The 60,948-nt window shown below is 43.1% G+C and overlaps 1 protein-coding gene across 6 annotated transcripts; it reads left to right on the top strand.

Moving 5' to 3' along the window:
• Positions 1 to 546: 546 nt before the first annotated feature.
• On the top strand, positions 547 to 42,578 carry LOC139530633 (phosphatidate phosphatase LPIN1-like). 6 transcript variants are annotated; one of them, XM_071327211.1, is made up of 23 exons: positions 548 to 753; positions 836 to 903; positions 4,906 to 5,106; positions 5,570 to 5,665; positions 22,466 to 22,788; positions 26,270 to 26,386; positions 26,592 to 26,690; positions 27,178 to 27,292; positions 27,686 to 28,019; positions 28,214 to 28,307; positions 28,427 to 28,608; positions 30,751 to 30,844; positions 31,137 to 31,206; positions 31,639 to 31,716; positions 32,087 to 32,179; positions 32,359 to 32,426; positions 32,729 to 32,861; positions 33,622 to 33,770; positions 33,870 to 33,956; positions 34,204 to 34,356; positions 38,713 to 38,827; positions 39,118 to 39,221; positions 39,376 to 42,578. In XM_071327211.1, exons 3-23 carry the CDS (start codon positions 4,915 to 4,917, stop codon positions 39,806 to 39,808), a joined length of 3,129 nt encoding a protein of 1,042 aa, XP_071183312.1. In that variant the 5' UTR covers positions 548 to 753; positions 836 to 903; positions 4,906 to 4,914; the 3' UTR covers positions 39,809 to 42,578. The 6 variants fall into 6 exon arrangements, with proteins under 6 accessions (XP_071183315.1, XP_071183312.1, XP_071183313.1 ...); XM_071327212.1 differs by lacking the exon at positions 836 to 903 and having other exon boundaries at positions 27,181 to 27,292; XM_071327210.1 differs by lacking the exon at positions 836 to 903.
• Positions 42,579 to 60,948: the final 18,370 nt, after the last annotated feature.

Below are 60,948 nucleotides of genomic sequence, written 5' to 3'. Positions count from 1 at the left end.
GATGTTATTGATTTACAATTTTGGACAGGTAACTAGTAACTGTAACAGATTACATTTAGAAAGTATCCTACCCAACCCTGCCAGGCATGCAGCCATATATACAGGCTGGCTTCTGTAGCAGGTTATATCATGTCATTGCTGACAAGACATAGTACGTAAGCAACGAAGCTTTGCTATTGGATGAAGGAGTCACCTCACCAACAGCTGTCTTCTCCATAACCCTGGTGATATTTACACTTATATGAATATCTTCTTACATCTGTGGAGGACATTACACAATGACTTTTAGTCTGCCAACTGGACTACACCCCCCTCGCCCCCACCTCGCTTTTAACATTCGGGAAAATATGTGAATTCACCTCTTCAACTGAAGAAATGATAGCCTATATGGGTTAGCCTACTGTTCTGAGCTTTAAAAACGACACTGTCCAATACACGTGCTACTTTGTAGCTAGTGGGCCAGTACTGTTATGTGTGGGCTGCGGGGTTCTACCATTGGTTCCCATGGAGGGTTTTACGCCGTGTTACGTCACCAGCCGACTATAGGGAGGGTTGTTTTTCTCTCCAGTGACAAGAGGAGTATCTGCACAGCACTTTAGGACACCGCCAAGCGGAAGATCAAATGACGGAAAGGTTCCGTTCGCTATTACAATGTAATAGTTGAATTGGAATAAGAAACGCAGATTTACCGATACAGCGGGAAGACATTTGAATGGCTAAAATACTCTGAACCGACAATTCGTCGTCAATAATGTACGTATGAATATGATTGTGAATCCTAGGCTATGAATATCTATGATATTCTTCTAATTTCTGTGTAATTTCTTATCGACAGATAGCTGCACCCAGATCATCTCTGCATGTGTTATTATTGTTTCCTTTTTTATATGAATCAATTGCCAGGCAAGCACATATAACCTACACTTCATAATTGCGTTGGTGCAATGGAGATTGAAATAGGCTATGGTCATAAACAACGGCTCATTTTCACAAAGTATCTATTTACGCATTCTAAACTGGTCGGAATGTGAAAGATATATCACATGTCCGCGGTGTTTTATATAAACAGCTGTTTGTGTTAGGTCATGCTTGTCGTCTGCTACAGTAGCTGTATTATGCGTAACAGTATAGCTTCCGTCCCTCTCCTCGCCTTGAACCAGGGACCCTCTGCACACATAGACAACTGACACCCACGAAGCATCGTTACCCATCGCGCCACAAAAGCCACTGCCCTTGCACAGCAAGGGGAACAACTACTTCAGGTCTCAGAGCGAGTGACGTCACCGATTGAAACACTATTAGCGCGCACCACCGCTAACTAGCTAGCCATTTCACATCGGTTACATATGCATCAGCATATCTCGCAATTAACCTAGAATATATTTAATATATTTGTAAACATATTTTAAATACTTTCAGTTGATGAGGACCAGTGTTGGACAAAAATTGGCCACCTGAATATGTTCTCTACCCAGTTCATGGCCATTTTATTTGGAAACCTTGACTGCCAGACATCTTTGGATGGGAATTAAAAATGTGTCTACTGACAGAAGTCACATGACTTCTACTCCGTGGGAAAGGGGATACCTAGTCAGTTGTACAACTGAATGCATCTTCCGCATTTAACCCAACCCCTCTGAATCAGAGAGGTGCGGGGTGCTGCGTTAATCGCCATCCACGTCTTCGGCGCCTGGGGAACAGTGGGTTAACTTCCTGGTTCATGGGCAGAACGACAGATGTTTACCTTGTCAGATCGGGGATTTGATCCAGCAGCCTTTCGGTTACTGGCCCAACGCTCTAACTACTAGGAGTAAAGTACTTAACATTCAAGAAGGAAAAAAGTATTTTGCATTATCATGATGATGTGGCAAGTGGCAATTTGCTTCTTTAAAATCCAATATCTAGAAAACTTGACAGGAAAACATTTTGGGACTGTATCAACAGTGGACTAATGAACAATAATAGTTTTCCTTAAATTAAAAATAGGCCTACTTTAAAGTACTACTTACGTATTTTTTGTTGTTGATATCTGTACTTTACTATTTATATTTTTGACAGCTTTTTCTTTTGCTTCACTACATTCCTAAAGAAAATACTGTACTTTTTACTCCATACATTTTCCCTGACACCCCAAAGTACTCATTACATTTTGAATGCTTAGCAGGACAGGAAAATGGTCAAATTCTGTAAATTAAAAAAACAAGAACAAACATTGTCTGGTTTGCTTTAATATAAGGAATTTGAAATAATTTATACTTTTACTTTTGATACTTAAGTATATTTAAAACCAAATACTTTTAGACTTTTACTCAAGTAGTATTTTTACTGGGTGACTTTTACTTGAGTCATTTTCTATTAAGGTATTTTAACTTTTACTCAAGTCAATGTCAATTGAGTACTTTTCCCACCACTGGATATAAATAAGATCCTCTGCCAATGGGACTGTTGTTGATCTGAGGTGTTTGTGTGTTTGATTCCGTCCTGTGTGTGCCCGTCCTGTGTTTGTGTGTGCATGCTTTTGTGCGTGTGTGCTGTCTGTAAAGTGAGATAAGATGATAAACTAGGTGCAGTTAATGGAGTTAGTTAAAAAGGGGAGACAGGTAGCCTAGTGGTTAGAGCGTTGGGGCCATAACTGAATGGTTGCTGGATCGAATCCCTGAGCTGACATGGTAAAAATCGGTCTTTCTGCAACTCTGAGTTTCTCTTGGTTATACTAATATGAAATGTGTGTTACATTGTGGAGTAGGACTAAGTTACTCCTGATCTCAGGTTTGTGGTCCCACCTTCATGATTTGCAGAAGGTATGAGTTGATCCTATATGCCTGTACTTCTACCCAGAGCTGACATTGTATTGTGAGTGTAGTTTATTTTACTGTGGGTAATACCCTGGGCCAATACTGTGTGTCTTTTGATTGGTTGGAAACCAGGAAGCAGGTTCATGTCCTTGAGGGGGAAGTGGAGGAAACTCTTGAGCTGAATGAGTTCCCCTGTTCCCCTGTGTTTGTATTAGTGGGGATGGCAGAACGTGTGGGGAGTGGGGGTTGGGTAATCATGTCATTTTCCTGAAATGCCACTGATACTGGGTTTAGGGTGGCAGGTAGCCTAGCGTTTAGAGTTTTGGGCCAGTAATCGAAAGGTTGCTTGTTTGAATACCCGAGCCGACAAGGTGGGGGGGGGGGGGGGGGGGGGGCGTGAGGAGGTAGAGACTTTATGCTTCCATTGTTTGAGTACTGTTTAAGGTATCTTACTCTAAGATTTACTGTTTGATCGAGTGCAAAGATTAGACCTGTTAGTTTCACAAGCTAATTCAAAAACGTTTTCAGAAAATGACAACAATGTGAAAAACAGGATTCATAGACTCAAACAGCTATACTATACCTCAAGATAACTCTTCTCCAACGTCTATTTATCTTTGCCTGTTCTATTCGTCCTTGAACATAGAGTATCAGGTGCCCAGGCATGAAGAAAACACATAGTAGGTCTGTCTCTCTGTGGTTGATGATGTCTGTACAGTCTATTAGATAGATATCCCTCTCTGAGAGCCTGGTAATTGAGAGGTGTTACGAAATAATGATCATTGGTCAGGAGATCTGCCAGGATATTAAGTCATCTGTCCAGAAGGCACGTGTGTGTGCGCGTGCTAGACTTGACTCAGCAGAAACTGAGTCGGGGATAATAAGAGGAGAGTTTACAGCCAACAAAGTTAACTCACTGTTTAGTGAGAAGAGATGTCGTTCTCCCTCTTGCACTTTTAGGGACAAAATCGATCTTGAAACCCACTTACTTATAGATGTGCTATCAAACCCCAGTAGTTTTGAAAGTGGTCTCTGATCAGCCAAAAGTTGTCCCCGTTTTTTTGTGTACCATGTCATCAAATTGTGTACTACGTCATCCATTTGGTGTGATATGTTACTTCCTGCAAAACATATTACATTTTTTTTTTTGCAATTGGTACGATATGTTAGGAATCCAGTTCGTACTATATGTTACACATTTGTTGTGCTTAAGATCCTGGCGTGCATCTTTAACTCTGACTTCCACGTAAACCATGCACACATGTCAAAGGGAGATTTGCACCAAAATAATTGTAGGTGTGCGGTTAAGACTTCTACAGAACATGTTGTCTCTGTCTTTTTTCACTGTTAGCGAATCGTCTTTTGTCTATCCTACATGAATAATTCGGTCTGAATCCTAACTTCGTTCACATTGGGCCTCCAGTGAAATGGTTTCCTCTCCCTCCCCAGGGCCCTGTTGGTAATTAGAGGACATTAGTGTTGCTGCCCGCCTGTGACTGAGACACTGGCATGCTGATTAATCCCCTGCCAGATGCCAGTGCAGCAGAGGGCACTGTGCCCCAAGTGCATGTGTGTGTCAGTGCGTGTCAGTGCGTGTCTGTGTGTGATATGCAAAGTGCAGGCACGTGTTTCAATGAGAACGTCAGTGTGTTTATTTGGAGGGTAGGAGATAGGATCTCAACCACCTTCAGCCTTTCAGCCATATAGCCTCGGTTTAGTCAGAGTTGTCTGCTGAATATAGCTTTCCATTACAATGCAACTCCAGCTCTATTCTGCTGCTTCTTCTGCGCAGGGCCGGGGGACTCGGCAGAGGGCTTTTGAGGCACGGTTGGTTGCTTTTCAGCATTATTGTGACAAATGCATCAGTTAAAAGCCATGACCTGATGTGAGGGGAATGAGGATGGTGGGTCAGAGTGGAATGTGAATCACAGTTAGAGAGTCGGGGAAACATAACCCAGCTGATCCAGCCATATTTCCCAAGGCATTAACGTCACCCTGGTATATCATGATATTACTCGACAGGATCATCAAGAATCAGCGTCCGGCAGTTTGGGAAATGAGAGATTTGATGTATTTCGCTCTTCCTCTCTCCCCCTCCACCCTCCCTCAGTCTCAGACCATGAACTACGTGGGCCAGTTGGCGGGCCAGGTGTTTGTGCAGGTGAAGGAGCTGTACCGGGGCCTGAACCCGGCCACTCTTTCAGGCTGCATCGATGTCATCGTGGTACGGCAGCCCGACGGCACCCTGCAGTGCTCGCCCTTCCACGTCCGCTTTGGCAAGATGGGCGTGCTGCGCTCCCGTGAGAAAGTGGTGAGAGGACAAGGGAATGGGGAGGGGGGGGGGGTGGGGGGATCTGGGTAAAGGGGCACTGGGGCAGAGGACATAGGGTAATAGAGAGTGATGGGTGTTAACAGTACTGGCAAGAGGGAGGGAGGAGGGGGGGGGGGGGGGGGGTCATCCTGGCTCAGTTTGAAATGGAAATTACCAGAGAGAGAATAGGAGGATGAGAGAAAGATAGAAAATATAGAAAATAGATCAATTTAAAAAATGTAAAAGATAGAAGGAGAGTTGGATGGGAGAGACGGTGGAGAGACAGAGATAAATGCCGGGAAACAGAGAACGTTTTTAGATGACGATGGAGATGGGGAATACAGAGAGACATGAAATGTAGAGCAGAGGAAAGAAAGTGATTGAGGGTGGAGCGGAGGAAAGAGAGAGAGAGATAGAGTGGGATAGAGAGCTATAGTGATGGCTGGTTTCCTCTGTGTATCAGGTGGACATAGAGATCAATGGAGAGCCTGTGAGTCTACAAATGAAGCTGGGGGAGAACGGAGAAGCCTTCTTCGTCAAGGAGACAGAGAACACACAGGTACGTACCGTGTGACATGCACACACACACATACACACACACACAGAACCATGGCTAGAAACAGCACCCATATTGTTCACAGGACAACATGTGCTAAATGTCACTCAGGACAAAACCAAGAGAGAGAGAGAGAGAGAGAGAGAGTGAAAGAAAGGGAGAGAGAGAGAAAGAGAGAGTGAGAGAAAGGGAGAGAGAGAGAGAGAGAGAGAGAGAGAGAGAGAGAGAGAGAGAGAGAGAGAGAGAGAGAGAGAGAGAGAGAGAGAGAGAGAGAGAGAGAGAGAGAGAGAGAGAGAGAGAGAGAGAGAGAGAGAGAGTGAAAGAAAGGGAGAGAGAGAGAGAGAGAGAGTGAAAGAAAGGGAGAGAGAGAGAGTAGAAGAAGTAGCTTAGTGAATTGATGTAACATGTGATCGTACTTCTTAACTCTCTCGCGTTGTGTTTTTAAAGAAAGGACTGTACAGCCAGCGGTCCCGATTGATTGGTGTTTATTCTGATGAAAGACACAAGGAAACACATTAGAGGTGCAGGACAACAGTATGCTGAAGGCTGTAGATTGGTGATAAATTTTTTAGCATGCAAATAATATATATATATATATGCAAGCGGTGGGTCAGTTTCTGAAATAGTGCATTCTATTTACGTATTTACAATGTGTACGAGTTCACTATTTACATTTCCTATATCAGGAACGTGACCCACCGCTTTCATGTCAATATCAAACAGGGAAGAATTGACGTTCGCAATCTCCCCCTAGCTGCAAGCGTAGCCAATCACATAACACCTTATTGACACCTGACTCGAACCAACCAATAGAAATACAGGAATATTGCAGTGGCATGAGGAAACATATCCAACCCTGTTAGACTGACTTGGTGCGTGTTCAGTAATGTGAACGGTGCTTTTTGGAAACAAACCGTGAGGACACATGCTGTAACTGGATCCTAGACAGGACGGGAACAGAATGGACCCCTTGCCCCGCCAAGGCCACACACACAGCCCGGCCAAGAACCATGAAGAATCTATGAAAAGGTCACGGGTTCATGCCAAAAAGGTTTCAGGCAGAATCTCAGTGATGTGATCTCGCACAGTATGAAGTGATGCAACAGTCATGCTTACACACACACACACACACACACACACACACACACACACACACACACACACACACACACACACACACACACACACACACACACACACACACACACACACACACACACACTAAGCCATGCGTACTAAATAGTGTGCCAGTGTGAACTTTGTGGCACCGTCTTATGCAGATACAGACGACAGGAGGAGAGAAAGAATCTTTTAATAGATGACATTTACTACGATCCGCAAATTGAAAGTCAATTCGTAACCATTAGTAGGGGGAAATGCCAGACTGAATCGTTTTGTTTGAAGTACAGTCTACAGATGTGTGTTCTTATTGTCAATCATTTATTCGTCTAGTATGTGGCTCTCTGAGCTCTCAGAGTAGCTGCTACACCCAGCTCCCAGCCTTTAGTTATAACATCACGCAGGAGAGAGGAGGAGAGGGAAATGATGAAGGGATGATATTTCTCCAGTAAGGGGATTAAAACAGAGCTGTCATAATCTGGGGTTTAGATGAATTGGGCTGTCGTGACTGTCTGAGTCAGACTCCCGATCCATACCATGGTCCCATTTCCCTCCACCCCTCTTTCCTGATACAACCTCTCCTCTTTACTTCTGTCTTTTCCTCTCTCCTCTCTGCTCTCTCCTCTCCTTCTGTCTCCTTCCACCCCTCTCCTCACCTCGCCTCACGTTTCCCTGCTGCAACCTTTCCTCTCTCCTCTCTGCTCTCTCCTCTCTTTCTGTCTCCTTCCACCCCTCTCCTCACCTCACCAGACTTTTCCCTGCTACAACCTTTCCTCTCTCCTCTCTTCTCCTCTCTTCTCCTCACTTCTCCCTCCAGTCTTCTCCTCTCTTTTCTCCCCCCTCCTCACTTCTCCCTCCAGTCTTCTCCTCTCTTTTCTCCCCCCTCCTCACTTCTCCCTCCACTCTTCTCTCTTTTCTCCCCCCTCCTCACTTCTCCCTCCACTCTTCTCCTCTCCCCCCTCCCTCTTCACTTCTCCCTCCACTCTTCTCCTCTCTTTTCTCCCCCTCCTCACTTCTCCCTCCACTCTTCTCTCTTTTCTCCCCCCTCCTCACTTCTCCCTCCACTCTTCTCTCTTTTCTCCCCCCTCCTCACTTCTCCCTCCACTCTTCTCTCTTTTCTCCCCCCTCCTCACTTCTCCCTCCACTCTTCTCTCTCTTTCTCCCCCTCCTCGTTTCTCCCTCCACTCTTCTCCTCTCTTTTCTCCCCCTCCTCACTTCTCCCTCCACTCTTCTCCTCTCTTTTCTCCCCCCTCCTCACGTCTCCCTCCCCCTTCTTCTCTCTTTTCTCCCCCCTCCTCACGTCTCTCTCCCCCTTCTTCTCTCTTTTCTCCCCTCTCCTCACTTCTCCCTCCACTCTTCTCTCTTTTCTCCCCCCTCCTCACGTCTCCCTCCCCCTTCTTCTCTCTTTTCTCCCCCCTCCTCACGTCTCTCTCCCCCTTCTTCTCTCTTTTCTCCCCCTCCTCACTTCTCCATCCACTCTTCTCTCTTTTCTCCCCCCTCCTCACGTCTCCCTCCCCCTTCTTCTCTCTTTTCTCCCCTCCTCACTTCTCCATCCACTCTTCTCTCTTTTCTCCCCCCTCCTCACGTCTCCCTCCCCCTTCTTCTCTCTTTTCTCCCCCCTCCTCACGTCTCCCTCCCCCTTCTTCTCTCTTTTCTCCCCCCTTCTCACTTCTCCCTCCACTCTTCTCCTCTCTTTTCTCCCCCTCCTCACTTCTCCCGCCACTCTTCTCCTCTCTCCTCCCTCCTCTCTCCTCCTCCTCTCTGCCCTAGTCTATGCCCCTCTTTCAGGCAGAAACATGTTCCTTCTTAATAACAAAGAATCACTGTAGAGCTTCTATTTTCCTGACAGTGACTGTGTATCTTTTCCACATCCAGTTGGCTCTTCATTTTACAGTGTGTGTCTTGGTTGGACTGTAAAGCTCTTGTTTCTCCTAGTCCTCTGGGAATAATCTCCCTCCTAAACTTAGCTGTCCCTCCAACGCCCCACTGAAAAAACAACTCTATTTATGCACAGTCCACACACACACACGGCTGAGGAGTCTGTCATCCCCCTGATTCCCCGTCTCTACCGTATACGTGGTAGGGGAGAGCACTGAGGTATCAATGTACGGCTCTATCTCTCTCTCCTACTCTTTCTCCCTCCTAGGTTTTCAGATTATCTGAACGTGGCAGGATCAACGATAACAGTGTCAAATAACCCATTTGCACTGGCAGTGGCGCCTAGCCAAGCTCTAAACTACCCCTCCTACCCCCCTCTCTCCAGGGCCGGATTACCGAATGGGCACGCAGGGCGTGTGCCCAGGGCCCTCGACCTTCAGGGGGCCCACAAGCCAAATTTACCGCAGATAGCATATGTGACCCGTTTCAGGAAGCTAGGCGTATGTCACATGTCACTACTTCACAGGAGAAGCATTTTAACGTAAAACATCATTTTTTATCAAAATGCGTTTTTTTTTTTGTGGCAGAAATGCCTTCTGGAACATGTGAACTTTCATGTGCCTTAATAACAAATGTGTATGCCGTCAGTAAATACGAATAAAGTTGTTGACTCATGAGCCTATTTGGTTTAGCCACTGAAAAAACGAGGAACCTTCCAGCTAGCCATGATTGGCTGAGATAATGGATGGGCTGGACATGCTGAGAGATGAGTTCGGATTGGTCTGCCATGTAGCATGCTTCTGTCTATAAGAGGAGCTGCTCAGTATTTTTTTTAAAGATATAATATTAGCCATGTGTTGCTACTGCTCTCAAAAACATTGCTGCCCTGAATTTAACAAGGGCTCAAAGATCAGTGTGAACATATTGTGATGGACTACTTTCTGTACACGGTCAGTGTGAACCTTGACACAACGCTGGCCAAACAAGCTGTACAAACAAAACTGAGTTAAAGGGGTTCCAGTCTGCCGTGAATCGTACATCTATGTAAAGTGCATTCAGAAAATATTCAGAAATCTTGACTTTTTCCACATTTTGTTACGTTACAGCCTTATTCTAAAATGGATTAAATCGTTTTTTTGTCTCTTAATAATCTACACACAATAACCCATAATGACAATGAAAAAAATATTATTTAAAAAATTAACTGAAATATCACATTTACATAAGTATTCAGACACTTTACTCAGTACTTTGTTGAATCACCTTTGGCAGCGATTACAGCCTTGAGTCTTCTTGGGTGTGACGCTACAAGCTTTGCACACCTGTATTTGGGGAGTTTCTCCCATTCTTCTCTGCAGATCCTCTCAAGCTCTGTCAGGTTGGATGGGGAGCATCGCTGCACAGCTATTTTCAGGTCTCTCCAGAGCTCTGCCTTGGCCACTCACGGACATTCAGAGACTTGTCCCGAAGCCACTCCTGTGTTGTCTTGGCTGTGTGCTTAGGGTCGTTGTCCTGTTGGAGGTGAACCTTTGCTCCAGTCTGAGGTCCTGAGCGCTCTGGAGCAGGTTTTCATGAAGGATCTCTCTGTACTTTGCTCCATTCATCTTTCCCTCGATCCTGACTGGTCTCCCAGTCCCTGCCGCTGAAAAACATTCCCACAGCATGATGCTGCCACCACCATGCTTCACCGTAGGGATGGTGCCAGGTTTGCTCCAGACGTGACACTTGGCATTCAGGCCGAATCGTTCAATCTTGGTTTCATTAGACCAGAGAATCTTGTTTCTCATGGTCTGAGGGTCCTTTGAGTGCCTTTTGGCAAACTCCTGTCATGTGCCTTTTACTGAGGTGTGGCTTCCACTCTACCATAAAGGCCTGATTGGTGGAGTGCTGCAGAGATGGTTGTCCTTCTGGAAGGTTCTCCAATCTCCGCAGAGGAACTCTGGAGCTCTGTCAGAGTGACCATTAAGTTCTTGGTCACCTCCCTGACCAAGGCCCTTCTCCCCCGATTGCTCAGTTTGGCTTCTTACATTTAAGAATGATTGAGGCCACTATGTTCTTGGGGACCTTCAATACTGCAGAAATGCTGTTTTGGTACCCTTCCCCAGATCTGTGCCTCGACACAATCCTGTATCGGAGCGCTACAGACAATTCCTTTGACCTCATGGCTTGGTTTTTGCTCTGACATGCACTGTCAACTGTGGACCTTATGTAGACAGGTGTGTGCTTTTCCAAATCATGTCCAATCAACTGAATTTACCACAGGTTGTAGAAACAGCTCAAGGATGATCAGCGGGGGGGCCTCCCGGGTGGCGCTGTGGTCTAAGGCACGGCGCCACCCGGGACTGCCTTAGACCACTTAGACCACTAAGGCACTGCCTTAGACCACTGCGCCACCTGTGCCACCAGAGACTCTGAGTTCGAGCCCAGGCTCTGCCGCAGCCAGCCACGATCGGGAGGCCCATGGGGCGGCGCACAATTAGCCCAGCGTCATCCGGGTTAGGGAGGGTTTGGCCGGGCAGGGATATCCTTGTCTCATGGCGCACTAGCGACTCCTGTGTCGGGCCGGGCGCAGTGCACGCTGACCAGGTCGCCAGGTGTACGGTGTACGGTGTTTCCTCCGACACATTGGTGCGGCTGGCTTCCGGGTTGGATGTGCATTGTGTCAAGAAGCAGTGCGGCTAGGTTGGGTTGTGTTTCGGAGGACGCATGGCTCTCGACCTTCGCCTCTCCCGAGTCCGTACGGGAGTTGCAGCAATGAGAGAAGACTGTAACTATTACCAATTGGATACCACGAAATTGGGGTGAAAAAAAGGGTTTCATTTTTTTTTTTTTAAGGATGATGAACAGAAACAGGATGCACCTGACTTCAATTTCGAGTCTCATAGCAAAGTGTCTGAATACTTATGTAAATAAGGTATTTCTGTTTTTCTATTTTATACATTTGCTACAATTTTATACATACAAAACCTGTTTTCACTTTGTCATTATGGGGTATTGTGTTGATGAGGAAGACATTTAATTTAATCCATTCTAGTATAAGGCTGTAATGTTACAAAATGTGGAAAAAGGAAGGGGTCTGAATAATTTCCTAAGGCATTGTATATGGGTAAGAGTCTAGCTACATTTTCAGTTTTTAGTCCGAAAGTCATTTTCATTGCAAGTTATAGAGTACTAGCTAGTTATTGAATATTAGCTTGCTGGCTCGCTAGCTAACGTTACGTGTATGATCTGTGTAGTAATATTATTTGTATATCAGAAAGCCATTTGCAAATGCTAGTTATAGCCTACTGTTAGCTAGCTAGCTAACATTGAACCTAGTTGGTTAGCTTTAGCTACCTGCAGATTCATACTACAGCATTTCATGCATGGTGGCTATCTATGACGATCCGCTTTGTATTGCTAGTAGTATAGGTTCGGATTGTGGTTAACTGTTTAGCTAGGTAGCTACATGTCTAAACAAAAGACTCCACTTCACCAGATGATTACATGACCCATCAAGTTAGCCAGTTGTGTCTGTGGATGATTACGGCCATCTATTGTATTTCATGAACATGTGTACATGTCTAGACAATAGTGACCCATCCACTTAGCTAGATGTGGCTGGGGGTTATAGCATTTCTTTCACATGAATCAATTTAGACAAGTGTGTCGGGTAAGCATCATCTAATAATTATAAAATATTTATACAATATTTCTATCTGGGCACTTTCACTTGTTGCTAGTATGTAAATATCTGTCTATTTGTGGTAAAATCACCCTGATGAACTCTTTAGTCATATCCCAGTTTACCTATTTGCTTATGGCCTATATTCCATTTTATTTGGAACGGCAAGCCAGACAAAATTAAACGGGCCTATTTATATAATGAATATGAATTCGGAGGGCAGAAATGATTAAATATTAAAGCATTAGACCTCTCACTAAAGGCTTCAGTCATACAAAAGTTATACTTAAATCTGAACTGGGTCTCTAGCAGATTAGTAAGAATATCTCACCCCATGTTCTGTAATGTATCAAGGCTCAGGCTAAGACCCAGATACAGACACAAGAGCCGGATAGTACGACTCTCAGAGTTTATTATATTACAAGGGGCAGGCAAAAGGTAAGTCAAGGCAGTTAAGGAGTTGTAATCCAAATCATAATGGCCTTTTTCCCATTATTCAGATTACAACCTCTCACTTTTGGTTATTTGAAAATGAAATAATCTCCAAAATATCGCCATAAAAATTTGGTTGCAATTTCAGTTTAATCCATCAGAAAAGACAGAACAACTATTACAACAAATATTATGGTTAAACTCAAATATACTAACTGATAAAAAAACAATATTTTTTACTCTTTGAAATTATAACATAAATAGGACTGGTGGAGTTATGTCACACATGCAGCTATTACAACCAACTAATTGCAGCATTACAAAATTCTTGCAGCCAATAGAATGTTATAATATGGCGGATACAACTATCCCAGCTGTGCAGATTTTGCTGCGAAGAGACAGAATCATTAGATCATTTGTTTTGGTACTGTCCATATGTAGCTTGTTTTTGGTTGCAGGTTTAGGAACAGCTGAATAATTGCAACATTTACCTGGAGCTAACTCTGCAAATAGCACTGCTGGGTGATATAACAAGTCATAGTCAATCGTTTAATAATATAAAAATAATATACAAAATCACAGCACAGTTGAAAAATACATGGCAAATAGAACTGGATGGTGTTTAGAGATAGATGGGAGGGGTTGAGTGGAGCTGAAGGATGGGACTAAAAACAAACAAAAGACAACTATTGTAAAATATACTGTGTCTGTAAAATGTATATAGTATGTATAAACTGGAAGTAGAAGCCTAAGAGTTGTCCGTTAGTTTTCTCCAATTAGGGTAGGGACGGTAGGGTTAGGGGAAATAATAAAGGAAAATATATTTCAATATATATACACTACCGTTCAAAAGTTTGGGGTCACTTAGAAATGTCCTTGTTTTTTAAAGATTTTTTTTATTTTTTATGTTCATTAAAATAATTTCAAATTGATCAGAAATACAGTGTAGACATTGTTAATGTTGTAAATGACTATTGTAGCTGGAAACGGCTGATTTTTAATGGAATATCTACATAGGTGTACAGAGGCACATTATCAGCAACCATCACTCCAGTGTTCCAATGGCATGTTGTGTTAACTAATCCAAGTTTATCATTTTAAAAGGCTAATTGATCATTAGAAAACCCTTTTGAAATTATGTTAGCACAGCTGAAAACGGCATCTTTCTTTTGGTGTTTTTCACTGTGACCTTAATTCCCTACCGTCTGTAAGCTGTTAGTGTCTTAAGGACCGTTCTACAGGTGCATGTTCATTAATTGTTTATGGGAAACAGTGTTTAAACACTTTACAATGAAGATCTGTGAAGTTATTTGGATTTTTACAAATTATCTTTCAAAGACAGGGTCCTGAAAAGGGGACGTTTCTTTTTTTACTGAGTTTATATTTACAAAAAAATATATGGGGTTTGAAATGATGCGCACAAGTACATTAATGGAAGCCACAATCTATCCACAATCTATCTGCTGATCAATCCCCCCCCCAAAAAAGACAAAAAAATTCAAACAACAATATGCAAGTAACCATTTCACTGTACCGTTTACACCTTCTGTATCCTGTGCATGTGACAAATACACTTTGATTTTATTTGATATAGTGTGCGTTAACCAGAGACGGGAATATGAAGAACAGGACCTACACCAAAGTCAGATTAGGATATATGCCAAGGACTAGATAAAGTGTACTTTAACCTGGAATTTTTCCTTATTGTAGGCTATTGCTTTCACCACTTTTAGCCTTGAGATCTTTGGTTGTTTACTACACTACCTTACTCACACTGTTTAGCACATGGCCTCACATGTGAAACCTTAAAGAGATGGGTGGGGCTAAGGCTTAAAAGGGTGTGAACGATGCTGAATAGGTGTAGACAAAGAAGAGCTCTCCAGTATGTGTAACAAAATATTCAAGGACCATTTTCTCAAAAGTGGGGTTACAAGTTGATCAACTTTCAAAGCAGAATTACTTTTCATTGTTTCACAACTGCAGTGTATGATATACCATTTTGTAGCTCTGAGTCTCTACTTTTATCCAATGTAAAAAACATAATTTCAAATTTTGCAACATACGATTGAATCAAGGTGGTTGGTCACATATGATAGCAAAATGTGTAGAATTGCAGGACATTAGCTTTAAAACTGCACAATTTTCTCTCAGCCTCGTGACAAAATATGTAGAATTGCAAAAAATGTGCTTTAAAACTGCACAATTTTCTCTCGGCCTCATGGCAAAATGTGAACAAAAGCATGAGATGAGCTGTAAAAAAGCTAAATAAAAAAATCCCTGCCCGATGGCAAAAAGTGTAGAATTGAAGGAAATAAGCTTTAAAACTGCAGCATTTTCTATTCTCCTTATGACAAAATGTGTAGAATAGCATTATAAAACTGCAAAAATAATTATCTGCAAAAAAAAAGCAGTTCAAACCATGAACTAACTCGAACCATGAAAAACAGCACCAGACCATTATTCCTCCTCCACCAAACTTTACAGTTGGCACTATGCATTCGAGCAGGCAGCGTTCTCCTGCCATCAGCCAAACCCAAATTCGTCTGTCGGACTGCCAGATGGTGAAGCGTGATTCATCCCTCCAGAGTCCAATGGCCGTGAGCTTTACACTACTCCAGGCGACGCTTGGCATTGCGCATGGTGATTTTGATATGTGTTCGGCTGCTCGGCTATGGAAACCCATTTTATGAAGCTCCCGACTAACAGTTGTTGTGCTGACATGGCTTCAAGAGGCAGTTTGGAACTCGGTAGTGAGTGTTGCAACCGAGGCCAGACAATTCAGCACTCGGCGGTCCCGTTCTGTGAGCTTGTGTGGCCTACCACTTCGCAGCTGAGGCGTTGTTGCTCCTAGACGTTTCCACTTCACAATAACAGCACTTGACCGGGGCAGCTCTGGCAGGGCAGAAATTTGGCGAACTGACTTGTTGGAAAGGTGGCATCCTATGACGGTGCCACGTTGAAAGTCACTGAGCTCTTCAGTAAGGCCATTCTACTACTATGTTTGTCAATGGAGATTGCATGGTTGTGTGCTCGATTTTATACACCTGTCAGCAACGGGTGTGACTAAAATAACCGAATCGACTAATTTGAAGGGCTGTCCACATACTGTTGTGTATACAGTGGGGAGAACAAGTATTTGATACACTGCCGATTTTGCAGGTTTTCCTACTTACAAAGCATGTAGAGGTCTGTAATTTTTATCATAGGTACACTTCAACTGTGAGAGACGGAATCTAAAACAAAAATCCAGAAAATCACATTGTATGATTTTTAAATAATTAATTTGCATTTTATTGCATGACATAAGTATTTGATCACCTACCAACCAGTAAGAATTCCGGCTCTCACAGACCTGTTAGTTTTTCTTTAAGAAGCCCTCCTGTTCTCCACTCATTACCTGTATTAACTGCACCTGTTTGAACTCGTTACCTGTATAAAAGACACCTGTCCACACACAATCAAACAGATTCCAACCTCTCCACAATGGCCAAGACCAGAGAGCTGTGTAAGGACATCAGGGATAAAATTGTAGACCTGCACAAGGCTGGGATGGGCTACAGGACAATAGGCAAGCAGCTTGGTGAGAAGGAAACAACTGTTGGCGCAATTATTAGAAAATGGAAGAAGTTCAAGATGACGGTCAATCACCCTCGGTCTGGGGCTCCATGCAAGATTTCACCTCGTGGGGCATCAATGATCATGAGGAAGGTGAGGGATCAGCCCAGAACTACACGGCAGGACCTGGTCAATGACCTGAAGAGAGCTGGGACCACAGTCTCAAAGAAAACCATTAGTAACACACTACGCCGTCATGGATTAAAATCCTGCAGCGCACGCAAGGTCCCCCTGCTTAAGCCAGTGCATGTCCAGGCCTGTCTGAAGTTTGCCAATGACCATCTGGATGATCCAGAGGAGGAATGGGAGAAGGTCATGTGGTCTGATGAGACAAAAATAGAGCTTTTTGGTCTAACTCCACTCGCCGTGTTTGGAGGAAGAAGAAGTATGAGTACAACCCCAAGAACACCATCCCAACCGTGAAGCATGGAGGTGGAAACATCATTCTTTGGGGATGCTTTTCTGCAAAGGGGACAGGACGACTGCACCGTATTGAGGGGAGGATGGATGGGGCCATGTATCGCGAGATCTTGGCCAACAACCTCCTTCCCTCAGTAAGAGCATTGAAGATGGGTCGTGGCTGGGTCTTCCAGCATGACAACGACACGAAGCACACAGCCATGGCAACTAAGGAGTGGCTCCGTAAGAAGCATCTCAAGGTCCTGGAGTGGCCTAGCCAGTCTCCAGACCTGAACCCAATAGAAAATCTTTGGAGGGAGCTGAAAGTCCGTATTGCCCAGCGACAGCCCCGAAACCTGAAGGATCTGGAGAAGATCTGTAGGGAGGAGTGGGCCAAAATCCCTGCTGCAGTGTGTGCAAACCTAGTCAAGAACTACAGGAAACGTATGATCTCTGTAATTGCAAACAAAGGTTTCTGTACCAAATATTAAGTTCTGCTTTTCTGATGTATCAAATACTTATGTCATGCAATAAAATGCAAATTAATTACTTAAAAATCATACAATGTGATTTTCTGGATTTTTGTTTTAGATTCCGTCTCTCATAGTTGAAGTGTACCTATGATAAAAATTACAGACCTCTACATGCTTTGTAAGTAGGAAAACCTGCAAAATCGGCAGTGTATCAAATACTTGTTCTCCCCACTGTATATATATATATATATATCAGTTTCTATATGGGTGCAGTTGGACACATAGGTAAATGCACTAAAGAGGAACAATGGGTACATATTAGTGGAGGTTGCTAAGGGGAGGACGGCTCATAATAACGTCTGGAACGGAGCATATGGGATGGCATCAAACACATGGAAACAATGTATTTAATGTAATTGATACCATTCCACTGATTCCACTCCAGCCATTATCACGAGCCCATCCTCCCCAATTAAGGTGTCACCGACCTCCTGTGATACGTATTGAAGATACGCATGCTCGAGTCTTTTTACGTGTCTATTTTCATAGGGTAAAGCTAAAAACATGAACAACTTCTTAGTTAAGAACACTATAACATGGAAGAAAATGAAACGTGTTCTACAAGAACCAATATCACTCCCTAAAAACACAACCTTCTGGAACAATCCTTGGATAGCTTTTCAGAATTCACAGATAAATTGGTCCACATGGAAAACTAAAGCCATATAAACCGTAAATTACTTGGTAACAGGAAATACATTTATTTCCATAACAGAATTCAAAAGCAATTTTGGATTGACCAATGTAGATATTTTCAAATACATGCAACTTAATTAAAAGTTACATATGACAAAATTTGGATTTGAAATCTTTTGGGCATCAGAGCAACCTTGAGGGAATCTTATTTGAGTCAGAAAAGGATGTTCATATGATCTGGAAGATCTACAAAACCTTCCAGAAAGCATATCCAACTGACAATCTCTTAGAAAAAACTATAAACTATTAGATCCAGGACTTAAAAAGAACTGACTTTGGCACAATATGGAAGGAAAGTTGGAGCATAACTAACAAAATTACAATTAACGAAAATGTATGCTTAATCCAGTATAAACTAATATATCAAATTTATTATACAAGAGAGAACATTCACACATTCTACAGCACAACGGTAGAGTCATGTCTCAAGTATAAAACTAATAATGACTCAATAATCCATGTTTTCTGGGAACGTTATAAAGTCCAAAATGTATGGGCAGAGCTAGAACATTAGCTGTCAGAAGTATTACAATGTAAACTTACTTTTTAATCTGTGTGTCTGCATATTTCAAGACATGGCAAATGTGGGTGCATTGAGACCCAATGGGCTGGACGATTCTCTTCTCATCACTCATCTTGAAAAAATCGGTACTAAAAACGTGGAAATTAACAAAATGGAAAAATCAAATGATTTATCTTTAAATATTGAAATAGTATGGGCGACCGAGAAAAACAAATTGGTACAATTTAAGGGCATGCGATAAAGAACAACGCAGGCACTAGGGGGTGTGAGTATGTAATCGTTGTTTGTGTGTGTTGGTGGCACCTTTATTGGGAGAACAGGCACGTGGTAACGGCTGGAGAAAAATCAATGGAATGGTATCAAATATTCCATTCGCTCCATTCCAGTCATTATTATTAGCCGTCCTCCCCTCAACAGCCTCCACTGGTCTGGAAGTTGTTGTTCATATGTGTATGTTTGAATTTGGTGTGAATTTATTTTATTTATACAAATATATTATGATAATAATATTATAAAAAAATTTTTTTTTTGGAATGACATGTTCCTGTTTGGGTTGTGCTATAGTTTAGATTAGGTGGATGTACTTAACTCAATCAAATCAACGTAAATATAGAGTTGGTTGAAAGTTTCTATATAAGCCAAGGAGCAATCCCCATATAGACATTGGACAGGCCTGAGACGACATATATTTTATTTAGTGGTGTTGAGGCAGGATTGTATTCCAGTAGGATGAGTTGAGTGTGATGTAGGTTTCAGGGTCAGGCTATTAAGGGAATGGATGTAACCTGACATGTTGTGCCCAGAGCGCTAGCTGCTAATACGTCTGTGTCCGTACAGCCATGAATGTAGTCTGCTGTTAGCTTCTCTGTGGGCATGTGCGTTGGACCGCACGTGGCCTTGTGTGTGTGATAGTATGCATTGTGGGCAGTGTTAGTTTGGTGCTAATTGTAGTAGCCTTAGGGTCTTAAATTGCAAGTGTAAACACACATGCAAGATTGCGGACACACACTGTGTTCCTAGTGTATTTCCTTAGCAGAGGAAATCTTTACCATCTGTATGTGTTCCTAAACCCAAACCCACAGATCCCTCTCACGGCTAGACGTTCTAATGATACATAGTACTACAGAGTGCTGCAGCTGCAACCTAGTTTACTGCAGATCAGGACTATTCAACTACACGCCTAGAGGGCCTATTACTACTGCTAATCTGTACCTGATTGGCTAATTGGCTGATTCATGACACTAATTGGCCAGAGAGCCAGTGGTGTGTATTCATGGATGCCAAGGGAAGTCAGGCTTCCCCCAAAACTTAACCAATACAAAAAGAAAAGAAACATGTAAAATGATTTATTAAGCCTCTCTGTGTTTCATTAAGCCTCTCTGTGTTTCATTAAGCCTCTCTGTGTTTCATTAATCCTCTCTGTGTTTCATTAATCCTCTCTGTGTTTCATTAATCCTCTCTGTGTTTCATTAATCCTCTCTGTGTTTCATTAATCCTCTCTGTGTTTCATTAAGCCTCTCTGTGTTTCATTAAGCCTCTCTGTGTTTCATTAATCCTCTCTGTGTTTCATTAATCCTCTCTGTGTTTCATTAATCCTCTCTGTGTTTCATTAATCCTCTCTGTGTTTCATTAATCCTCTCTGTGTTTCATTAAGCCTCTCTGTGTTTCATTAAGCCTCTCTGTGTTTCATTAAGCCTCTCTGTGTTTCATTAAGCCTCTCTGTGTTTCATTAAGCCTCTCTGTGTTTCATTAATCCTCTCTGTGTTTCATTAATCCTCTTTGTGTTTCATTAATCCTCTCTGTGTTTCATTAATCCTCTCTGTGTTTCATTAATCCTCTCTGTGTTTCATTAATCCTCTCTGTGTTTCATTAATCCTCTCTGTGTTTCATTAATCCTCTCTGTGTTTCATTAATCCTCTCTGTGTTTCATTAATCCTCTCTGTGTTTCATTAATCCTCTCTGTGTTTCATTCATCCTCTCTGTGTTTCATTAATCCTCTCTGTGTTTCATTAAGCCTCTCTGTGTCCTTCAATTTGCAAGTGGCTGAATGTATCTCACAGGAGAAAGCTTCAGACTGAGTGAAACAGCACCCCTCTGTCTCATTATGTGTAGCGCATCTATCTGATGCTGTCTGGTCAAAAATAGTATGACATTGTTGACGCCCATAGCATTGAATGCAAGGGAAGCCAGTGAGCATTTGGCATCCCTTGATACATTTTTTCAAAGAATAACCAGTCAGGGTTGAGCTAAACTGAGCGAGCTGAACTGTGAATGGTCCTGGTCCACCAAAAAAAAGTGTAAAGGGAAGCCAGTTTGTATTTGGCTTCACACCAATCACATCAAGTCCAAAGTAAAACGTCAATTGTTCCATCTCGTTGTCTTTGCCCTCCGGTGGCTCGCTAGCTAAAATCTTCCCTTTACTAAATAAACCATGGACAGAGATGGTTCTTTGGACTTGGTGTACCTGCCAATGATTATAACGGTGATTCTGATCCAACCATAAAATCATACAATGTGCCCCTGGTCTGAGAGGATGGAAGGTCAATATGTAGCTAGGAGTAGACCATTTTGGCAACATGAAAGAGAGGAGAAAGGTATTGGCATTCCTCTGCAAGTAGGGTGAGTCAATATGTTTTTTTCTACTTGCACACACACACGAACACACACACACACACACGTAGAAATCAGTACCATACGAACAGCCACATGATATATAGCTTACGTTGATTGGACTAAATCGTTTTTGGTATCTTTAAGTTGTCCCTGTATTAGACCAAGCTGGTGCTTAGACCACGTGGTGCTGGACTGACGTTAGCAGAGGCAGCCCTTGTTTTTTTGTGACCTGTGGTAACTCTCCGTGGTTCTAAATCAATAGTTTGTGTTTACACTTGCTTGACCCAAAACATTAACTTGCTTGACCATGCTGTAGGTCATGTTTGTTACATGCAATATGCTTTGTGGACTTCACCGGACAGATGTTCCTGTCTGGTTTTGTGATGAAACAAATGTGTGGTTGAATTTATTCTGCCGACTGTGACTGTTGTCTTCTTCTTGTCTCAGCCTTATCACGGTTGCGTATGAACTAACGGGTTATAGACCCTTTCTGTGTTCGCAAACATTGGCGCATGAGGGCGATGAGCACAAGTTGGTGGCAGAACACGGGAGAGTTCTTATAGAACTCCAGCAAAAAAGCCTCTATTTACATGTTACTTACGAGTGCATTTCACACTACTTATTATAATTGGATTTTAAGGCTCGTATGAATGTTCTGCTTAATATAATGGTTGTGTCATCATTGCAAAGCAACTGCATTATATTTAAAAAAACACTTCAACTAAAACCAGTAAAATGGCTCTCTGGCTAGCTTTTGCTACAGCCTATGTCAATGAGCGTTAGCATTCTAGCTAACAACTGCTGCATCCAAAATTGTTATTTTGCAAAGATCACAACCAAATGTAATCTTAGCAACTGTTCGAGCAAGAATCAAAACATCATCGTAAGTGTCTGAGAACCCCAAAAAGTTATATATTTTTTGAAGTAAAGCATAAAGGCTATGTTAAATGGGCGCAGATAGCGATTAGTTTCTTACTGCAGCCAAGAGTTGCGCGCATATGTGAGTGACGTCAGTATGTCGTGTACTGGAAAGGGGTCTTATAGTGCAGCAAACAACTAAATTATCGTAACGCATAGGTTGTAATATGGCTTTTTCCCCCTGGCTTCCCCATTGATTTTACCCACGCACTGCTACTGCAGAGAGCCTAGTCACCTGGTGTACCCTGAAGATTAGAAGGAGGGAGTGAAAAGATGAATGTTATTCTTAATATCAAATATGAACATGTATTTCATTCTAATTTCTCCTGATTGCCATTTCCATGGCTAATTCTTACGTAACAATCCATTTACGTTTCATCATGACCTTACTTCCTGTTTCCTGTCTCCAACAGGAAGTGGTTCCATCATACCTGGCGACGTCACCTATCGTGTCCCAGGGGGCGGAGCTAATGGAAGCTCAGCTGGGGAGGGGTGTGTCTCGCCTCTCTGACCCCGCCTCCCTCCAGGTCCAGACCCTGGGCTCCCAGCAGACCACAGGAGGAGGAGGAGGGGAAGGAGGCATGATGATGAAGAAGAGGAGGAAAAGGAGGAGGAAGGCACGGGAAAGCGGAGGAGGGAGACGGGAGGAGAGTGGGGAGTACTCAGAGGATGAGGACATGTTCACCATCGACATGAGCACTGATGAGGAGAGAGAGCACGACAACAATAGTAGCAGGTGATGACAGCAAATACAGTATTTACATCAACACTGTATGGCTGTGTGTGTTTGTGTGTGCGTGCGTGTGACTTCCTGTGAAGTTCTCAGGACGCTCATTTGAAAACAGACAGGGTCACGTTTGGGCTGTTTGGAGCGGTCTGCCAGTATTGCAGGGCGAGGATTGTTTATGTGACACACAGCTGTCTGTCAGCAGCTACTGACTGCAGTCAAGTGGTTGTGTGGGGAGGAGAGAGAAGATTACACTGTCTTGTTGAGGTATTCTCAGTTTGGTCTTTCTGCGATCCTGAATATGTGTGTTTGGTAGAGGAATGATCCTTCTGAGATGTGGTTTATAGGAACGTGCACACGTGTGTGTTTTTGCGTGCATGTGAGAGAGAGAGGCATGTGAGAGAGAGAGAGAGAGAGAGAGAGAGAGAGAGAGAGAGAGAGAGAGAGAGAGAGAGAGAGAGAGAGAGAGAGAGAGAGAGAGAGAGAGAGAGAGAGAGAGAGAGAGAGAGAGAGAGAGAGAGAGAGAGAGAGAGAGACTGGTTAAGAGCCAGAATAGCTTTGCTCCACTGCAGAGGTAAAAAAAAAAGCTTGATCAGCATCAGAATGGTTTCTGCGAAACACATGAACCACTGCCAGCTCCTCTCTGTGTGTGTGGGACCCAGCAGGGAGGGGCAGACTCTGTTCTCAGGCGTTCCATGCAGGTCTGAGACAGACAGACAGGCAAACACCTATACACACGCACGCAAGCACACACACACAAAATCACTTCACAACAAAATCACTTCACAAACAGCCCCTCTCCCTGAGTAGTAAAGCACCAGTGGGTATAGCAGTCAGTCACTCAGTCTGTTAGTCTGTTCATATGCTGGTTGGGTGCTGGCTGAGACTGAGACTGGATAAACAAGCCTGAAGTGGCCAGTGTCTGTCTTTTGTGAACCAAATTATCTGTGTTCTGTGTGTGTGCGTTTTTGTGTTCAGGCTCTGTGAATACCAGTTCTCTGTCCCACGTGTCGGAGACGCTCCAGTGCCTCGTTCTTTTCCCACAATGCGCTCTGGCTCTGTGGAGTAATGACCGTGGTGAATGGGGCCTCTCTCAGTCCCTCTTGATTCTCTCTCATTCATCTGGTGTGTGTGTGTGTGTGTGTGTGTGTGTGTGTGTGTGTGTGTGTGTGTGTGTGTGTGTGTGTGTGTGTGTGTGTGTGTGTGTGTGTGTGTGTGTGTGTGTGTGTGTGTGTGTGTGTGTGTGTGTGTGTGTGTGTGTGTGTGTGTGTGTTTGGTTTTACTATCCTTGTGGGGATCAGAAATCATCACAAGGATAGTAGAAAAGGACAATTCAGACAGTTGGGACATTTTGCTGGTCCCAACAAGGAAAAAGGCTATTTTCAGTTTCGGGGTTAGGTTTAGGGTTAGGGTTACAATTAGGGTTAGGGGTTAGGTTTAGGGTTAGGATATTAATATTTCTCCTAAAAACTATTGGCATTAATAATTGTACAAATACTTCCAGTGCTGCAACTGGATTCACATCCTCATACACATCAAACTGTCACCGCGACTTCCGCCGAAGTCGGTCCCTCTACTTGTTCGGGAGGTGTTCGGCGGTCGACGTCACCAACCTTCTAGCCATCACTGATCCATTTTTCATGTTCCATTGGTTTTGTCTTGTCTTCCTTCACACCTGGTTCCAATCCCATCAATGACATGTTGTGTATTTAACCCTCTGTTCCCCCCCATGTCCTTGTCGGTAATTGTTTCTTGTAGTGCTTATGCACGGTATGCTGGTATTTACTGGGTTTTGTTTGACCCATTTATATTATTGTTCTGTTGACGGTGGTTTATGGATATTAACACCGATGTCTACTTTACTTGACTGACTTCATCAGGAACGAGATTGATGAGGGAAATCTGTGTGGAATGGTACTGCTTGACCTACAGAAGGCCTTTGATACAGTTAACCACTGTCTCCTAATCTCCAAACTGGAGGCACTGGGGTTAAGCAGTATCCCTCTAGGCTGGGTAAAGTCCTATTCATCAGGAAGGGAGCAAGTAGTAGAGGTTAATGGATCACTGTCTCAGGCAAAACCAATGAGTCTGCTGTTTTTATTGTATATTAATGATATGAAAGATGCTTGTTCTTGTCGTCTTTTTCTTTATGCGGATGACTCTACACTTCTGGTGTCTCACAAAAGTAACACTATGTTGGAGAGCATACTTAGCACAGAGCTTACTAACATTAGCAAATGGCTTGGAGATAATAAGTTATCTCTGCACTTAGGGAAAACTGAAGCAATTCTTTTTGGATCCAGGCCTAAATTGTGTAGGTTGTCTGAAATCAGAGTGGAGTTAGGGGGTGAGGTGGTGACCACTAAAACCTCTGTTAGCTACTTGGGATGTATCCTTGATGGAAGCTTGGGAGGTGTGAGCATGGCCAATAAGGGGCTAGGGAAGGTTAATGCCAGGATTAAGTTTTTGTCTAGAAAGTCCAAGCTGCTTGATAAGGACTCCATGAAAGTGCTAGCTACTACACTCATTCAATGCCATTTTGACTATGCTACTACTTCCTGGTTTGGGGGCTTATCTAAACTTATGAAGGGGAAGCTCCAGATAGCCCAGAATAAGTTGATCAGGGTAGTTTTGAAGGTGAGTCCACGTACTCACATAGGCAGGAGCTGCTTTCAGGAACTAAACTGGCTGCCTGTTGAGGCTAGGGTGTCCCAGATTAGACTAGGTTTGGTTTACAGGAGTATTTATGGTCCTGCGCACAGATATCTAAATGATTACTTTCCTTGTGTTAGGGATGCACACAATCACAGCACCAGATCAGGTGTTGCTGATGTGTGCTTATACAGGTTCCGGGGGAAATGCTGGGAAAGGTACTTTCTTGTATACTGGAGCCTCAGAATGGAATGAGTTGCCTCTGCCCATAAAACAACGTCCTCTCTGGACAGCTTTAAAAATAAAGTAAAAATATGTTTGATGTCCTCTGTGCCCATATGAATAACTCCTATGATGTAACTGGAATGATGAGGTAGATGTTCTTCTTTTATGTTTTTGTTTTATTATTTCACTGCCGTACTGTGTTCGATCTTGTCTAGCCATCTTGTCTCAAGAGGACCACAATGGAAATAAGTCCCAGACTTTATTGTGTGTTATCCTCGATTATTTTATTCATGTGCATGTATGGCTTTTAAGTTTTATGTGTGCTTGTTTTTTTAAATGGTCGAATTAATAAACTAAACTAAACGACACCGTTGTAAATCAGTTTTCGCTCTCCTGCGCCTGACTTCTCTGCCGCCAGTACGCACCTCACTACACAAACCAACATACATTTTTTTATATCTTCAGCAAAAGAGGCCTGAGAAAACATTGTGCATGATATCTCTGTGTGTACGTCTGTGTGTCTGTGCATGTGTGTGCATGTGTGTTGTTGCTGCTAACGTCTTTCTGTCTCCCTCTCTCTGTCTCTCTCTCTCTCTCTCTCTCGCTGTCTCAGGGCCTCTTCTCGGGAGCTCAATGGAGAGCAGGGCCCTAAGGCCAGTGTGTTGAGCAGCAACTACACCCAGAACACAACATACACACACTCTGACGCAGACTGGGCACGCTCACAGAGGTACATAAATATGACTCAACACACACAGACACACACTTACAGACACACACACACACCAGACATGACTAGAATAGAATAGAATAATACACAGTTTGGTTCGACTCATCTTGTCGTATTCGTTTGTAGATTAAAATAACTGCGTATGGCTAACAGTTGTCCTCTCTGTACGTCTGTCTCCCTCCCCCCTCTTTCTCTCCCCTTCCAGTGCTATAATAGAGCAGACACGTACTCTGTCTATCCCTCCTAGCGGTGGTCTGTCCATCTCCTGTCCACAGCAGACTTCTGTCTTCCCTTCTCCTGTCAGGTAAGTCATGTCACCATCCAATTTCACTTTTCAGTATAGCTTAATTAAGCCTTAAAAGTTATCCTTCGTTTAATTTTGGACCAACTACATATTGTCTAAAACCATGGGACAGAAACCAGCAGAGTTTCCCAGAGTGGAGCAGAGTGGGCACAGTTCAACGTATAGTTTTGATTCACATTTGGTTGAGTTGAAAACTAATGTGAATTCAAAGTGAAATCAACCAAATATGTCACCGTATCATTGGATTTAGGTTAATGTTAGGTGAAAACAATACGAAATTCTCTTACGTTGATGACTTTTTACAAATCCAATCAGTTTTCCACGTTAATTCAACGTCATCACATATAATTGTTTGGTTGAAATGACGTGGAAACAACATTGATTCAATAAGAAAAATCCCAGTGGGTTTGTACTGTATTGTTTATGTCCATGAGTCAGTGTAGTGCTGGCTCAACCAATCACATCTCTCTGTGTGTCTGTCACTCAGCAGCCCCGGTGGCTCCCGCCCCTCCACTCCGAAGAGTGACTCGGAGCTGACCAATCAAAGCAAAGACAACCCTGAGATTCTGTGGGCCTGGGGGGAGCTGCCACAAGCTGCCAAGGTACGGAGGGAGGGAGGGAGGGAGGGAGGTAAATAGAAAAAGAGAGTCATAGAGGGAGGGGGGAAGAGACAGATTCAGAGAGACAGAACAGGAATGAAGGGGCGCAAAGAGGGAGAGACAGTATGTCTAGCTGTAGTCCACACAGTGATCCAGGAATCAGCACTGATGATGGCAGAGGAACTTTAACCACTTTAATCATCTTCCATGAGAGCAGCAGAGGACACGCTTTTACCCTAGCGCTCACGCTAACCACACATCCTCTATCTCTTCTCTCTGCCTGTCTCTTCTTCTCTACTATTGACCCACGACCTCCCGCGTCCTTGCTGTAGCGTGCTTTCTTTCTTCTTCCTTACTCGCTCCTCTCTCTCTCTCTTTCCCTCTCTCCACCTCTAGCCCTCCTACCTCCCTCCATCCCAGATACAAGATTCTGGGATGAAGTCCCCTGTCTCCATCCCTGTGTGTGACAGCACACACTTCAGGACCATCCCCGGAGACTGTGGCCCCCCTGGCCAGACCCAGAGCCACCCAGACAATGTCCCCCCATCCCTCAACCCATACATGCCCCAGCCTGGGAACAACACGGCTGGGCCCGGGGCTGGAGGGGACATGGAGTTAGTAGGGGCAGCCTGTAGAGAGGTGGAGGGGCTGATGGCCTCCAGGTTGCTGTCAGAACTGGATGAGGGGTGCAGCCCGGTCAGACGCACAGACTCCCCATCCAAGAGGAAAGGTACGTCTTCTCCAACCATTGCCTCCAAGCGGAATAGAGTTTAGATTGCAGAATTTGAATTTCAGCTGTCACTCAACATGCGTTCACGTCTGTAGATGTGATTGCCCCCCCCAATTAGCTACACGTGAAGTTAATGGATGAAAATGCCATGTCAATCATTGTATCCATGGTAACGTGTGACGCTGTACCTGCAGACAAGAGGAGCCACCACCTGGGCTCGGATGGAATCTACCTGGATGACATCACTGAGCTGGAGCCAGAGGTGGCTGCTCTGTACTTCCCTAAAAGGTAACACGGCCCTCACACACACACACACACTCTCACCTATAACACACACACACACACACCTATTCTGTTCTACACAAACACTCGTCCCCCACTTCTGAACCTATGACACTGTTCCTTAGTGACGGTTCAGTGAGAGCAGGCTCGGAGACAGGGGCCCGGAGCGCCAACCAATCACCTCAGTCGGTGGGCAGCAGTGGGATGGACAGCGGTGTGGACAGCTACTCTGACCAGCTGGGAGACATGCCCAACATCGCCATCTCCCTGTGTGGAGGTCTCACTGACAACAGAGAGATCACAAAAGGTACTGGCCGTTAAACACATGGGCTGCATCTCAATACTGTCAGCTTGATTTACTGGTATAACTGGAAATTGTAGCTCCATCTACTTGCTGTCATTGTTTTCACCTATCCAGCCCTCTCAGATCCACTAACTGGTGAGAGATCAGATGAGAGGGAGCTCATTTCTACAGAACAGTTCTATTAACCCTCTCCTGTCTGTGTCTCTACATAACAGTTATATTAACCCTCTCCTGTCTTTTTCTCTACAGACCAATTCTATTAACCCTCTCCTGTCTGTGTCTCTACATAACAGTTCTATTAACCCTCTCCTGTCTGTGTCTCTACATAACAGTTATATTAACCCTCTCCTGTCTGTGTCTCTACATAACAGTTCTATTAACCCTCTCCTGTCTGTGTGTCTCTACAGACTAGTTCTATTAACCCTCTCCTGTCTGTGTGTCTACAGAACAGTTATATTAACCATCTCCTGTCTGTGTGTCTACAGACCAGTTCTATTAACCCTCTCCTATCTGTGTGTCTCTACAGAACAGTTATATTAAACCTCTCCTGTCTGTGTCTCTACAGACCAGTTCTATTAACCCTCTCCTGTCTGTGTGTCTACAGAACAGTTATATTAACCCTCTCCTGTCTGTGTGTCTCTACAGAACAGTTATATTAACCCTCTCCTGTCTGTGTGTCTACAGAACAGTTATATTAACCCTCTCCTGTCTGTGTGTCTACAGAACAGTTATATTAACCCTCTCCTGTCTGTGTGTCTACAGAACAGTTCTATTAACCCTCTCCTGTCTGTGTCTCTACAGAACACTTATATTAACCCTCTCCTTTCTGTGTCTCTACAGACCAGTTCTATTAACCCTCTCCTGTCTGTGTCTCTACAGAACACTTATATTAACCCTCTCCTGTCTGTGTCTCTACAGACCAGTTCTATTAACCCTCCTGTCTGTGTGTCTCTACAGAACAGTTCTATTAACCCTCTCCTGTCTGTGTCTCTACAGACCAGTTCTATTAACCCTCTCCTGTCTGTGTCTCTACAGACCAGTTCTATTAACCCTCTCCTGCCTGTGTGTCTCTACAGACCAGTTCTATTAACCGTCTCCTGTCTGTGTCTCTACAGAACAGTTCTATTAACCCTCTCCTGTCTGTGTCTCTACATAACAGTTCTATTAACCCTCTCCTGTCTGTGTCTCTACAGAACAGTTCTATTAACCCTCTCCTGTCTGTGTCTCTACAGAACAGTTCTATTAACCTTCTCCTGTCTGTGTGTCTACAGAACAGTTCTATTAACCCTCTCCTGTCTGTGTGTCTCTACAGAACAGTTCTATTAACCCTCTCCTGTCTGTGTGTCTCTACAGAACAGTTCTATGAACCCTCTCCTGTCTGTGTGTCTCTACAGAACAGTTATATTAACCCTCTCCTGTCTGTGTGTCTACAGAACAGTTATATTAACCCTCTCCTGTCTGTGTGTCTACAGAACAGTTCTATTAACCCTCTCCTGTCTGTGTGTCTACAGAACAGTTATATTAACCTTCTCCTGTCTGTGTGTCTCTACAGAACAGTTCTATTAACCCTCTCCTGTCTGTGTGTCTACAGAACAGTTCTATTAACCCTCTCCTGTCTGTGTGTCTACAGAACAGTTATATTAACCCTCTCCTGTCTGTGTGTCTCTACAGAACAGTTATATTAACCCTCTCCTGTCTGTGTCTCTACAGAACAGTTATATTAACCCTCTCCTGTCTGTGTCTCTACAGACCAGTTCTATTAACCCTCCTGTCTGTGTGTCTCTACAGAACAGTTCTATTAACCCTCTCCTGTCTGTGTCTCTACATAACAGTTCTATTAACCCTCTCCTGTCTGTGTCTCTACAGAACAGTTCTATTAACCCTCTCCTGTCTGTGTCTCTACATAACAGTTCTATTAACCCTCTCCTGTCTGTGTCTCTCTACAGAACAGTTCTATTAACCCTCTCCTGTCTGTGTCTCTACAGAACAGTTCTATTAACCTTCTCCTGTCTGTGTGTCTACAGAACAGTTCTATTAACCCTCTCCTGTCTGTGTGTATCTACAGAACAGTTCTATTAACCCTCTCCTGTCTGTGTGTCTACAGACCAGTTATATTAACCCTCTCCTGTCTGTGTGTCTCTACAGAACAGTTCCAGGAGAGAGCCATCTCTTACCAGCAGTTCACTGAAAACCCCTCCATCATCGACGATCCCAACCTGGTGGTCAAGATTGGAACCAAGTACGTAAGATACCTCTAACTAACCTTTAACCTCATAGCAGTAAAGATGTGATTGTTCCCGATAAATCCGGAATTCCTGCTTTTCTGACGTAATCCTCCGTATATCATTGATTCTGACCTATCCACTAGCCAAAATCCAGATGTTCTATGTTGTCCTGATCTGAATGGAAAAGTATGTATGTACTGTATACTCTTTGTGCGCACTGTAAAAATGCAGTACTACCGATAAGAAATGAACTGCAGACACTAAAGATACAACAGTGATCTTATGTTTGTGTCTGTTCTCCTCCAGGTACTACAACTGGACCACCGCAGCCCCTCTCATGCTGGCTATGCAGGTGTATCAGAAGCCCCTGCCAATGGTAAGACCTCCGTAACATTAGCAACATGCTATTAGCAACATGCTATTAGCAACATGCTATTAGCATAGCATCTAGGCTACTCGACTTGGTGATGAGACTGTGTGCTAATGTCAAATAGTGTGCTTTATTTGGCTACCTGAGTGGTTTTACCTGAGAGGCTTAAAAAGCGAATCATTTTGCAATGTAAAGAGAGAAGTCCAACTGTAACCCATCTAGCTAAATCTGGTTCTGCGTCTGGCTTCACGTGTGTTGTTTTTGTCTGAATTCTTCTGTCCTCTGTCTCGCTTTGGACTTCCTGTACACTAAAAAGCGTTCTCCTGAACCACGTCTCCTCCTAACACTTGAGTCTTTCTTCCCCCCTTGTTTTTCCCTTTTTTAATTTGTTCTCCCTCCATCTCACCTCCCATTTGGCCCCGTCTTGTGTGTCTTCAGCACTCCTGCCTGAGTTATGTGTACTCTGCCTTTGGCCTCTTCTCCTACTGTTTACCCAGTCTGTTTGGCTCCAGCCCCGTGGGTCTCTTTGGTTTCAGCTGTCTGTCTGTCTGTCTGTCTGGCTCTTGGATATAACATGTCTGTCTGTCTGTCTGTCTGTCTGTCTGTCTGTCTGTCTGTCTGTCTGTTGGGTATAGCATGTCTGTCTGTCTGTCTGTCTCTCTTTGTGTGTTATTCCTCTACTTCTCTCTCTCTTCTCTCTCTCCCAGTCTCTGTGTTTCCCTCCCTCTGTTGCTGCCTCTCTTCCTTAGATCGCCATCATCCAGTCACACGGACACACTTGCTTCACGTTTTTTGCGTTTGGGTTTTTGTATCTCTGTGTTTTTTGCGTTTTTAGTGGTTTTGTTGAGTTGGGTTTTTGGTCAGGAACTGTGTGCGTTTGCTTCAGGCCACGGTGGAGAACATCATGAAGGAGAAGATGCCCAAGAAAGGAGGCCGCTGGTGGTTCTCATGGCGCAGCAGGAACAGCGACTCCAAATCGGTACACACACACACCCCTGTAACACACGTACCTCCTGAACACACTTCCATAACCATTTGGGAACCTCCGCAGAAGTTACAATGCTGGACACTTGCCTATTTGACTAGTGGACTGGGGTATTATATGTGCTAGTGTGTCCTGGTTGTTGTATGAGTGTGTGTCTGGTTGTCTGTCCCCAGGACTCAGTGTCTGAGATAGGAGTTGGAGACGGGAGAGAGACCTCTCTCAGCATGGCTTCCGTCAATGGGTAATGACACTTCTCTAACACCAGAACAGTTTACGATATATGTGCAATATGAATTAACTATGTTGAGTACACATTTATATACCTTAGTTTACATATCCTCGTATAAAGTACACAAAAGGGGGTGGTTTCATGGACACAGATTAAGCCTAATCCTGGACTAAAAAGCATTTTAATTCATTTGAGTCCGGGAAACTGCCCCTAGAGGTTTATAGGCTATATTTTTTATATACATGTTTTTAAATTCTGTTCATATAATCAGACATTATAGCTGAACTGTTGTTGTATCTGTTGATGTAACACAGAATGAAGGAGGAGTCTTCCTCCAGCGATGAGGAACACAGACCGTCCAATCAAGAATCCTGCCAGCCCGAGCCTCTTCTCACGCCTGGTAGTGTCTTCTACAGGAAGACCCTCAGACTGACCCCAGAGCAGCTGGTGAGAGACTCAACACTGTTCCCCTGACCTCTGTTAAGATAGCTTCTGATCTCAGAACTGCTGGTGAGAAACACAATACTTCTCACATCTTTTGATGGGGTGATGTTGAACTGTGTATTCTCAGGCAAGTCTTCAGTTGAACCAATCAGTAGCAGGGTTAGAGTTAGTAGAGGCTGTATGGGTAATGTAGTTTTTCTGCCCTCAAGAAAATCTGCAGTTAAACCACTCAGTAACGAGGTTATGCTGCATTCAAGACAATGTGGAACTCTGAAAAAAATGAGCTCCGACTTAAAAAAAATCTATTTGAACGGTCATCCAACTTGGAATTACAAGTAAGAAACTCGGGCATCATCCTAGAGCTCCGACTTCTCCGACATGAAGATTCCTGACATCACGTCAACAAAAAACATGGCGGCCTTCATCGTTTACATAAAAATATGTATTCTCACCTAATGCATTTCCTCTCTTCTTTAAACACTTTAGCAAGAGGCATATAGCATCTCTGCAAACAAAAGATTCCTTCAAGTGTCCATGTTTTTCCGAGTTGACAGCTTGAACGCACTGAAGTGGGAGGTCGAAAGACTTCCTAGTCGGGATCTCAGAGTTTGCCGAGTTGTCTTGAACGCACCATTAGAGTTAGTAGAGGGTGTATGGGTAATGTAGTCTTTCTTCCCATCAAGCCAGTCTGCCGTTGAACCACTCAGTAACAGGGTTAGAGTTAGTAGAGGCTGTATGGGTAATGTAGTCTTTCTGTCCTCAGGCCAGTCTTCAGTTGAAGGAGGGTCCTAATGAGGTGGTGTTCAGTGTGACTACTCAGTACCAGGGCACCTGTCGCTGCCAGGGCACCATCTATCTCTGGAGCTGGGACGACAAGATTGTCATCTCAGACATTGACGGCACCATCACCAGGTAAGTGTGTGTGTGTGTTTGTATTGGCAGTTGTATGTGATCACATTATATCTGTTAATGATAGTCTAATTACATGTGTGTGCGTGTCCTCTCATTCAGATCTGACACCCTGGGCCACATCCTGCCAACGCTGGGTAAAGATTGGACCCACCAGGGCATTGCCCGCCTCTACCACCGAGTCAGCCAGTGAGTCTCCCACAACAGGAGTTACATAACTATAGACGGTCGTTAGTGTAATGAAACAGGGGTCACATTCAGAATATGTCTCAATGTAAGATGAATGAATCATGTCAGCTTTAATCATGGTGTTTAGTACGTTGCACCATCCTGAAAACAGCCATTTAGTTGAACTCCTGTCTCCTCCCTCTCTCTTAGGACTTACTAGGAGAGTAGAAAAATGTAATCTCTCTCTCCCTCTCTCTCTCTCTCTCAGGAACGGTTATAAGTTCATGTACTGCTCTGCAAGGGCTATAGGTATGGCTGATATGACGAGGGAATATCTCCACTGGGTCAACGAGAGAGGAACCATGCTGCCTATAGGACCTGTCCTACTCAGCCCCAGCAGCCTGTTCTCGGCCCTGCACAGGTGAGGAGCACACACACATCATCACGGTCTGCTAACTGCTAGCTTGCCAGCCCCGGTCTGCTAACTGCTAGCTTGTTTATCCCCGGCCTACTAACTGTTAGCTTGTTAGCATCGGCCTGCTAACTGTCTGAATCGCCGTGTCCCCAGTCAGCCCAACCACTCACTGGACCCATATGTTCACTTGGCTACGCATGCCTCTCTCTAATATCAATATGCCTCGTCCATTACTGTCCTGGTTAGTGATTACTGTCTTATTTCACTGTAGAGCCTCTAGCCCTGCTCAATATGCCTTAACCAACCATGTTGTTCCACCTCCTACATATGCGATGACATCACCTGGTTTAAATGTCTCTAGAGACTATATCTCTCTCATCATTACTCAATGCCTAGGTTTACCTCCAATGTGCTCACATCCTACCTTACCTTTGTCTGTACACTATGCCTTGAATCTATGCTATCGTGCCCAGAAACCTGCTCCTTTTAATCTCTGTTCCGAACGTGCTAGACGGCCAGTTCGTATAGCATTTAGCCGTACCCTTATCCTACTTCTCCTCTGTTCCTCTGGTGATGTAGAGATTAATCCAGGTCCTGCAGTGCCTAGCCCCATTCCCACTCCCCAGGTGCTCTCATTTGTTGACTTCTGTAACCTTAAAAGCCTTGGTTTCATGCATGTTAGCATTAGAAGCCTACTCCCTAAGTTTGTTTTATTCACTGCTTTAGCACACTCTGCCAACCCGGATCTCTTAGCCGTGTCTGAATCCTGGCTTAGGAAAACCATCAAAAACCCTGAAATCTCCATCGCTAACTATAACATTTTCCGCCAAGATAGAACTGCCAAAGGAGGCGGTGTTGTTTAATCTACTGCAAAGATAGCCTGCAGAGTTCTGTATTACTATCCAAGTCTGTACCCAAACAATTCAAGCTTCTACTTCTAAAAATTCACCTTTCCAGAAACAAGTCTCTCATTGTTTCCGCTTGCTATAGACCTCCCTCTGCCCCCAGCTGTGCCCTCGATACCATATGTGAATTGATTGCCCCCCATCTATCTTCTGGGCTTGTGCTACTAGGTGACCTAAACTGGGACATGCTTAACACCCCGGCCATCCTACAATCTAAGCCTGATGCCCTCAATCTCACACAAATTATCAATGAACCTACCAGGTACAACTCCAAATCCGTAAACACGGGCACCCTCATAGATGTCATCCTAACTAACTCGCCCTCCAAATACACCTCTGCTGTTTTCTCGGCGATCAATTCAGCGATCTCAGCGATCTCAGCGATCACTGTCTCATTGCCTGCATCCGTAATGGGGCTGCGACCAAACGACCACCCCTCATCACTGTCAAACGCTCCCTAAAACACTTCTGCGAGCAGGCCTTTCTAATCGACCTGGCCGGGGTATCCTGGAATGACATTGACCTCATCCCGTCAGTAGATGATGCCTGGCTATTCTTTAAAAGTGCCTTCCTCACCATCTTAAATAAGCATGCCCCATTCAAAAAATGTAGAACTAGGAATAGATACAGTCCTTGGTTCACTCCAGGCCTGTCTGCCCTTGACCAGCACAAAAACATCCTGTGGCGTTCTGCATTAGCATCGAATAGCCCCCATGATATGCAACTTTTCAGGGAATTTAGGAACAAATATACACAGGTAGTTAGGAAAGCTAAGGCTAGCTTTTTCAAACAGAAATTTGCATCCTGTAGTACTAACCCAAAAAAGTTCTGGGACACTGTAAAGTCCATGGAGAATAAGAGCAGCTCCTCCCAGCTGCCCACTGCTCTGAGGCTAGGAAACACTGTCACCACCGATAAATCCACTATAATTGAGAATTTCAATAAGCATTTCTCTACGGCTGGCCATGCTTTCCACCTGGCTACCCTTACCCCGGTCAACTGCCCGGCACCCTCCACAGCAACCCGCCAAAGCCCCCACCATTTCTCCTTCACCCAAATACAGATAGCTGATGTTCTGAAAGAGCTGCAAAATCTGGACCCCTACAAATCAGCCGGGCTAGACAATCTGGACCCTCTCTTTCTAAAATTATCTGCCGAAATTGTTGCGACCCCTATTACTAGCCTGTTCAACCTCTCTTTCGTATCGTCTGAGATTCCCAAAGATTGGAAAGCTGCCGCGGTCATCCCCCTCTTCAAAGGGGGTGACACTCTAGACCCAAACTGCTACAGACCTATATCTATCCTACCCTGCCCTTCTAAGGTCTTCGAAAGCCAAGATAACAAACAGATTACCGACCATTTCGAATCCCACCGTACCTTCTCCGCTATGCAATCTGGTTTCAGAGCTGGTCATGGGTGCACCTCAGCCACGCTCAAGGTCCTAAACGACATCATAACCGCCATCGATAAGAGACATTACTGCGCAGCCATATTCATCGACCTGGCCAAGGCTTTCAACTCTGTCAATCACCACATTCTTATTGGCAGACTCGACAGCCTTGGTTTCTCAAATGATTGCCTCGCCTGGTTTACCAACTTCTTCTCTGATAGAGTTCAGTGTGTCAAATCGGAGGGCCTGTTGTCCGGACCTCTGGCAGTCTCTGGGGGTGCCACAGGGTTCAATCCTCGGGCCAACTCTCTTCTCTGTATACATCAATGATGTTGCTCTTGCTGCTGGTGATTCTCTGATACACCTCTACGCAGACGACACCATTCTGTATACTTCTGGCCTCTCTTTGGACACTGTGTTAACTAACCTCCAGACGAGCTTCAATGCCATACAACTCTCCTTCCGTGGCCTCCAACTGCTCTTAAACGCAAGTAAAACTAAATGCATGCTATTCAACCGATCACTGCCCGCACCTGCTCGCCCGTCCAGCATCACTACTCTGGACGGTTCTGACTTAGAATACGTGGACAACTACAAATACCTAGGTGTCTGGTTAGACTGTAAACTCTCCTTCCAGACTCACATTAAGCATCTCCAATCCAAAATTAAATCTAGAAACGGCTTCCTATATCGCAACAAAGCATCCTTCACTCATGCTGCCAAACATACCCTCGTAAAACTGACCATCCTACCGATCCTCGACTTCGGTGATGTCATCTATAAAATAGCCTCCAACACTCTACTCAACAAACTGGATGCAGTCTATCACAGTGCCATCCGTTTTGTCACCAAAGCCCCATACACTACCCACCATTGCAACCTGTACGCTCTCGTTGGTTGGCCCTCGCTTCATACTCGTCGCCAAACCCACTGGCTCCAGGTCATCTACAAGTCTCTGCTAGATAAAGTCCCCCCTTATCTCAGCTCGCTGGTCACCATAGCAACACCCACCTGTAGCACGTGCTCCAGCAGGTATATCTCACTGGTCACCCCCAAAGCCAATTCCTCCTTTGGTCGTCTTTCCTTCCAGTTCTCTGCTGCCAATGACTGGAACGGACTGCATAAATCTCTGAAGCTGGAAACACTTATCTCCCTCACTAGCTTTTAAGCACCAGCTGTCAGAGCAGCTCACAGATCACTGCACCTGTACATAGCCCATCTATAATTTAGCTCAAACAGCTACCTCTTCCCCTACTGTATTTATTTATTTACTTTGCACATTCTTCCACTGCAAATCTACCATTCCATTGTTTTACTTGCTATATTGTATTTTCCTCGCCACCATGGCCTTTTTTTTTTGCCTTTACCTCCCTTATCTCACCTCATTTGCTCACATTGTATAGATACTTATTTTTCTACTGTATTATTGACTGTATGTTTTGCTTATTCCATGTGTAACTCTGTGTTGTTGTATGTGTCGAACTGCTTTGCTTTATCTTGGCCAGGTCGCAGTTGTATATGAGAACTGGTTCTCAACTAGGTTACCTGGTTAAATAAAGGTGAACTAAAAATACAAATAAAAAAATCACCGTCAAAATAAACACAGCAGAGGCGTCAAACACAATAGAGAACAATGTACAGTACATTTTAGCAGGCGCTCTTATTCACAGCATACATTTTCATACTGGTCCCCCATGGGGATAAAACCCACAACCCTGACGCACCATGCTAAACCAACTGAGCCACACGGGACGACAGTAGCTTATATAGAAGAGATATCCCTATATTATATAATGATCATTCTGACCTTCCTGTCCTGTCGTCCTTCCTTTCCTGTCCTGATATTTTTGTTCTGTCTTGTCATCCTGTCTTTCCTGTTTTGTACTTCCTGTCGTTCTGTCCTTCCTGTCCTAACCTGTCGTCCTGTCCTTCCTGTCTTGTCCTGTCATCTCTGCCCTATCCTTCCTGTCCTGTCTTGTCCTGTCATCTCTGCCCTATCCTTCCTGTCCTGTCTTGTCCTGTCATCCCTGCCCTATCCTTCCTGTCCTGTCTTGTCCTGTCCTGTAGGGAGGTGATAGAGAAGAAGCCTGAGAGGTTTAAGATTGAGTGTCTGACCGACATCAAGCAGCTGTTCCACCCCAACACTGAGCCTTTCTACGCAGCCTTCGGCAACAGAGCCACGGTGAGAGCCCTGCTCCCTCCACCACTGTACATGTTAACTTTGGCTACTTTTTAGATTCATTTGACCGGGACCTTAAACATTCTATACCTTTTACATTTACATTTTGGTCATTTAGCAGACGTTGTTATCCAGAGCGACTTACAGCCAGTAATCAACTTTTTTGCCAATGTGACAGATTCAAAAGGCTCATTTCAAACTGAATATTATGTTTGCTTCTGTTGTTGTTGTGTATGTTTTTTTTGGATAGTACGTCAGTCACTGTTACAGTTGTTGTTGTTGTTGTTGTTTAGGATGTGTATTCCTATAAGGAGGTGGGCGTTCCCCTAAACAGGATCTTCACAGTCAACCCCAAGGGAGAGCTGATACAGGAACACGCCAGGACCAACATCTCATCGTAAGTCAGACCTCTCTGTCTCTTTCTTTATCCCTCCATCTTTCTCCCTCATATGTCAATGTCTCTCTCTCCCTCAGTAGCTCTGTCTGTCTCTGTCTCTGTCTAACGAACAATGAAAGTAAATGAAGTATGTTTCTGTTCCTGTCCCTTCCAGGTATGGTCGTCTGTGTGAGGTGGTGGACCACGTCTTCCCCCTGTTGATCAGAGGTCACGTCTCAGACTTCTCCTGCCCTGACACCTTCAGCCAGTTTACCTACTGGAGAGAACAGCTGCCCCAGATCCACAGCCCTGATCAGCCCCAGATCCACAGCCCTGACCAGCCCTTGGTCCACACCCCTGACCAGCCCCTGGTGCACACCCCTGACCAGCCCCTGGTTCACACCCCTGACCAGCCCTTGGTCCACACCCCTGACCAGCCCCTGGTGCACACCCCTGACCAGCCCCTGGTTCACACCCCTGACCAGCCCTTGGTCCACACCCCTGACCAGCCCTTGGTCCACACCCCTGACCAGCCCCTGGTTCACACCTCTGACCATCCTGTGGGCATCAGGTGTGGAGACCCACTTCCACACCAGACCACCCCATAAGTGACCTGTGTGCAATCTGGGAAGGAAAGGGAGAGACACTTTTATGATGATGACGGCGTGCAAATGGAAGAAGCATGTCTCTGCTCTAATGTCACACACACACACACACACACACACACACACACACACACACACACACACACACACACACACACACACACACACACACACACACACACACACACACACACACACACACACACACACACACACACACACACACACACACACACACACACACATGGTTGCCATGTGCACTAGTGGAAGTGTTCTCCGACAACAACAGGCATGTTAGCACTGAGTGGTATTTCTATGTACTCACCTTTCCTATTTATGTTTTACTCCTCAGTGTTCTGCTCTACAATACCTACTGTTCATCAGGTGTAAAAGGTGCTACTTGTATACATACACTTGTAGTAGCTGCAACTCCGACAGGAAGCACTGATTCAGTCAACCTGGGGGAAATCACTGTGAAGAACAGCCCATCAATGACAGCTCTTTCACCCAATTAACATTGCCTGATTGATTCTAGCACTTTTCGTCTCCAATGTGGGTACAGTCAACCGCAATGCATGTTCGATTGACACTTTCAGATCTAACGTTCACATGAAGTGCGAATATAATAAATGTCGAACAAAGCAGGATTATGCTCAACAAGCGCTGGGAATATTATAGAGCATGGCGATAATTCAGTTCACCCGTTCGACCTCCAAACGTTTGTCAATATAATCAAAACAAATGTTATTTGTCACATGCGCTGAATATTACCGTGAAATGCTTACTTCCAAGCCCTTAACCAACAGTGCAGTACAAGAAATAGAGTTAAGTAAAACATTTAATAAATGCGTTTTAAAGCACGTTTCCGTTCTAGTAAGTAGCATTCTATATTCGTTTTTTATTCTTCCGTTTTTTTTGTCATGTTCTGTGTATGGTAAATATGTTAGTGATCAACTGAACTGAAACAGGTAACCGATGCAGCTCTTCACTATTATTAACAAGGCACAGAGGAGGGCTGTCTCTCTCGTTGATGCCTCTCGCCCATAGTCATCAATAGTCCTTAAATGGTCGTGTAACCAAACACCTGAGAAAAGGCTCATGTGAAACTGACGTTACTCTGACAGTAAGCAGTGCAAGAAAACTCAGGTTGTCCTTTTCAGCAGTGGTCTTCGTTTCTCCACTCGTCACGGTTTCCACGGACCGTGACACATATGTTATCAAATCAAATTGCATTTGCCACCTGCGCTGAATACAACAGGTGTAGACCTTAACTGTAAGGTCTACACCTGTTATATATGGGGCGCATGTGACAAAAACAATTTGATTTGATGACCTATCCGATTCTCTCTGTGCAGTGTCATTGTTTTGGCTAACGTTAACAGATAATGTTGTGCAGACAGTAGAAAACATATTATGTCCTCTGCTTTGGTTGTCCATCATCTTAATGATGTGTAACTGCGAGATGAGAGAAATCTACAAATGTATGAACTGTTTAATTCATTTCACATTTTTAAGCAAGCAGCTTGTGAACGCACTTGGATTTGGGCTTTGGTTTTTATTTCATTTTAAATATTGTGTTTATGTGATCGAATCTGAATAGAGTTTTGATGTTCATTCTCACTTTTGTATATAGTGCAACCTTTTTTTAGCGATCGAATTCAGAAACATTGTCAGTAAGTGGCTGGCTGCTGGACTACAGTAGTTTGACCTTAAGGCGAACAACATTTTGCACTGACAGACTATAGTGGCCACTGAAGCGAAACCATTGAGATATTCTACAGTAAACCAATCAACATTCTCCTGAATTCTAGAATCTACTACTTAGATACAAAGAACTTAGACACGTAGCTTCAATTGAACTGATGTTCCTTGTAATTTCAGCAATTAGAATGCACAACAACCTTGATGGTTCTGAACCTCCTCAAAGGGTTTAAAGCACAAAGCACTAACGACATAGTCCGTCTGTCCATCAGATCTCTGTTGTGAACAGAGGTGGCAGTATGTTTCTATGGGTGGCTACCGTGGAATGTGTATCACCATATGTATATTGTGCAATTGCCAATGTTATCCTGTATGTAGTATGTATGGATATTCAAGACGTCCTGCATTACCGGAATGAATACTAACACTGTGATACAGTATTTCTCTCTTTTCTTTATTGATCATATTGATGACCACTATAAAACCTGATTGCATCACTATGAAGGAGAGAAGGTTCCCACCGTCCCTGTGTCATATGCCATATTGATTACTTTCAACACCTTTACATTCACTTTGGTTGAATTGACTACCAGTGGGATGGTTGAAACATCCATTAACATGGTTCAGGAGAATTGTGACATAGCGACTAATGTGAGATGTTGGATTTACCACCAACCGAAGAGGTGTGTTGGTATTAGGAGGATAACGGATGGATGGATGAGTCAATGGAGGCATGTGATATCACTGTTGTGTTTTGTTTACTCCGCCTCTGTGTCATTGTGCTCTGTTCTCCCTTTACTGTACTGTCACAAGATTTGTTCCAAGTATGTTAAAGTACTACTGTATATTCAGATTAAATGACTGTATTCTTTCTGTGAAAGATCTATATAAACAACGAGTTTGTTGCCTTACAGTATGCCGTGGCTGTCTCTGCCCTCGTTAGTTTGTTTCTGAGATGTACAGAGTCAATTACTCTAGCACTGTGTCATGTTGTATAGGTTAACAATCCAGTCTGACAATAACTGTATTGAAAATAAGTTTCTCAATAAATGCAAAGTTGATTGTTGATGGATTGGATGTGTATGTCTCTCATTTCTCCTCCCTGTAGTGAACATGATATGAAACCAGATGCAGAGAGAGCATGTGTACTATTTCTTGAGTTTTAGAGTTTTTCCTGACCACATGACTGAAAAGTAACAGGACCATGATTCCACTCTACAGAGCAAAACTAACACCCATATTACCCAAGTCTACCATGGTGTTGCTCCATGGCTTTGTGAAGGCTGGATACATACTGCCATCTAGTGGAAGATATACTTATAACACCTTTCATATAAAACCCGTGTACAGTAATCAGCTCACTGACAGATCTGTCCGATACTCACGGGGATCACATGTAAAGTGATTTTTACAATAACAATAACACAACTGGTTATATTATTTAAACCAGTCTGAAGTTTAGTCAGATGAATCAAGCATTTTGCTACACCCGCAATAACATCTGCTAAATATGTGTATGCTACCAATAAAATTTGATTTGGGATGGACCGGAGGGGCTCCAGAGAAAAGAACTGCACAACAACGGTTTTACCTCCACTTATTAGTTTCCTCATCTACAACATCTGCGTGTGAGAGACGGTAGGGTAAAGTATTATTTTCTTTAGTTTTGTTCAATAGTTGTTGGGAATCAGTAGGAGATTATTTACAGACAATTATGTTTATCATAAAAATCGAATACGTAAAACATTTTTTTATTGAAGGCATTAGTCCCTGAGTGACAACTTTACTTTTCCCACTCTATGTAGGGCAGTGTCTCTGCCATCGTTTATATTTCTTGGCTATGAAAATGTTTCCATCCACATTAAATGAGTAATTCTGCTTTTAAAGTATTTGATTGGGAATGATGAGAGGAGAAAAGACGACAAGACAACTGACAAAAATGATCAAAATAGGAACTCATCAGGGTACTCCAGACGATAGCTGTTCCTCATTTGCTCATCTGCAGAAATTGCTTGACCATCTTTATGTAAATTCAGCTGGCTTTTCTTTCTGTTAGTTGTTTTGCTCATTCGTTTCTGGGAACTAACGCAAGAACCTTATTAGGCCAGCTGATTATATTACGCTCCTTGAGCCTTGTTCCAGTAAGTTTCAGTCTGTAAGACAGCCAGGTGACGCCATTTCCCCATCAGGTAGACTCTCCATACAGCACTCTGCCTTGTGTCATATACAGTATGCCAGTGGTTCCCAACCTTTTTCGGTTACTGTACCACCAAATAAATTTTTCTCTGCTCAGAGTACCCCCTCGTGTACATTTTACCAGTAGGCCTATGGTCTCATGATTCTTCCCAAGTACCCCCTGTGGATTAGTCCTAGCACCCCTGGTTGGGAACCACTGCAGTATGCTATGCCTTCTTCTCTGTCATGTACTGACAAGTGACAGGACAAATCTGTAGGCTCTTTTTCTGTATGGACAACATCAATTCTATGAAGAACTGTGTCTTAAAGATCACGTGCTGGACATCTATTTTCTCAGAAAGTTTTTGACACGAGAAAATAAATGAGGTTCTATCCGATCAACTGCAGGAGTGAATGATGGTTCCAGGCAGGAGTGAGGAAGTAGGAGAGAAAGAGCATGCAACAATGGCTGCCAGTGGATTAATCACACTGTTAGGTAAAATAATGTCTGTCATAATCTTGGCTTCAAATAAAACCGGCTTCGAATCTATTTACTGCATATGTGAATGAGTGACGCACTATATTAAAAACCAAATGCAGTACAATTGTATTATTTACAAAAAAAAATGCATTGAAAGTTTGCAAATATAGCATACATAGACAAGATATTTGACTTGATTTGTTTTTATTAGGATCTCTTTTAGTCCTCACTTGGACTAATCTTCCAAGAGTCCTCAAACATTAAAATACAATTTATAATACGATCACATTTTCACATTTAACACATTGTTCCAGACATAATACACTGACATATTGACCAGATAAATACCCTTAACAGTCTGAAAAGATATACTGATTACTTCATTGACCATAGTCCCACACAACCTTCCTATGTATTATATTTAAATGGTTCTAAAGTATTGTTTGAATTTCTATATTGAAAGGTTTCTGGTTTGCTCAAACAAATTATTCAATGTCTTTATTGCTCTTTTCAACCACTCCACAAATTTCTTGTTAGCAAACTATAGTTTTAGCAAGTCGGTTAGGACATCTACTTTGTGCATGACACAAGTAATTCTTCCAACAATTGTTTACAGACAGATTATTTCACTTATAATTCACTGTATCACAATTCCAGTGGGTCAGAAGTTTACATACACTAAATTGACTGTGCCTTTAAACAGCTTGGAAAATTCCAGAAAATTATGTCATGGCTTTAGAAGCTTCTGATAGGCTAATTGACATCATTTGAGTCAATTGGAGGTATACCTGTGGATGTGTTTCAAGGCATACCTTCAAAATCAGTGCAGACCATGCAGCCGTCATACCGCTCAGGAAGGAGACGCGTTCTGTCTCCTGGAGATGAACCTACTTTGGTGTGAAAAGTGAAAATCAATCCCAGAACAACAGCAAAGGACCTTGTGAAGATGCTGGAGGAAACAGGTACAAAAGTATCTATATCCACAGTAAAACAAGTCCTATGTCGACATAACCTGAAAGGCCGCTCAGCAAGGAAGAAGCCACTGCTCCAAAACCGCCATAAAAAAAGCCAGACTACAGTTTGCAACTGCACATGGGGACAAACATTGTACTTTTTGGAGAAATGTCCTCTGGTCTGATGAAACAAAAATAGAACTGTTTGGCCATAATGACCATCGTTATGTTTGGAGGACAAAGGGGGAGGCTTGCAAGCCGAAGAACACCATCCCAACCGTGAAGCACGGGGGAGGCAGCATCATGTTGTGTGGGTGCTTTGCTGCAGGAGGGACTGGTGCACTTCACAAAATAGATGGCATCATGAGGAAGTATCCACATAATTTTACTTCCTCATGATGCCATCCCTCCTGCAGCAAAGCACCCACACAACATGATGCTGCCTCCCCCGTGCTTCACATCTCAAGACATCAGTCAGGAAGTTAAAGCTTGGTTGCAAATGGGTCTTCCAAATGGACAATGACCCCAAGCATACTTCCAAAATTGTGGACAACAAAGTCAAGGTATTGGAGTGGCCATCACAAAGCCCTGACCTAAATCCTATAGAACATTTGTGGGCAGAACTGAAAAAGCTTGTGCGAGCAAGGAGGCCTACAAACCTGACTCAGTTACACCAACTCTGTCAGGAGGAATGGGCCATAATTCACCAAACTTATTGTGGGAAGTTTGTGGAAAGCTACCCGAAACGTTTGACCCAAGTTAAACAATTTAAAGGCAATGCTACCAAATACTAATTGAGTGTATGTAAACTTCTGACCCACTGGGAATGTGATGAAATAAATAAAAGCTGAAATAAATCATTCTCTCTACTGTAATTCTGACATTTCAATTTCTTAAAATAAAGTGGTGATCCTAACTGACCTAAGACAGGGAATTTTTACTAGGATTAAATGTCAGGAATTGTGAAAACTGAGTTTAAATTTATTTGGCTAAGGTGTATGTAAACTTCTGACTTCAACTGTAGATGGTGGACAATCTATTCCTAGTATTTACTGAAGGTCTCTTACCAACTGAATAAAATACATTTTTATTTGCCACATACACGAATACTGTTGTGAATGGAGTTTGACCGTTTTAAATGGTGTACATTGTGAAATAAAATAAGCAGGTTTTTTTCCCAATTATCTTGTTGATTGATGACCAACCAAGGGCATTGCGCATGACTACAACTTGATGATGCGTTTCCCCAGACCACAGAACAGTAGTTTACCTGACTCCCAATTAATGCTTGGGTTGTTTGTATAAGAATCTTTCCCGGTAAATATTTAGCTATCCTTATGATCATGCAAGCAGTTTTAATTCTTTTTTTTTTTTTTTTTTACATAGATGAGTTATTTGAGACGGCCATGATAAGCAGGTGTCTAGCTGCACTCCTAGTAGTTTGGTTTCTGCCACTTCCTCAATTTGTACTCCCCCCATACTTAATTGTATCCCATGCTGTGTTGGCCTTTTCCTGGTGGAACAGACCAACATAACCTTGGTTTCCTTGGTGTTCAAAACAAGTTTGTTCCGGCAAACTCACTCCCTGATATTTCCCAGATCTATTTGTAGAGCTTGCTGTACCCGTTGAACCGATTGTCTTGCTGTATAAATTGTAGGATCATCTGCAAATATAGTAGCTTGAGTTTTAGATACGGAATAAGGAAGGTTGTTGGTATATATTAAGTAAAGAAGTGGCCCAAGGCAGCTGCCCTGCGGTATTCCACAGTTTAAAGCATGAAGCATGTAAGTTAGATATGACTCTACCCAATTCAATGGAGCTTCCTAAAACCCATAATGCATTAATTTTGTCAAAATGATTTCATGATCCACTAAATCAAATGCTGCACTAAAATCTAAAAATAGTACACCTACAAACCTGCCATTATCCATAGCATTGAGACGCTGGTCAGTCATGTCAACCAATGCAGTGGTAGTGGAATGGTTTTTGCGATAAGCATGCTGATTGGCTGTGATCAGATCATTTTTTCCCCCATGTACTCCCATATTTGTTTACTCACAATACCCTTCAATATCTTACTGAGCGAAGGGAGTTTCCTAATTGGTTGACTATTGGCAGGAGTAATGGGTTGTTTGCTGTCTTTCAGGATTGGACACAGTTTAGCATGCTTCCATACATTTGGAAATGTCCCCTTTTCCAGTGACCAATTAAATATGTATTTCAGTGAAGCTGCAATCTGGGGAGCAGTATAGCGAAGCAAACATTGTCCATAAGATCATAACCTGTAGATTTACCATTGGGTAATGACTTCAATAGGTTTAACACCTCCTCTACTGACACCATTTGTAGACTAAAAGCGCAGGGTTTTTTGCTCATAATATGATCATCAATCCATTGGACAATAGCTTTTTTGGAAGAATGGGTGTTTACATTATCGCTCAGTAAAAATATATATATTTTTTTATCAGCAAAATGAATGGCTGGTTTTGTTATTGTTCTCCTGTCAACCTCCATACTAGATGGATATGATGAGATAGATGTACCAAGTAAGCCCTTATTAACTTTATTCAATAGCTTTTTTATCATTTTTACAATCAATAAAAGCATTTTTGTAAAATAAAGTTTTTTTCTCATTATTTAATTTAACTGCATATTTACGTAGTGTTCTATAATTCTGTTAATCAATTTCTAGTTTAGATTTGGCTGCTAAGACTTTATTTGAGAAAATGCCTCACCTAGATTCATCAATCTACGGAGATGGACGAACCCCAACTGTACTCTTTCTTACTGATGCATGATGGTCCATTACCTCAGTGAGCAAATCAATAAAACATTCTGTAGCGTGATTTAAATCCTCCTCTAGATAAATCCGCTCCCAGGGTACAGCAGCCAAATCATTTAGAAATTGCTCATGATTAATTGTTTAAAAAATTATCTTGACCACAATCCTTGGGAGTTTCTTTGGAACCTCGGTGTTCATGGTTATGGTCACAATATTATGGTCTGTCCAGCCCACAGGCATTGATCTGGCTTTTAAGCATTACAGAAGATCAGATCAATTCACGTGCCCGAACGGTGACCTAACTTATTTGATTATCTAGTATTAAACCACAGCTCTCGGCATATCTCATTAATTTAGTTATATTGGAATTATTATGATCCATCCAATTTATAACAAAATCACCCAAGATAAACACATATCTGTTACTATCTTTGACCTGGTCCAACCCAGTGCATAAGTCATTCAGATAGGACACCTTAGAGCTAGGAGGTCTATACACACATCCTACCAATATGGGTGCCTGGTGAGTCAGATGTACTTGAGCCCATAGTGCCTCTATCTGACATACAATAAGGTCATCCCTCCTCTTAAAAGGTACAGTGGGGAGAACAAGTATTGGATACACTGCCGATTTTGCAGGTTTTCCTACTTACAAAGCATGTAGAGGTCTGTAATTTTTATCATAGGTACACTTCAACTGTGAGAGACGGAATCTAAAACAAAAATCCAGAAATAACATTGTATGATTTTTAAGTAATTAATTTGCATTTTATTGCATGACATAAGTATTTGATCACCTACCAACCAGTAAGAATTACGGCTCTCACAGCCCTGTTAGTTTTTCTTTAAGAAGCCCTCCTGTTCTCCACTCATTACCTGTATTAACTGCACCTGTTTGAACTCGTTACCTGTATAAAAGACACCTGTCCACACACTCAATCAAACAGACTACAACCTCTCCACAATGGCCAAGACCAGAGAGCTGTGTAAGGACATCAGGGATATAATTGTAGACCTGCAGAAGGCTGGGATGGGCTACAGGACAATAGGCAAGCAGCTTGGTGAGAAGGCAACAACTGTTGGCGCAATGATTAGAAAATGGAAGAAGTTCAAGATGACGGTCAATCACCCTCGGTCTGGGGCTCCATGCAAGATCTCACCTCTCACCTTTGCCCATCATTTACAGATGCATCCAAATGTGTTTCGGTCAAAGCTAAAATATGAATATTATTTATGTTGACCAAGTTAAAAACCTAATGTATTTTGTTAGGAAGGCTACATACATTAACCTGAGCTATATGAAACCCTTTCCTTATCAAGTGTAGATCAATAGAGCATGTATTCATTATAGTTGAAGTTGTCATGATACACTACAACACACAAACTCAGATTTGAACATTTGATTAAAATAGCCAGGGAGTTACTCTAGAGTCCCGATACAGTTGATGTAAAGTTTATCCATCACCAAGGAGACTCGTTGGTTCAGGCAATACTTTTCTTTCATCATGGGATACAGTGCTTTTCTCCTTTCATTGATCTCCGTGGGGAAGTGATCGTTCATTCCAAAAACAGTGTTTTTGAATTCTCTGCCTCTGCTCTTCGCCATTTCCTTTTGCTTAAAATGTTCAAAATATGTAATAATAGCTTGTGGCCTTTTCCCAGAGTCCTTACCCATTCTATGGACTCTGGAGAAAGTGACATTACGCACGACGTCTGTGGGCAGTTTCAGTTGAGTTGACATAAAGTCTCGGACTGTGTCCTCGCAGCAGCTGCTGTTGTCATTCTCCGGTATCCCTGAAAATATGAGATTGTCCCGCATTGATTGACACTACATCAAGCAAGGTTTCTTTAAGTTGTTTGTTCTCCCTTTGCACCATCTCCACCTTTCAGCTCTGTGTTCTCTTTCCTTAGATCATCAATCTGACATTGATGTCCTCTCGTAGTATATCCAAGATATCAAGTTTGGCAAGCCTTTCATTGATGGATTTCAACATCCATATCCGTAAACCTCTCCCTACACTAAACCTCCGTAAACCTCTCCCTACTGGTTTGATGCCATCGTTGATACTGTAATAAATACCATTTAAAATAACACAAGCATATTGCTATTACATTGTTACTTCTTTCAAAACAGGGTTTCTCACAAACTCATAAACAGATACAGAGACCCACACACACACCCAGAGACAGATGGCTGACACAGGCCTTTTCATAAAGAGTGATAAGAAAAGGGTGCCTGGGTCTGCATTTCACGAGATACTGAGACACACACACATACTCAAGGACGGAGGGCTGACTACGCACACACAAAATCTCCTGTTTAGCTGAACATTTGATAACAAATAACTTTTGCTATAAGACTCAGAAGGATGACGCCCAGCTCATCAGGACCAATCTGAGAAGACAACAACCTGTCCAGAACCAACCAAAGGACCAGAACTTCCAGACTCAACCTACTTTCTGTGTTGTATAAAATGTCTATGCATTCTGTTATCTGGGCTTTTTTTGGAGGTTCTCTATGAGCCGAAGGAACGAGACCGTATACGCTTGTACCAGATATCTTTACTCTTAAATAAAGCTGTCGCTTGTCATACAATTTATCACCTTGTCTGAATCGATCCTTGACCGGCTCACCCTTCTCCATATCCAATTATCAACAGAAACTTGGTAGCAGAGGATGGTTGTCTAGATACCCGGTCCAGAGTGGTTGATGTGGATGTGAGGGGGCGAGTTGGTGGAAGGACGGTTCACGGAGGACAGGTGAAATTCTTTGGGGGGAGGACAACAATTCTGCTCAGCTCGGGAAACTGATCTTCTGGTCGACCAATAAACAAGGTAAGCAAGACCTGTTAAATCAAACTTTGCATATTGTCGTATAGTCTATCCAAATTTTGATCAGTACTACCGAGTGTGAGTATGGATTCTTGAGTAAATTTACATATATAAATGACATGTGAACGACAGTGAAGTGAACATACAGTGGGGAGAACAAGTATTTGATACACTGCCGATTTTGCAGGTTTTCCTACTTACAAAGCATGTAGAGGTCTGTAATTTTTATCATAGGTACACTTCAACTGTGAGAGACGGAATCTAAAACAAAAATCCAGAAAATCACATTGTATGATTTTTAAATAATTAATTTGCATTTTATTGCATGACATAAGTATTTGATCACCTACCAACCAGTAAGAATTCCGGCTCTCACAGACCTGTTAGTTTTTCTTTAAGAAGCCCTCCTGTTCTCCACTCATTACCTGTATTAACTGCACCTGTTTGAACTCGTTACCTGTATAAAAGACACCTGTCCACACACAATCAAACAGATTCCAACCTCTCCACAATGGCCAAGACCAGAGAGCTGTGTAAGGACATCAGGGATAAAATTGTAGACCTGCACAAGGCTGGGATGGGCTACAGGACAATAGGCAAGCAGCTTGGTGAGAAGGAAACAACTGTTGGCGCAATTATTAGAAAATGGAAGAAGTTCAAGATGACGGTCAATCACCCTCGGTCTGGGGCTCCATGCAAGATTTCACCTCGTGGGGCATCAATGATCATGAGGAAGGTGAGGGATCAGCCCAGAACTACACGGCAGGACCTGGTCAATGACCTGAAGAGAGCTGGGACCACAGTCTCAAAGAAAACCATTAGTAACACACTACGCCGTCATGGATTAAAATCCTGCAGCGCACGCAAGGTCCCCCTGCTTAAGCCAGTGCATGTCCAGGCCTGTCTGAAGTTTGCCAATGACCATCTGGATGATCCAGAGGAGGAATGGGAGAAGGTCATGTGGTCTGATGAGACAAAAATAGAGCTTTTTGGTCTAACTCCACTCGCCGTGTTTGGAGGAAGAAGAAGTATGAGTACAACCCCAAGAACACCATCCCAACCGTGAAGCATGGAGGTGGAAACATCATTCTTTGGGGATGCTTTTCTGCAAAGGGGACAGGACGACTGCACCGTATTGAGGGGAGGATGGATGGGGCCATGTATCGCGAGATCTTGGCCAACAACCTCCTTCCCTCAGTAAGAGCATTGATGATGGGTCGTGGCTGGGTCTTCCAGCATGACAACGACACGAAGCACACAGCCATGGCAACTAAGGAGTGGCTCTGTAAGAAGCATCTCAAGGTCCTGGAGTGGCCTAGCCAGTCTCCAGACCTGAACCCAATAGAAAATCTTTGGAGGGAGCTGAAAGTCCGTATTGCCCAGCGACAGCCCCGAAACCTGAAGGATCTGGAGAAGATCTGTAGGGAGGAGTGGGCCAAAATCCCTGCTGCAGTGTGTGCAAACCTAGTCAAGAACTACAGGAAACGTATGATCTCTGTAATTGCAAACAAAGGTTTCTGTACCAAATATTAAGTTCTGCTTTTCTGATGTATCAAATACTTATGTCATGCAATAAAATGCAAATTAATTACTTAAAAATCATACAATGTGATTTTCTGGATTTTTGTTTTAGATTCCGCCTCTCATAGTTGAAGTGTACCTATGATAAAAATTACAGACCTCTACATGCTTTGTAAGTAGGAAAACCTGCAAAATCGGCAGTGTATCAAATACTTGTTCTCCCCACTGTATGTGGGAATAATTTGTAAGTATTAAGATCTATTCATATAGTCCGGCTGTGACCGGTGAGGAATAGGCTTAATTTGTGTTAAAAGTGCTATTCATATAGTTCGGCTGTGACCGATGAGGAATAGGCTTAATTTGTGTTAAAAGTGCTATTCATATAGTTCGGCTGTGACCGATGAGGAATAGGCTTAATTTGTGTTAAAAGTGCTATTCATATAGTTCGGCTGTGACCGATGAGGAATAGGCTTAATTTGTGTTAAAAGTGCTATTCATATAGTTCGGCTGTGACCGATGAGGAATAGGCTTAATTTGTGTTAAAAGTGCTATTCATATAGTTCGGCTGTGACCGATGAGGAATAGGCTTAATTTGTGTTAAAAGTGCTATTCATATAGTTCGGCTGTGACCGATGAGGAATAGGCTTAATTTGTGTTAAAAGTGCTATTCATATAGTTCGGCTGTGACCGATGAGGAATAGGCTTAATTTGTGATAAAAAGAACTATTCGTATAGTCCGGCTGTGTCCGGTGAGGAATATAGTAAGCACTATTCAATAGTCCGGCTATTCAGTCGGTGAAGGGTAGGCTTAAAATTGGGATAGGGATTATTCAATAGTCCGGCTATTCAGCCGGTGAAGGATAGGCTTGTTCCATCCCCATCCATATAGTCCGGCTGTGACCGGTGAGGAGTGGGGTAAAGTTTGTCAAGACCTATTCATATAGTCCGGCTGTGACCGGTGAGGAGTAGGCTAGACTTATTCAATAGTCCGGGCGATTGTCCGGTGAAGAATAGTCTATTTGTGTTTGTAGGCGCCAGGTTGAAAAATGTTCAATGTTTAAGTGTAATGTTTCCAATGTCTAAAGTCTAAGTGTTCAACGTCTAAAGGGTAATGTTCATAGTGGGAAAAATGTAAATGTTTAATGTATACATGTAAAAAATTATTGGTGTTGGTTTAAACTGAGAAAGAATATTATTAGGACTGAGAAATTTTGCACGTTCCACAACGCCTGATAAACAAACGATACATAGAAAAATTAAATTCCGAGTGTACGAGGGAGGAGCTCTGAGTTAAGGCAGAGTACTTGTCTCCAGGGATACATTGCTGGATTTTATCCAGTGACGGGCTAAGTACAGTCGGATAGTCAAACATATACACTGATATACGCACACACATTACCAAAACTATTCTGTACTAAATTCCACTGCATTAAAATAAAATATGACGACCCCAAATACTCCAAAGCTAAAATTTAACGATTTTCTAGATCAGAAGATACAAGACAAGTAAGGGGGAAAAGAACAAGACTGGAAGAGTGGCACCCCAGTTCTTTTGGTATGTCTAGATATGGCATGGAACACGAATGTAGGTGTAACCTTTTGACCTATTTTCATTGCATTTTCATGTGGTTTGATCACCCACAGGGAAATGTAGTGAGGATAATGAAATCGTGGTCATTTGGAATACTAATTTTGAGATAATAGAGTTTATAACTCTTGACCATAATTGCAATTAACCACAGAGGAGTCAGGTTTCTGGTTTTAAACATTGGCTATGACGGTTTTGAATGGGCTGTTATTGAATTGGTTTGAACAGGAGATATTTTAAGCCTATAGGGCATGGAAATAAAAGTGATAGAGAGCTTATTAGAAAAGAAAGGAATTTATATGGTTAGCATTTGTTTTGGCCATAAGAAGATAGAGATAGGTTTATTAAGGTTATGTAAGGACTTTAGAGATTGACACTATAAGACATGTTGTTAATTTTAAATCCATGATTTTAGATAAAGTCAAAATAGTGAGACACTTAGTTAATGTTTGGGACCAAGCTACAGACAGATAAGGGAAAGGGCAGACAGAGTGGCCCTCCCCGCACTGCTGAGACCTTGAAGGTTTGAGAGCAGAGAAGGGAGTTTTGGAAGGGGGCGCCAGGACAGAGATAACAGAATGGGTAGATAACAGTTACTGAATGGAGACAAAAGGGAGAATTGGACATGTGGAAAATGAAAGGGGCGCTCCTACATAATAATGTAGAACATAAGAATATTTTACTAAGTCATTATTTAGAATAGGTAAGGTTGATACCTGGCCAGAGCCAGGTATCAAGAGGGGGATGGGTACATTGTGGTCTAGGATAGGATGGGGCCTATTGGATAATAAACTAATTATAAAAAATAAAAAATAAAAATAATAATAATTATAGCTAACAAATAGGTATAGAAGTTAAATATATAATCAGATAAAACAAATGAGAAACTGGTGGTTAACCAAACCTGTATGTCCAGGATTTTATGCATTACAGATGAATTAAAGGAGAAGGTGATTCACTCGACCTGGGGGCATATCGCACTTGGAGGGTGAGACACACTGACACTGCCGAATGATCACAGAGTTAAGGAGAAGAACTGTTGCTAATAAAGCTCAGGGGTCAACTCCTTAATGAAGAATTCCCTGACCCCGACCTTTCCTCACTGTGTACGTTCATAGAAGTGAAAGTGTTGCTTGATCTCTAGCTGATGATGTGTTCTCTGGGAGAGGATGGGGCTTTACAGGACTGTTTGTGGTCCTGAGCTGTCTGTTTAGGATACGATGGGGATGTTACCATCACAGTGCTGCCAGAGCCACCACCAGTTCCAACGGACCAGGGTTCAGCCGGCCTCGTCCACCACTTTAAGACCAAGTCCCACACCACCACCTAAGCTCTCCAATCCGGTACAGGTAATAAATGTAAAAGACATCTCAGATAGTGAACAATTGGGGACTGAAACTGGTTATGAGGAAAGGGAGAATATGTGGTTGGCCTACAAAACAATAAATAGAAAGGACTGTGTCGTATGTGGACATGCCAGACCTATTCTGGCTGCTCACCCATTTGCCCTAAGTAATGGGGAAGGTTGGATGTGCATATTGGAAAGTTTAAGCCAAATTCAACCCTGTGTAAAACTCTGAGTCTTGTGTTCCCAGAAGTCCCTCCCCAGAAGACACCATGGGGGGTTAAGGCATATGGGGGATATTACAGCTGTAACACTGGTACAGGTAGGGGTATAGACTATGGGAGGCTCCCTACTGCTACCTGCATCACTAATGCCACTATTAACTGGAGGTGTTGCTGATGTATGGTGGATGTGTGGACCTGCCAGGCGGTTGACCCCATTTTGAAAGGAAATTGTCGTTGCACAGGTGCTTTGGCCAGTCTGATACCACCATTGCCTATTATTGAGGTTATAGCTAACCAACTTCTGGGAGTTGCACATGACACAGAGACTCGGTACCAACCCAGGAGACGGCAGAACCGTGACGCTCCTTGGTCCGAGGGTACAGATAACATGCACACCAACCTGTTGGGGTCCCAATAGGGGTCCCCCCACGAATTCCAGGCATTAAACAGAAATGATGGTCTGTGGCATCTGATGCCCACCATTGGCCCAGCTATTGGTGATACTAAACAAAATGCCTGGATCAATTATCTTTAATATAATCAACAATGATTTGTCAACTACACCCACACTGCACTTAGGGGGATGGCTGAACAATTGGATGCCACCTCTCGAACTGCTAGACAGAATAGACTAGCACTAGACATGATACTGGCCAACCAGGGAGGTGTATGTAAAATGATTGGAGAACAGTGTTGCACGTTTGTCCCTAACAATACTAGTCCGGATGGGAGCATTTCAAAAAGCTCTGAGTGGGTTGGCAAGGTTATCGGTGGAGATGGAGGGTCTTGCAGGTGTGGAGGAGAGTGGACTGTTCCCCTGGCTGGGTGGTTGGTTTGGTAAGTACACTACAATGATGGTTACTGGCACTACAATGATGGTTGCTGGATTTCTGACTCTAGTTGTTGTTTTTCTTATGCTCATGTGCTGTGCTGCCTGTATCATGCCTTGGTTGAAGAAGTCTGTTACAGATCTGGCAAGGACCTCGGGTATGATGCCGTTGCTTGATGCTCCAGTTGGAGAGGCTGATACGGAATCAAGCTTTCGCAGGAGAGTGGGCCTGACAGAGGAGGACCCTTGGTTTGCTGTAGTTGATGTTGTCGAATGAATAAAAAAGTGATGTTTGTCCTCCCTGTTGTGAAGGTTTGAAGTTCCCGGGTGGCGACGAGCCCACCTGGTACAGGTTGTATAGAGGGATGGACCTGAGGGTTTAACATTTTCTCGTTTTTTGGTTACTAATGTGTGGTTGGCCACTCCAGGTGTAGTTATTGGAGTGGTCTCCTTTTTGGTCCTTGCTCATTTACGACTCAACTTACATTGATGCTATTGGTGTCCCTAGGGGGTGCCAGATGAATATAAACGGGTGGACCAAGTGGCAGCTGGGCTTGAATCTTCTGTTTGTTGGTGGTGCACAGTTAATAAAAATGTGGACCGAATCAATTACATTCATTTTAATGTTCAGAAACTAGGCAATTGGACTCAACAAGGCTTCGAGGCGGTCCATGGCCAATTGGAAGCTACTTCCCTGATGGCATTCCAAAATAGAATCGCGGTGGATATGTTGTTGGCTGAACGCGGAGGTGTTTGTGCCATGTTCGGGGAGCAATGTTGTACTTTCATTCCCAATAACACAGCAACTGATGGTAGCCTGACCATTGCCTTAGAAGGCTTGAGGACTCTTAATGGTAAGATGAAATCCCATTCTGGTGTAGACACCTCCATGTGGGATTCCTGGATGGATGCTTTTGGGAAATATAAAACCCTGGTGTCCTCAATTTTGGTTTCTATCTCAGTGTTTGCAGCCATTTTGGTTTTGTGTGGTTGCTGTTGCATACCATGCATTCGTTCACTCACCACTAGGGTCATATCTAAAGCCATTGACCCAACAAGCCCTTCCCAGATGTTTCCTCTTTTAGGGGATGAAGGCCCTCCATCTTTTGAGGACAACAACATGCCTGCTGCTTTTACCTTTTTCTAGTTTATGTCACGTCTCTTAGGAGACGTGAAGAGAGGGCATATGAAACTTTCTCTTCAAGAAAGTTTCTGCATATAATACTCCTGCTTGATCCCATGTTTATGTCATGTCTCTTTGGAAACGTGAAGAGAGGGAATCAAAACTTTCTCTCTGAGAAAGTTTCCCTGGTTGTTTACTTTTGCTTTTCTTACTTTTACTATGTTTATGTCACGTCTCTTAGGAGACGTGAAGAGAGGGAATCAAAACTTTCTCTCTGAGAAAGTTTCCCTGGTTGTTTACTTTTGCTTTTCTTACTTTTACCTAGTTTATGTCACGTCTCTTTGGAGACGTGAAGAGAGGGATTTGTAATAAATACCATTTAAAATAACACAAGCATATTGCTATTACATTGTTACTTCTTTCAAAACAGGGTTTCTCACAAACTCATAAACAGATACAGAGACCCACACACACACCCAGAGACAGATGGCTGACACAGGCCTTTTCATAAAGAGTGATAAGAAAAGGGTGCCTGGGTCTGCATTTCACAAGATACTGAGACACACACACATACTCAAGGACGGAGGGCTGACTACGCACACACAAAATCTCCTGTTTAGCTGAACATTTGATAACAAATAACTTTTGCTATAAGACTCAGAAGGATGACGCCCAGCTCATCAGGACCAATCTGAGAAGACAACAACCTGTCCAGAACCAACCAAAGGACCAGAACTTCCAGACTCAACCTACTTTCTGTGTTGTATAAAATGTCTATGCATTCTGTTATCTGGGCTTTTTTTGGAGGTTCTCTATGAGCCGAAGGAACGAGATCGTATACGCTTGTACCAGATATCTTTACTCTTAAATAAAGCTGTCGCTTGTCATACAATTTATCACCTTGTCTGAATCGATCCTTGACCGGCTCACCCTTCTCCATATCCAATTATCAACAATACCACTCGGCCAACTTGGCTTTGGTTTGTTGTCCTTAACAGTGCTTGAATCCTCCGAAACGAGCGACATGTTTCTTTGAGCTTCTGAGTATCTCTCGTCAATTAATTGTTCAAGCTCTTCAAATGATTCTGAATCATCCAGCGTGTTTGCAAGCAGAGTAAAACAAAACAACGGATGAATCTTTCCGGTCCTATACAGGCCTGTCGGGAGATACACCCAATACAAAAACTTTTTTTTACGATTGTGAACTCACTCTTGCCTGTTATATTGAAATATTTGCCGCAAACAATTAATATGTATAATGCACTTGCTGCAGTGAGACTGAACTGTTTCCGATAGTAATGAACACTGTATGATTAATGTGCTTTCTGAAAGCAGGACCACTTTAGAATTCTTACATACTCAGATTATTATTATTCCGCCCATGCTAGCATTTAAAGAGCGACTGCCTTTAAAAAGCAACAAATCCGTTTAAAAACGGCCTATCTCTCATCGATATGAGTCCGAAACAATTATTCTAGTGTCAAAATTGACTACAAAGTGTAAATAGGAAAATGTTGGTCAAGAAGTCAGTCTCGTCTAAAACGGAGTTTGGAACATCATTGCGTCACAACGGATAAATGAAGGTTGGGTTTTGATTTGATGTCCGTTTGCCCACTAACATGGGGTGAACAGCTGCAGTGATTGCCCTCTATCCAATAGCATAGACAGTGAGACAGACCTGACCAGCAGACAACTCCTCAGGAATTTTGGGACTTGAGAAATACTGCGCCAAACACCTAGTTAAATGTAAAATTGCGCAACTAAAAAATCTTCAGCAAAAACGTCAAAATTAATTACAGATTTCTTGAGTTATTTTTAGATTCATTCTTGGGATTTTGAGGAACTGAAATAGGCTTCCTGTGAGAGAAGGCTCAATATCAGGGGATATCTTTATCTATATATTTCTGGATATCTGACATTTTATTATACAGAGCTAGATATTCTCCGTAACGGGACTGTTTCTACATGTATCCAATTCGGACCTCCGAAATCTCCCTGCTGCCATATAACTCCAGGGAGATATCTGGTGTGATACATTCAAGCCACGCACCTAATGCACATGCACCCATTTTGTAACGTCTGCTTCTAGCTCACACTCTCAAACACGTAGATCCCCTGAACGCAGCTCACACTCCAGATCCCAATCACCTGAATTCTGATCACCTGTTCACACCTGTATGTCCTTATCACACACTATTTAGTTCAGTTCTTTGCACCCCATCATTGTGAGGTATTGTTTGTTTTGTGATACATTTCTAGTTGGAGCGCTAGGTTTCCCGTAATTTAATCCCCCCCATGTATGATAGTTTTGCCTGCCTCACTAACGACGCCTTTTGCCTATTCCCTGCCTGTACTTTAGCCTGTTGGATTTCCTGTTATCAACCTATTGCCTGTTCTCCCGAACGACGTAACTAGCCTTTTCCCTGCCTTTACTGTTGCCTTGTTGGGCCCCCTGTGTATGATCTCCTGCCTGCCCCTGGACCCAGCTACCTGTCTCTTCCTGTGGTCCTTTACAATAAACACCGTGTTACCAAAGTATTTCAAGATAAGGTAACGCCATTTAAAGCAACAGTGGCAGCAAATGAGCCTTGCATCTGCGTGCTATTTTAGAAGCTACGTCAGTGTGAATGCTGTTAGGATTTATGTTTATGCACTATAGCCTGTTAGCATATTGTTTGAAGATGAATATTGTTTTGTTACACACACACAAACAATACAGAGGGGGGTGTGTGTGTGTAGGTGTAAGGACTGACCAACACAGGCCATAAAAGCTGTGGTCAGTCTGGAGAGGGGAGGGGTGCATCTCTCTAGGCCAACCAGGAGGTTAGAATACTGGACAATACCATATTAGGAACTGTTTCAGTGTAGAATCGACAGACACAAGACGGATCTAATCTACCCAGCAACCAGATGTGGACAAAAGGAACGCGCCAAGGGGCTTGGACAAATCCGAGGGCCAGCAAAGGCGGGGCAAAGTCTCAACCGCGCCCAGCCTCTACTGTGATAGGCCAACAGACGCGTTGGAACTACGTCATCACGGTATAAGAACAGCTGTTTACGTACTTCCTGCAGTTCCCTGTGTACCCTGCGTGGTGATACAGCGAACCCGTATATACGAAAATTGCATTTGCCATTCATTGTTTGCGGTAATTAAACATAATTAAAGAAAGTTAGCAGAACTTGCTTTTTATTTATCCTGACACCGGATGTGTTACACGCAGCGTTCACAATGCGCAAGACTCATATGGGTCACATATCAAACTGAATATGCACAGTCAGGGGAAAAAAACATTGGATATTAAATACAAATCTCAATTGGATTCTTAGGATGGCTGTGTGAACGCAGCCATATTATCAGATGTAGGCTGATACTACATGCTGTATATTTCATGATAATACTTACCTCATGTTTAGTTCACTTTGTTGAGGTGTCACCCAAGCTTTAAGGTGCATAGACATGCATGTTCCATGCAACCCAGTAAGGGTGCTTCATTCCACAGGAGCATGCTCGTTAAGTTCTATAATAATACACATATTCACAATTAGCTATCACCCTTGTTACGCTGCATCATGCCTCCAAAAATGGCA

Source organism: Salvelinus alpinus, chromosome 9 (genome assembly GCF_045679555.1).
Source record: "Salvelinus alpinus chromosome 9, SLU_Salpinus.1, whole genome shotgun sequence".
NCBI classification, from domain to species: domain Eukaryota; kingdom Metazoa; phylum Chordata; class Actinopteri; order Salmoniformes; family Salmonidae; genus Salvelinus; species Salvelinus alpinus.
The sequence above is the reverse complement of the archived record's forward strand: the minus strand, read 5'-3'. Positions and strand labels throughout refer to the sequence as shown.

What these genes read in the sequence shown, in the direction of transcription:
- LOC139530633 (XM_071327210.1), top strand. Translation starts at nt 4,915, where the DNA reads ATGAACTACGTGGGCCAGTTGGCGGGCCAGGTGTTTGTGCAGGTGAAG. An exon ending in ATCAGAAGCCCCTGCCAATG is followed by an intron (nt 31,207 to 31,638) that starts GTAAGACCTCCG and finishes GTGTGTCTTCAG; the next exon opens with CACTCCTGCCTGAGTTATGT. An exon ending in CCTTCGGCAACAGAGCCACG is followed by an intron (nt 38,828 to 39,117) that starts GTGAGAGCCCTG and finishes GTTGTTGTTTAG; the next exon opens with GATGTGTATTCCTATAAGGA.